We start from the raw sequence: 72,089 nt of genomic DNA, 5'->3' as shown, positions 1-72,089 counted from the left end.
TAACATTTACGAGAAATTATATCAATCTGACTTTACGTTTACGTCCTTCAAAACTTACATCGTTGGCATTTATCGACTAGTGCGGAAAGTATCGATAAACAAATTTCGATAATGGAAACGAGTTCACATTTTTTCCATGCTTAAGCTATAGTTCATTCTCTATTGAATGGAACAGAAGATCGCAGCATAATTAATTAATTAATTACCGTTCGCGTTAATTTACTTACCTATGATAATATAAGTTTTTTAGAAAAATTAAATGGGGGATTCCATTTTCATGATAAAATAATATACACTGTGTTAAACGGGTTAAAGATTACGAGAAAATGATAAGGTGCATTTTTATGTTTTGGAAAACTTTCGTTTTACTTACCGTTTCGTTTACATAATAGACGTTAAAAATTCATTTTATAATATTTGTAAAAACATGTTTACCGACGTGGCTGAATGCAAACCACGCCTTAGCCTATAAAATAGTAAAGTATCGACACGATCCATCATACGAGCAATCACTAAGACGAACTGTCATAGGGATCATCTTAGGCCGCGCCGGGTATAGTTAACGTAATTTTCATGTGATTAATTATACCGGTACAGTTCATTTTTTAATATATATTTCTGCACATGACTAAGTTATTTTTTCCGATTACAACAAATAATGTATAAGCCGTTGTATAAAAGCCGAATTTTGAGTTGCATAATTTATATTATCCACATATATAAGATAAGAAATTCGTAGAAGTGCAGCTGTCGGAACGAAATATGAGCTGATAATGTTTATGATACTTTTAGCAATAACTTAGTCAGAGTGACGTTGGACTATTAACTTTAATCAAAAATAAAACGAGTGTACACATCAAGCCCTGTTTTCATGGGCGCATACAAAAAACGTGTTTTATTTGTTGCCTACACACTTATTGCTCTTTATCTTCCTTGGTACTGTACAGTCTCATCAAATACCAAATCCCTTTTGATCATACATACGTATGTATACCTCAATTGGCTTTCTTGTTTGCTTAGCTTTATCAAGACAAAAAAATGTAGTAAAAGTAACGTATGATGATTGTGTTTACTTTTAGGTGAAATATATTTACTCATATGTTTTGAAACACTGTTTATTTTATGTATTAATCATTATAATATTTGACTAGTCACTAGAGTATCAAACATAATTGTAGCGGTTGTATATTATAATCTTAATTAATGTTATATTTTTTTTGTATTAATGAATAAATTTTATTGTAAATTTGACCTCCCTATCGCATTGGGTAACTGTAATGGTAGGAATGGTTATATAAATAAATAACTAAATATTTTTTTTATTCTTCCATTGAACAAATATTCGACACTTGTAACCATATTCTCAACGATGCAGCAACAGAGAGGCAATTTTCGATGCTCTTATGCTTAGTGCAGATTACATTTGACTTGCAGTGGAAGTGATAGTTTCACTTTAAGTTCTTTATATTTTGTTTTCTATTTTTAGTCTGAATATACATAGATTCACAGAGACATAGACAAATATGATTGTACCTTTCTATCAAAATAGAACCATAGAATATGATAATAAAAAAACAAATTGACAAAAAAAAAAGAAATCATCAATGATCAAACAATGTAAAGTAAAATGTACCTTGATAAATGCGACTTTCAAGTCGAATCTTTCAACAATCAACAATGTGTTATATTTACAACGATTCTGCAACGAATAAACGTAATTCAAAGAGCTTGAGTAAACATAAAAAAGCTTTTTCAATAATTATTATGTTTTAAATATTATCTAAATTACTGTCCGTACTTTTTAGTCTCATAGGACTAATAAAATGTAGTTTTTTTTTTGAGTTTTTTATCATCCAATCATTAATAATTTAAAATAAATCAATGCGATATCAATAAGCATTCATTAGAAATTAAACAACTTACTTTCCTTTTAAAACTATTCGTAATCGCTTACTCAAATTTGTTAATGTAATATGACATTTAGTCGAAACTTTGCCCTCAGTTAAGCGAATAATTTGACCCTTTGACGTTATAATAAATTGACTTTGGGGTGCTTCAAATTAATAGAAGTGATTAGGGTAAACTGAAAACCATCTTAACAAACATAATGCTATTCGTGTACCAAGAATCCTATTAATATCTAAATTACACTTTAAAACCGAATTTGTACATTAAAACTAAACTTTTCAAGAAGATTTTGCTTTAAGTCGGTACTATTTAATAAATAATTAACTTCCCCGTTTTTTAATAGAAAAAGTTTCTATTCGCTTAACTTAACGGATATCTTCTGCACTTAGGTTTAACATTTTATAATACTTAGGGAAAAAAAGAAAATTAGTAATAAGTTAAATCATTAATTTATAAAGTTTTAAGATAAAGAGAAATGCCATAATTATTGTAATCAAGAGCAATGTATTATATTTTAAAGCATATTGTCTTTATTTTATATCATCGTTGTTAAAAATAATGAGGATAACACACAACACTCACAAAATAATGAGATACCTCTGCTAAATTAACCCGACGATCTGAACACACTAAAATACATTAAAACTGGTTATTTATGACCGAAAACTACCGTCGTTTTATCGGATTAAGTAGCAAAAGTTTATATTCAAAGTAAAGCTTAAATTTGTAGAATAATAAAATAGTGGAATACGAAATTAACGCAAGTTCATAATGAATATTTATCGTTTTAATACCTTCCAGCTGGGCAGCTACGTGCGGAGTCCGTGGCGACTAATATTTGCAATTGCATACCGAGAATTGGTACAATTAGAAACACTTTTTATTGGCTCAGGAATATACTAGGGCAATAATGGGTATATTATTATGATAAGACTGGATTTATTCTAAGTTGATAAATAATATATATACAGTTGCATTGATTGGTGAAGATGAATTTCAACGATCGTGCATATTATGTGGTGCATTAAAATTTTAATTTATAGGTACTACTAATATACCTGTAAAATCTGTTGCATTTGTGTTGTTTCTTTAAGAGCAATTATTGTGAGATAGATCATTTCGATTGTCTGAATTACCAAGTTTTACACAGATTGACAAATAATATAAAGATGTTCTATTATGAAACGCCAATGTTATTTTATAAATTTGTAATATTAATCATGAATTGAAAACCAACGTATACCAACGTATACGTATATATACGTTACGTATATGGTTAAATAAAAACAGTAAGCAAAATCATTACGATATCGTAAAAATGTACAATGTACATACAACAGAAATGGTTTATAAATAATGCAGAAAAACCAATGAGTTGTTGTGCATGTGCTGTGTTCAATAAGTCAATATTATATAGACGTGAACACTAGGCTATTTGAACATCAGAGTAAACGCGTCTACCTACTATTAAACCTTTCGGAACTACGAACAATAACATTTGACGATACGCTTTTAGAAAAAAATGCCTGTTTTTATTTTCAAATCCGTAAAAATTCACAACCAGAACTGACGAGGAAATTAAACTAAAACTATGTAATCCAAACTTTTTATTTCAAATTTCATCAGTCTATCAATTTATTTCCAAGTAAAACAATATTATGTTTTGTAACCGCGTTTGTTTAACCGTTACTTCAAACAATATGTAAAAACGGTTCAGAATTCATAAACGTTAAACATGAATACATTGTAATGTATTCAATTGAAATAATACGTTAGCGTAGGTACTTTATATTTTTAATTAAGCGTAATAATAAATGATTCATTCATTTTGCAGGCCGTATGTGATCACGATAGCTGATAAGAGTTTAAAATCTAGCAGCGTGCTTACAACGCATCCAATCATTTATTATCTGGAAATATCCGCAATGTATCAACGTCCGACGTATATGTACTATATTGTAGCAGAGACACTGCAATACGTTTGTTTGTTCCGGACCGTATCTCTCTTTTTATAAGATGTCCTCACGACTTAAGAGTTACGGGTCGATACACCTTGTAAAGTTTAAACCTCTTCAAACTTAATACTGGCTTCTTCGTTTGTAGTTACCTAGACTTTCTAGTCCCGAGTTTTAATCTTTTTGTAGTGTAAATGTCCTTTATTTCTAAGCTACTTTCTGCTTTGTATTAAAACTTTTATCTATATTGAATCGAAAAGCATATAGTAGGTAATACACATTGATTCGGCTACATCGTAAATTAAACACAATTTAATAGCATTAGGCGTGCTAAGCATATTATATAGTGAATCGTATCAGAGGAATACATTCCAAATTCCATACATGGAGTTTGCAGACCTCCTCGTGACATGGCTCACTAACGACTGTCATAATACGGTCGATTAAATCTATTGTTTCGATGAATTGCTTCTCGATACAATTGATAAATGCGCTTTTTATCAAAGGATGCTAATCTTTAGTATTACACATCAAATAAATGTGATAAAAAACTCATTTTATTAAAAAATAATGATAAAAATTAAACATTTCAAACAAAACTTTTAAATCAAATTTACGTCTTATTATCATGGATAGATTTATTAATTACCTCGTGGTATTCATTTCTGCACATCAGGGACTACACCCTGATGTGCAGAAATCACGTCGTGGCAATAAATAGCCCGTAGTGCCGCTAATACTCTCAATAGTAAGATAAGAAACGCCATCGATTGAGGCGTGGTGTATTTTGTTACTTGCCAATTACCTTAATACCTAATTCGCCCCTTAAAACATTTGAAAATTATATGAAAATATATCTGTCACGTACGTATGCAGTGATGTGTTGAAAATTCACATTTATAAGGTACAAGAAAACCTTTTAAGGGTTATCGCAAAATAAACTCCCATTTAACGCACACTACCCGCATTACCTATAAAGCCGTGAGTGACATTTAATGGTCACGTGGATGAAATGTCAAAAGAAAATCTAATGGCCTAGTTGTGGGATGTACTCGGCTCACTTATGACGTAAATGTGACCTATATTATCTTTATGCGACATCAAACTTAATAAAAGCGCATTCTCCACGCCCATTAATGTATTTTTTCATTCTTCTCCTTCAAGAGCTTTCAGCCACTGCACCATAGTACAGAAAATATTATGAATAAAATTACATAGCGCTAATGCAAGTAACAACGCGGTAATAAACAGGAATAACACAATCAATGTGCAAATATCAAAATTGTGGCAAAATTTAACTCTGACGGATCCTCCCACATTCCCCGTCCGATCCACTCATATTATGCATCAGTAGTTTTGTGGCAGAGGAAAATAACGATGCCCGTTTTATTTATTTAAGCTAAGATTTTACAAAATCAATCACTTTTCATAACATGACTTGTTACTTAGCTCTTTAATGTATGGAAAAAATGTGTATTCTGTTTATGATTTATTTACGTTTTAGAAGATATCACTGTTAGATATAATTTTAGCCACAAAGTGAATCGCAATAAAGTGAAGTTTTAGTAAAATAATATATTATATAACAATAAATTAATGTTAAAACGTGGAAATTTACAAGTCCATCTGTTATCCAATATTCAAGCATAAAAAATAATAATAAAATAACCGTATGAAGTTCCATAGATGTCTATAACGTGATTTCCCAAATCGGACAGCTCTCTGCTTTGAGTGCTCTCAAAACGTTCATTCAGTAAAAGGCACATCCCAAGCGCACTCAACTGCCCGCTCCTTGTAAACGTGATATCCACATGTATCGCTATATATTAAATGCTGAAGATCAAAGAGCCTTATCGATAATTAAAGGTCGTACTTACAGTATATTCGAATATTATGTAGTCGAACGTCGTGCAATTAAGTTCAATAATCTTATAGTATTCGGTTGCATACTTAATGCTTCAAAGAGTACTGTAGTACGAACTCATGTATATTGGGCACATGTGAGTACAGTAAACGAACTTAAATAATGTTCCGTGCCTTGACAAAATGATTAAATATAATATTTTCATATTCAACATCATTGTCGTAAACAATTTCATTCAAAACATTGCCTGGAAGCGTGATGAGAAAATATAATTTTCTTTATCGGCATAAAAATCATGCCCCTATCGAGTTTTCGCCGCTGCTTTTAAACTACGTTCCGCGAACAATTTAGCAAGAATAATGTACCGTGGGTTAATTATGTTCCGAAACCATACGATAAAAGGCTCGACACAGACATTTCTGGGAATCTTTCATAAAACTTTTTAAAAAGTTTCGTAGAACTTAGTCAAGAATTGCTTCACCTTGGGCTTCATGAACTACTTTGGCTGCTGCGCGAAAGTAAATGGGTTAATGAAGGGTAAAATGACGTCATCTATCTTAGTTGGATTCCCCTTAGCATCTCCGCACAACGCCGTGCCTTAATTCACTTTATTGCTATTTTTATTGTGCAGAATAACAGAATGAAGAGGCTAACATTTTACAAGATTACTATAAATTATCTCAAGATTCTAAGATTGTAATGAAAATATTAAATCTGGATGGATATAGATTAACAATCAATGAGTCGTCTATAAATACCACGATACTAATAATTAACCAAATTATTTCATTTGAAGCAATTTTATTTCAGCAACCTACAACTATGTGTCTATCTGCACTAAGCAATTAGCATAGAACATGAAATGGTATTTGCATCACGACATATCTTAGGCTCAGTATTAGTACTACCCACTCCGTTATCTTGGAACCCACACGGTCCTTACTTTATATTCTCGTCTTCAGAATTACTTACGAATGCATTCTAGATGCACTGCATGTTACTATGAAAATTGTACACGAGGATCCAAGAAAATCCACGTTTCAGTTGGACATTTATCATCTTGCATACATTAACTAATTTTGTACAGCTCCATGAAACAATTCATTCAATAATAATAGTTCTACGATAGACCGATAAACCTATGCAAAGAGTTTTTCTAAAAATTGTTTTATGTTACTTCCTTCACTTGATAATAAAGCGAAAGGAATGAAATCTAATAATTCAATAATAAGTGTACAATTTACTCGCACTCAAGGATTAATATTTTTCATTATTAAGCAATTATAGCACGCTCGTTACATAGTGCATTGCGGCTATCTATCCGCTGAGAGATATCGGCCAATCTATACTGAGATATCATTTCCGGCTTGCTGAACACGTTGCTTTAACTAATAGTTGGATGTCGGATATATCACTAAGATAAGCTCAGTAATTGATGTGCATATGTTAGCAGTGTTATTACTTTTATATTTTGGCTCGATTATTGGATCAACATCTCCGTTTATCTTCTAACATAATACACTTAAATCAAACCCTTTGTTTTGTGCTCTCAATTGTTTTCTGTACTTTCATTTTATTTGAGTTTAATTTCAAGTAAACACAGAACAGAAATGCAATGTAAAGTAGAATGTTATGATTATTTAATTAGTACGGCTAATGAATCCACGCTTCAGTTTATGCATTAACATCAATATTTAATGACGAAATCAGTTACTTGATCTTGAGACTTACGACGGTGTTGAAGCTTACACATTTGGTCAGATATAAAATAATAACACACTTCACATGATAATACCTTACCAATATTTCAGCTGTTTTATAGACCTCGAATTCTGCCCAAAATATTTCTGGAAAAAGCCAGGCTTCGCAAAATTCTATATAAGAGTAGCAAACTTTAATGACGAATAAGTACGGTCGGGACAAAACGAAGCCTAAAAGTCTGCTAGAGATAATACTCGGGCGATTCTATCACGGTCTATGCTCGATAACGCTAATCCGATTCCAAGTCGTACCCGCTCGTCCGCTCGAATGTACGTACAAAGAACTTCCATTAACTGACAAAAAAGCACTAGAAACGTTTTACCTTAACGCCTTCCGTTTCGAATGGTACCTCACCTGTTAGGCTGCGGAATAAAGCTTACCGAACCAACACGTCTAAAGTATGACGCAGATAGTGCAGGATTTCTCTGATGCTTTAAAACATTCGTTACAGATAGAATTGAAATGAAAAAAAGAAACATTTGTTTTCGACTTGGTAAGACATTATTGTCATTTGTTTCTCAAATGAAAATAGTATCTATAATATTATATACAAAGGTAGTTCAAGGTCCCTTGGATCCTGATATATCTAAATGATAACAAAATAAGCTTCTTGCATCCACATACAATAACCATAAATGAGAATAATCATGAAGATAAAGGCACAAACACATAAAACTATTATTTCATTACTTATACTATATAATTAAATAACTGCTTTAATGCGGAAAAGCTCTGTGTCATAAATATGAAAATAAAATAAATAAGACAAGCTCAAGACATCCACGATGACTGAGAATTTACGGCAATGGGTCGACATTTTATTTGAGAAAAGCTTTTCGGGCTGACAAAGGACAGCTGCCGATTTCCGGAGTTACCGGTCAACCTTTAGGAATTAAGATATTATTAGACGTATAACCCTTATTTTGATAATATTTACCCCAAAATAATCTTTGGATTAACAAAAAAAACACATTTTCTTTTCACACTAACCAAGAAGTCATTTGACTAAACAGCGCGCCGATATTACAAAAAAGTTTCTTTATTTGGAAGAAAAAATTTAATAAAGCGTTCCAATAAAACTGACTGAAAGGAAACCCAACGAAGTAATTATTCGACATTAAAGTGGGGTTTAAAAAGTAACAACCTAAAAATGAAATCATTTTATATGACTCTTGATCCTTGATTATGTACAATAACTTTTGTTCAGAGATTTGGGATAATATGGATAATCCATCGCCTTCCAAATGAGTCTGCATCTCGCAGTCATTAAACATTCAATTAGTTATTCATGACCGTTTCAAAACCTTTGAATGCTTATGTTGAAGTTATCTAATGTTTTTAATACCTACCATTCCAACCACGCCAAATCAGTAAAGATAGCCTTTTAAATAAACAAATATTACTAAATTTGAGTCACTCCAATAACTAAAGTTTTTTAAGGATCTCTATCAAGGCGTAGAAATTTTTTCATCTTTACTTAAATAGAAATAATCCAATGTTAAAGCCAATAAAAATGATTACTACAATATTTATCCTTATACAATGCTTCCCCTTCGTGATTTAATATATAAAACTAAAATAGATTACTATAATACAGTATAGTGCAGTGCACACGCTAAATAAATCAATCCACTGATGAATATCGAGAGATATCAACGATAGTATCGAAAACGAGAGTGCATTGCTACTGCCATAATATTAATTGGTGTAATATAGAACGTCATTTGTTTGCGAATAACATTTTTTAGTATAATTGTTTATGCATTTCGAGTAGCATTGCATGTGTAAGATACTTACTATATGAAATTGTTTAATTAGGAAATGATGATTTATGAAAAAAGTATAATTATTTTGGTTTTTCTTCGTATTTATTAATGTTTAAAATACAATACAATGATACTTTAATTATAATTAAGTAAGTATACAAGGGGCGTTTTTGTAAGCGATATCATATAATTCATATTATTTTTGCAACATTTCATATTTCCGAATATTAAATTGCAGCAGCAAACTTAAGTAAATATTTACGGAGTAACTACAGCGTAGCGCGCTACGCCGTAGCACGGCATTGCATTGAAATAAAAACACACTGCCGTAATACATCTCAAATAATATTACTTCTAGCAACACTTAAACCGACTCAATGCTCATGTAGCAAATAACCTCATAATGTCAAGTTGTAAAAGTAAAGAGATAGGGTCCACAAAGTTCTATCATGAAAAGCAATATTGAACTCGCAAGTACCGATCCACAATATCTACTTATTATATTCCTTTTTAGTCTTTGGATCTGAACATTTATTACTGTCTTATTGCTTGTGGAGTGCTTCGGGCCGTACGGGGGCAGCAGTGTCAACATGAGGTTATTATGTTGAGACTGCGAAGATGCGATCGGTGCCAACAAATGCTTGAAATAACATCCATTCTTCTTATTTAGGCCTGCTGAATTTTATCCAGATAATAATGGCTGGTGAATTTTAATATAACTTTTTTGTATTATAAAATTTTAATATGGTATTTAATTTTTTATTATTATTAATTGTGCTTTATAAGGTTTTCTTTGTTCAAAAATTTCAGACGTTTTTGACTAAAACTATAAAGCATGAATATAAAACTATATAGCAGGAGGAAGGCAGGAAACCTAGAAAAATATGTAAAGTTAACTCCATTTTTATGTCAAGAGAGATTAATTTAGGTAACGTACATATGCATTTATCGTGGAAATCACATTAAACACATTCGTTAAAAATCCAGCTTAAAAAGTCTTCCCAACGAAAAGGCAAAGAATTACAAAAAGTAGCGCTGTAATAATATGATAAGCAAACACCAGTAAACGGATAGAGATACGACTTATTTGTTGGATTTAAAAGCGTTGTGGAGCAAAAAAGAAAACTCGTTGTTATGGCATAATGCGTATAAAGGTACATTTGGAAGGGATTTATGAAGGAGGCCTCGGTTGGTTTATGATGACAATGCCGCCGCCGAGCGCCGGGAGCACCACCTCATTTCCTCACTGAAAGTTATAAAAACATATTGAAAATGAGATTCCCGCTGTGGAAGACCTACCGAATGTTATCTTGTTTGTGATTTCACTGTTTTTATGCATGCTGCCGGAAAATAATCGTATTTCAAAGATCACCGAAAAAAAAATTGGGAGTCGTTTGAATATTTCTCACCATCTGCTATCGAAAATCATTTTGATTACATAAATGTATAAATTGCAATATACACGTTTACAATTACAAAAAATAATACATCACAGATAATATAAAAAGATGGCGGTAGCACCAAGGATGTGAAATAATATTTTACATTCAACCTGTGCATATTATAATGCTAAAGAAGATCAATGTGAACTATTAAAAGAATTATGATGCTCTCATAATAGCTTATTATTCAAAGAAACAATATACGGAGTGGGTAGTATAATATATTATTATACTGTTAAGTGTTTCAGTGAATATTTAATCTTGTTTATACGACGTTGTTAAGCGGATATTTTGAAATTAAAAGAAATGGTAGAATTTATTAAATTTAATTGTTAAAAACATTTTATACCATCTTTAAGCGAGCGGGATCCATAAAGAATATTCATATTTTATATATTTAAGTATTTGAGTGAATGTTCAATGTTTTTTATACGCAGTTGTTGATTTTATTTTTGTATCCAATTTTTTTTTTTGTATTGTATTAGCCTGTTGTGTCCCAATGCTGGGGAAAGGCCTCCCCAAGGCGCTTACATGAATCACGATCTTGTTTAGAATCACGGTCTATTTAAGACCAGTCTTTAGTAAATTGGTCCAGTTTTTTTATCCAAAGAAATGATAGACTTTATTAAATTTAATTATTTATAGATCATAATATTACCTTCCTCGAACAAGCGGTATTCACGAAGAATATTTCTATTTAATAGAATTTCACAGAATACATAAATAATATTTTATGCCGTTCCGACACAACTGTCACAACAAATAGTATTTCTCCAGGGACAAGTTGTTGGTTAGCCTTAACTTCTCTTTCCGTTACCTAAATAATATATTATGGTTTATAAAAATATATAGACAAACATATAAAAATATATATATATAGCGAGTATTGATTGAAAATCACATTGGAATAGTATCGATAACATTTGGATGTCTTGTTTGTTAACGAACACGAGAAATCAATTTCCGAACATCTAAGACCATTTTGATTTATATGTTTCATGTTTATTATTTGATAATATTTCCAATCCACCCGAATATTATACTTTGAGTAGAAAAATTTTAACACTATACCAAAAAAAAAGAATATTAAGTTGTGCTACGTAAAGTTGCTCTTACATTTATTTTCTTACAAGAACTTCGTCATTAAATTTTTACATAGTGATAACATGACCTTAATAATATAAAAAGGTGCTAAATTACAATACCATACTATTAATTTACGAGGTCAATAAAATATGAATGTGTACGTTTTAGTTTTCGTACAAAAATAATAGACTTGATGGCAACAAACCCCAGCTGAGTAAGAGTAATAACTACGAATAACAACCATGTATTACTTTGAACTATACAATGTTCACAATATATTCCAAGGTAACATATCTACAAATATTGTATTTCACTACAAAGTAACGAAATGTTCGCGTATCTTCTATAGATGTAAAGGGATGACAGCGATACTCTTCAAAAATTCTACACAGAAAACAGGCTGAAAATAGATAAGTAAATCACTGTCACTATATTCTCTTAATAAAAAGCAGTAAAATTATTGTAAAGTCTCATTCTCCAGATCACAGTTTTGAAAAGCTTACGTCGCGCCGTTAAAAAACGTAAGACTAAAGTCCCGTTATACGACTGTTATCCATGTGAAAGCTCACAAGTTGCTGTTATCTGTTGAGGGCCACTGTATACAGGCAAAGATTGTCTTGTCAAGAGGGAATGAGCTCAAGCCTCAGTGCGACGCGCCCCGCGATTCTGGGCGGACGTTTTCTCTGCCAGGTACCCCCACGTAGCGCGGCCAAAAGTTTCATGACGGTACCGCGACGTGTATTAGTAATGATGTTGTATAACAGTATATAAATAGTTGTTACATTGATAAATATGGTGGTGACATTGACAATATTTGGAAATAGTTTTAGATAAAATTTTGTAAGTATTTAATTTTTGTCTCAATTAAACTACATATAAAAATGTATATTGGTGAAATAATTTATAACTTTTGGTGATGATTAATTGCCGATATTATTTTAATATATTAAATAATAAACTTGTCTTTATTCCACGTCTTACAAGTCAATACAAAAAAACAATATATCGCGCGTGCATTTTTCGAGAATAGTAATAAAAAAATAAAAAAATGACATAATAATTCGTAGTCAAAACTTTGAATGTCAAGATCCGTCACAGTGATTTGAAGAACAACATTCAAAATTCAATAATTTATTTCCAAACTAGATAATGAAGTCGTAATGTCGGGAGAACACACTAGGAACAACAAAGAAAATTACTCCAATGATGCCTCCGTTTGGAACTCACAATTTTCTTTTGGAACGCTTTGTTTTCGGCTTATAGCATTCGGCTTTTGTCAAATCACTTTACCAGTTACCAAAGATGAAAGGAAAAATAATTAGTCAAGATGAGAGACCTTTGTAGGCTTAAATCGGAATGTTGTTTTCATAAATACATTGTGTCTGTCAATTACGTACAAATGGATGATAATAGAGCACGCTATGATAATTGACTAATGCATAACTAATACAAACATTCGTATTCATTCCTAAATCAAACTTAAATGATAATTAACTTGTGCCCGTTCATGTTTTATGAATGATAAGATTAATTTGTGTAGAAATGATTAACACTAACGACATCATTTAGCATGCAGTAGATAAAATATAAATTTCAGGCATTTAATTTAAATATTCTTTTGCGTTCTATAATTAAACTAAATAGCCTAAATAACAGTACAATTTTCCTAATACCTTTTTAAGATACCATGTATATTTAAGTTTATCTTTTTCTCTTGTATGATTTATTTTGTCGATTAATATCCTTCATAAAAAACATTAAGATTAACTTGTTGACTTTATGTAACATAATAAACATTAATACCGCATGATGAGGAGACAAAGATTAGATTGTTCCAAAAATCTGTTCGATACCGTTAAATATCATTAAGTCCTCATAAGATAGAAACCATAATGATCGACAGAAATACTTTATAAAAATATTATCCGCCGTCTACCTAGAAACGCATTAATTCCAAGTCTCTCTTAGAAATGTCATTATTTACTATTTAAGACTTCTTATCAGAAGATACGTTAAGCCTTATACCTAAGCAATTTGTTATAGTGTTAGATATTTACTTTCTGGACTGACGCGTCATTAATTAGCCTTATGTTTCTTACGGAATAGCGCAACTGACCTATGTTCTAAGTCTGCGGTAATCTTCAACAAAATAGCTTATTGTAAAAGTAATATACTATATATTTTTATGGATTATACGCCAAATCTATCTAGTATCTATATATAAATATGTAACAAACTGGGATCCTTATTTTTATGGCTCCTTGTGAAAGATAGATAAACTAGAGGTTGTATTGCACAGAATCCTTATGAAAACCATTCTAGGTATAGGAGGTATTTATAATTGAAACAGTTTAATAAATTTACTTCTATGACTAAACTGAATAGATTGAAGACAGGTAGAAGGTATTGTAACTTATTTACTTCTTAGTGGATATATTTATATTATATAATTATTATGTAATTCAATGTTATTATTATACATTTTAATTCATTATTAGATCACCATTAATATCAGTAATGAAGATTTTACCATTGAATATTGATTAAATAGATAATTAATAAATCGTTTTTAAATGCACTGCACGTAATAATAAGTGCGTTGAATACAAAATATTATGTACAAATATTTTGCTCATGAATATGAACTCATGTCTGAACTCAACTTTGCAATACAAATAATTATTTAATTTTTCACCAAAAGGCTAATTTATCGTGTAAACTTTATATTGTAAAGTAAATATTGTGTGAGAATTAAAAAAGTTTTACGACAATCATCAACCCTTTTGGATTAGACTTGACCTTCTTATTACGAAAACACGAACGATAAATACAAATGGGCGGTAATGGTTAAGTTTTAATTTAACTGTATAATAATCTTAATCAAGAAATATTAGATCTCGTACACATACGTATTGTAAATGTACATTGTTCTTCTGAATGGTCATAGGTACATCATGGATGTCATATTTTTATATGTATAATCTTTTCTCTCTCTATATTGTCTCTATCTTCATACCCAAAAATGATTTATAAACTTAACTTGTCATTATTATACATGCTTTATTAAAATTTTCGAATCGAGCTCATATGAAGGATTACACATATTAAAATGTATAAAAATCCAATCGAACAAACGTCCAAGAAAATGGGGTAATAAATGGACATCCCTTTTTCATAAAGTATTCATTCAGTGCTGAGAACGTCAAATAAAGCCAAATATCAACAATACGCAATTGAAATTCCTGATAAAAAGATCGCATTAATATAAAATCAAGAAAGTAATATTTTGAATCTGAATTAAGAATTTATTTCAGGTTATTGGGTTTTAATATTCAATATTTAATACATCCATAACTTTATAAAAGCAATGTAAATAAAAATACAATATATTTTCCCGTTCTAGTTCATGAAATATTTTCCGCCTATTATAACGCATAGCTCTTGTGCGATATTCGTTTAGGTTAACATAAAGACAAATAAAAGGATGCTAAGCTTAGTTGCTATCCCCTGCATGTTACTTTTTAGACAGTAGAGCTGCCACAATGTACTTTATTGTTGTATTTTAAAGCCTTCTGTGTTTATGCATCCTACTCGTTATATTATGGTGATTTTTTGACAAAAAATTCACATACAAAGAATTTTAACCACATAATTTCATGATACAAATATTTTGCCCGCGTCGTTTATGTATTGTATCCAAGTTTTATATTTATAACCTATACAATATTATACATTAAGAGTAAATTTGGGATGATAAGATCTTTGGTTACGACGACAAAGGCTTTGGAAATAGGATCCTGGCTCCTTCAGTGAGGGTAAGAAAAAACTATCTGACAAAAGTGATAATAAATTATAATAAGAGTTTGAAATTTTTACCCGAGAGGTACCTATTGGTGGTAAGATTATCTAGATTTGAACCGGTAAGCTTTTTTAATAAAATATGACACCATGCTACTCGCTAATAAAAGTAACATTTGATATGCTATTTTTTTTCAACGGTCTTTAATTTATTCGTTTTTCAATTACGAAAAAGACTTTTTTTATGAAATGGTTAAACTTATTAAAATTGTATATGCCGTCGACAGGCACTTCTATAAAATTGATATAAAATTTGCCTAAAACAACAAATTGAAAACAGTTCACCTTCATATTTCTAAACAAAAAGATTTATGAAAAAAGTTAGTAAACATAACTAGCAAGATATTAACACATTCATAACGTTTTGCTTGTATATAAACATGTTCTTGCATTTTATTTTTCACATAGCTCTAAGCGTCAGAAATAATTGAACAATAGTATTCTAATAAAATGGAAAAATAACACAAACGTTTGAAAAATAATAGCTAACAAATATTTCAATAAAACGAATCAAACAAAAACATAAATATAATTCAAACATTCATGCATTTTCAAAGGCTCCCAAAGGTCTTAGTTTCATATAGATATTGGTTCACAATATACCCTAATGATAAGTGTCCTATGTATTATAAGATTTGACTGTAGAATTATGCCTTGATTCATGATACTACAAAATGTCACATCGGAACAATGATATTACGTTACAGCTAAGTATAATTGCAAACATAAATGTCTCCGCCGAGCATAACGCCTCCTTTCGTAAATTATTACTATCATAGACACATTTGAGTCTATATTTCACGTACCATTTTATTTTGTTTCCTTATAAAAATGTTTTTTAAAGCCAACCTTACCTAATTTATTAGACAAACAAAGGGTATTTCCCAAACAAACGTAGGTACTGTACATTTATAACCGTCGTAATATAAACGTATGCCCTACCAGTGCTATCCCTTAATAGCTTATAACGCAACGTAAAAATGTCTACTCTTATTCCCGTTATATCTTAACAAAATCCCAAAAGATTTCATTTTGCGATAATATTTAATTTCATTATCATAGGAAGCTCATTTTTACACAGGCTATGTGGAAATAAAGTTGGCAAAATGAACGCAGAACGCCTTACAAAATAATGTTAATTATTTATCTTTCGGTTTAATTATATTGGACATTATGGGCGTGACTGCACTTAGAATTTAGATAACATATAAAAGGAATATAAAAATGTATAGTTACTCTATGATTTATCCTGCATGAAAAGAAAATAGAAAAAAAAATAAATAAAAGGGAAGAAATAATTCAACGAAAGTTATAGTGTTCTGTGCTTTATCTATCTATAAAAACATAACATAGCCAACCATGGGTTAATAGTCCATAGTTTCAATTAATTACTATTCATCGTCCATTCATAAATTCATGTACGAAGTACGTGATATTAAATAAATAACGTTGTTTCCCAAAATAATAATGAACTATTAAACGTATCAAATTAAGCGATCAGTAGAAAAATAATAATCGTAACATTATCTAAAATTTTCTACGAACAACTGATTGTTCGGATACAATTACGTTGATTGTGTTTTCGGAATCTTCAGTATTTAATTAACAATACAAAAATACATAAGTTGAAGTTCGAGCAATCGAGAATTTGATCTGTAATTGCAAGTCTTTTTACTTTGTTACTCCCACGATAATTTAGAAGTAGTTAGACGAATACATACTACGAAAATTAAATACTAAACCAAATTTCCATCATCGCATGATCCTTTAATAAAATCATAAATTATTAAGTGCATATTAAAGAGCTTAAATATTTGCTAGTAAAATTTTCAAGTACAGTAATCCATTAGGGCATCTTTAATCGAGTGCTCCAGAGGCGTGAGCACAGAGACCGTGCAGTCATTACCACGCCGATGCTGTCTCAACTTATTATCGTTTAATTTATGGCCATATACTAAAGCTTAAGGCGCCATTAAGCTCTTCCAGCTATTCCTCGGCTATTAAACATTAATATGATGGAATCTTTGATTGAAGTGTTTGTAATTATTTGTATGCGGCTTTTATGACTGCGTTAAGGCTTAAATTTTATTTTTGGTTTATCTCAGTGAGCTTTTTAGTAAGTTCTTAATACCTATAACAGCTAACTACGCTATACTATATAAAAATAGAAATATAATTCAAGCACAGTAATGTAGCACAAGTTTAGATTACCGGGTTCATTATTGGTTATAAATACTTATTTTTTTAGCTGTGTATAAATAATATAAATAATTGTTGCCATGCAAATAAAATATCGTCTACAAAAAAGTGATTAGTCTCAGTCATCGGGCATGCAGATGGGCTTTCTATTTACAAGTATTATATTATAATATTATCTGGCCTGTTATATGTATAATCACGAGTAGGTACTCGTACTACACTTGGTACTGTATTATTATGCATCAATCTATTTTAATTATATTTAATGATCTTCATACAGCTAATTTCTATTACTTGTAAGTGTATAGAATACTCGACCAGCTAACAATAATTAGACCAGAGAAGCGATCAACGTAGTGTCAACCACTAAACACTTTATTTTCCTCAAACATAACTATAGCTATTAAATAATCCTATTGAGTGTCTATAAACCGGGCCACTATATAATTCATTTGTGCAGCGCTCTTGTTTATTTTGCTATTATGACGTCATACTGTTTCACGAGACGGATAACTAATTTATATTATTATGGCAGTGTTCATTGGTGCTGGGTTAATTGAATTACGTTTATTGCAATACTTTTCCAGATTATTTACTAATCAGATTGTATTTTAATTCATAATAATCTTATTAAGCCGTGTAAAATAATAGTAGACCTTGAAGTACTTATGTCTAAAATTTAAAACACCTGGCGACATTAAATAGTATGTAAGTAATCATAAAGTGAAGGGTTTTAAAAGCTCGTTAATTTTACTTAAAAATACAAGATTAGATTCAAGAGGAGATAACAAGGTGACGTGAGGTGCTAGTTAGCTATTCAAATTCTTATACAAAATATTCTAATGACGTTAGTTCTATTTTTCATAATCCAATAATAACCAATAACACATTTTGGTAAGCATCAATAAAAGCAAAAATAACGTATTTCACCTTTCTTTTAGAGAAACATTTCAAATGTTAATATATTTATCGTAAAAAATTAACTACAACTTTTTACATAGAATTTGTCGAAAATATTTCATATTTTACAAAGTTTCTCTTTAAATATTCGAGTTGACTAAAAGGTAATTTATGTTCAATATAAAATATCAGTGGAATTTATACTTTAAAGGATATAATTCATAACTATAACTTTGTAAAATCATGGAGTACAACTAAAATACAATGCCGTAGCGAACCTCTACGCTTCGGCTACGACAGATGCACAATGCGCAAAAACACTAATTAAAAAACTGACCATTAACTTTTTACTTAAAGCATACATTTGAGATTAAATACGAATCCATTATTCCTTTTCTGCAGTTTTCCCATTTCAATATTCAACAAATAGATCAGCATAGGTGATCAGCGGAGAAGAATAAGTTTAATTTATTTTGCGTTTATTAATTCGATTGCCAATATACGGAATATTTTTAATTTAAGATAAGGTCGTAATATGTTAATATTTTGCTTTATAATGAGTTATCATATATACCAACTATATTAATAGGACATCGAATAAATAGAAAAAACATACGCGATGCCTCAATGTCAGACTTTGGTTGGATATGTTTTATTATAATCTTGTGCTCAACGTAATAACCACTATGACTTCTTTGGAGACAGATTTATAAATTACTTAAAGTTTACGAGTTGACACCGAGACATTCATAAAGCTTACATTCGTTTTTCTTCTTTTATTCATTTTATATAAGGTAACATAGTTTAATTATCTTATCAAAGAAGGATTGTACTTATACGAGTACATGACGCACGAAATTAAAATATTGAAAGTAACTGTTCTCTTTTGAGAATAAAAGTAGAGAGTAAAGTAGTCAAGTAAAATATTAAATTAATAATCTTCTTGAAGCATAATTACATTCGGAAAAACGGACTGCAGGATGGTTTACATTTTAACATTTTATATTTGTATTCCAGTGACAAATCCGAGCAGGTATGCGAATAAAATATCAAGCTTTAATACATTTTGTACGTTCCTTTATTGAATTTAGAGTTCAATTCTCTTTGTTACAAATAATCATGAGATTACCTAGACATGCAGACGATATGCAGGGTCGTTATAGAGGTTGTCGCGGACCCTCAAAATATAAACATCGAGCAGATGACGCAGATAAGCGAAAGCTTTTTGTCCTAATAGCAGATTAGTCCAATCGACCGAGCTATGTGTATATTATTTATCAGTTCTTTTATAATATATTACTGTAAAAACTAATCTGTGATCACGATCGCCAAATTAACTATATTGAATGAAACTTGTTACGTAGTCCATTTTGTTATATTATTAACACAATAGAATTCTATTAGGCAGCTTTGTTTCTAAGTTTATTGAATATAGGGTCCTCTTAATGGACCATACAATGTTTAATAAGTCCCACGATGGAATGTGCTCCCCCTAAGTCTCCGAGGTTTGTCTGACTAATTAGGTTTGGTTTAATGAATACAGGGCGAGCTTTATCCATAGTTGTCGGGGTAATTAACAGCTGAGATGGGAAATATTAATATTTATAAGCCTCAGGGTCGAAAGCGAATTTTCGTTATACGTTTTAACAAGCCTCGAAGTGGCGCGATGAATTTTATACGTCGATTATGTATTGGCGAAATATAACTTGGCGTATCGTGGAATAATCATGCTTGATTAGGTTCTCTTTGCAAAATTGATGAAAGGTCTTCATTGACGTTTAACCTAAATATATTTTAGATTTATTTCTTGAATATATCTAGAAATTTTGGGTAAAAGTTCAAAAACTTTGTTTCTTTATCAAAAATGTTAACGTTTCTATCAGTTGATATTTTGTCTGTTATTAAATCCCACTAACAATTCTTAAACATAAAAACACCATAAAATAAAGTATGGAAACAATACGTTTTAAAATTGCACAAATTTTACGCGCACACCGTAATTATATAAAGATGTTATTAAACTGAACGATCGGCATGGAGCATAAAGTATCACGTTGTAAAACTGATTTTATTTTTATTGTGCGAACAAAAACAAATCGTTTTATGTTTGAATTTAAATTTGAGTATCCTCAGGGGTTGAACACGCCGCTTGTAATAAGGCGATGTTTTTATTACAGCAGCCCGTCTAATAAGCGGACACTGACTGTTTGTTCGCAAACAATCTCGTACCATTTTGTAATTTTACACCTATTACACAAAAACCCGAAATAAGAACGTTTTTTGAGTATACACGTAAATTAAATTTTCTTTTGCCGTTTTATTATATTATTTTAACCTTGGATTTATGTTAATAAAATTTTTGATAGAGTATTCAAGCATGCTCCTTCTGAATTTATTATTATTCAAAGTAAATATTTGCTCTGTGCACTTCAGTTTTAAAAGTAATAATAACAATTTAAATATGAAATAACTTTTTCACATAAAATATTGTTTTTTATTTTCTTGGTTCGAAAAATAGATTAACCTTAACGTAATAACATTATATCACTGGGCGGTACACTTTTCCTTGTAATTTACGGCAAGTTCCATTAAATAAGAGCGGTAACGAAAACATACAATTTGATTAAAAACGTGAAGAGCGATAACTTTTCTGACAAGTTAAAATTTGCGTAACAAAATTTCATTATTGTAATGGCAGCGGTTGGACTAACGCGCTTCGGAGCAACCTTCTGGGGTTGTCACTTTGTGGATTTCGTCGTCCGCACCGCAAAGTGAAACAATTGAAACCATCTTTTACGCAGCCAAATTGAGCGTTAGAACTGCAAATAACAACTTTTCAACTGCAAATAACATTGCCATTCATTTTAATAAATGAAAAACATGCAATTTGGACAAATTCATTACGCAGTGTAAGTTAAATACATATATCAAGTTATTGATAGATACGAAACAAATAATTTTTTTAAATGGATACATAAAAACAAAAAGATAGGCTACATATTATTTTAACTATCTTGTCTTACCTAAAGTGTGTTAACTCTAGTTATGTACTACTTACTCTCCATGTTTTAGCTCAAATCGATGTAAAACCCACTAAATACACGAGATTAATATTACATTATATAAGTCTATCAAAATAGCATTGTTTCCAGGGATTGATTGAGAGGACAAAGAGCACTATTACAATAGTTATTATACCACTAAACAGTCTGTCATTAAAGCTATAAATTACTATCGTCATTGAAAATTATATGCGCATTACCGCAAAGCTCGGCGTATATTATAACTGCATTATTTGTTAAATATTCATGAGTAGGTTGCCTCGACGGTGACGAAAGCAGCGACTTATCCACATCGAATTTGCTTTCGCAATGAATATGTACCACGATACCCCACATATAAGCAAGATAAGCTCCACGGTGGTGGAAGCCTCGTAGATTTAATGTTGTGTTGTTAAACATCTCATGAGTATATCTCACTTTTATTGCACGAAGATTACTTTTTACGACCTTTTAAGTGATACTCGGTGTGTGATAATTTAAGTCTTTTTGTGCCTTGTACGATTTGAAGATATTCAAAGCGGTTATTGAGCAGTAATAAAAAGTAACAAATATAAAACGATGGGATGGAATATTAGAAATCAGAGAGATATAAGAAATGAAAGAGATGAAACACAGAAGTTGTATATTGTCTCGGAGATAATACCAATTTGCGATTAAGGCCGGCCTACGAAATTGAATGCTATCGGCTAAATAAAAATCAATATCTCAATCGGTTGCGAGTTTCTTCACAATCCATTTGCTCTAAGAACATGGTGCGTCCTCAGAAACCCACGACCCTTATTTCGAGATCCTTTAGGGTCATACTTGAGCAGAGAACAGCCTTTAGGGTCCCGCTTCCGTTCCTCTGAGAAATACCCAAGATAAGAGATACGTTTTGGCGCCATTTATGTTTATGACGAGGCAAATGGCCCTAGAGTTGTGTGTACTTATAAATAAATATTTATAGACACCACTTGTAAGCAAAATTGAATTGTACATTGTCTTATTTGGTTTTACATACATTATTTTAAAATTAGTAAGGAAAATTTCGTAAATTTGTATTAAAAGTGAAGGAAAATCAGTATCATATCAGTATATTTTGGGCAGAGTTCTTAAGATACAATGTTTTTGAACGTGATTTTGGGTGTTTCTAAATTGAGCATTGGAATTCAGCGTAAAGGCAGATCAAGGATAGAAACATGTATTTTTTCGATACCATTTCCTTAGGCGATGACTCGTAGACTAACCCAATTAAAACTAGAAAAATACCTGTTCCTTTTTCTAGCAACTAGCACCAATCAGCCAGTCGCTGTGAAATTGAGTGGGTTGATAGCTTTGAGCGCGTGTAAGAATAGTTCTTAGGCCTCTACAAGTCTACAATGTGCTTTCGTGTTTACATAATCTGTGCATTTGTATTAAGTTTATTTATATGCCTTTATGAGTTTATTGCGGATTTTTTTTATTTGATCGAAAATTGAAAATTAAATGCATAGTGCAAAGTCTTTTCGATCTTATGTCTGAATCTATAATCACTCAGGAAGATAATTATTTAAGACACTTTCATAGTTTTTATATGACAATGTAGATTTGTGTATCATATGTATGTTTCATTGAGATACTATACGTTTTGTGGAACGCAGGTGAGAGCAGTTAGAATGAAAAAAGGTCGAATTTAGAACCAGGCTTTTTGAGGTCGATTAAATAGTTTTCATTCATGCATTTAAAGAAATAAATACTTAAAAATGCATTTAATCTTTGAAAAAAAGCCCTTGAAAGTTCGGACCACAAAGTTACCTGTTACAAACGTTCGGTTACAATATCAATCGCAATGTATCAGTCATATTAACGTTTATTATTAAAAGTTATATCAACAAGCAGAGATAAAAGGAAAAATATAATTGAAATAAAAGGCAATTAATTCATATTAGCGGAAGATTTATGAACGTATTTAAAATGCAGAACGTTTTCCAAAGTATGTATAAAGCAAATGGTATGGTTTTCGTGATAACTGGTCATTTCTGAAACAGAATCTATCTTTGTTTAAAAGGGATAAGCTTATATTTAAACAATGAACAATACATTTATAACATTTAGAAGCCCTATTGTGTGGACTGTAGAGCTATGTATAACAAATATTATAAATCTGACGGTTTGTAAACATATAAATGGATTTTAATGAGTAAAACATAAGTAAAGGTTAGATTATATCATTGAAGCATATTTGATTAACTAACTAAACCTTAACAAATAAATCGATTATAACAAATATACCTAATAATAGGACTCTGTAGCATATTATTATTATTTGTAACTTATTTCAGAAAAAACAAGTAACAAAAATACATTAATGTATATGGAGGACCTTTTATTTAAGCAAAATAATAATTTTCAGTTACAAAAGTGAAACATGAAATCATAAATTTTAAAAATCCCGAGCGTCAGGTACAACACAATGTGTTCCTTTAAAATGTTTGCTCCATAATAAGCTAAGGTTATTCGTCAGTAGCACGTCATATTACAATATAATGATAAAAGTGAAATAATGTGTAATATATAGAATAGGAAATTCACATAAACATAAAAGTGATTTTATTTTTGCCAAGTGAGTATCTACAAGTCGGATACTGCGTCTAAAGTGTCAAACGCAAAAGCACGTGCCCTGTGAACACAGGCTCTCAAAGTGCTAGCACCAGCTAGCCAGCCTCAGAGAACCTGCCAAAACAAACTTTTTGTTTTATCAAACTGTCGATACGGGTTTTTGTTTTATTCGTAGCCGTTAAAGATTTCGGGTCGATCACTTTGCATTAATTTCACATTCATTACAGATCGCTTTAGATCTACTTTATGTGAATATAAATTGACCATTTGAATAAGGTCTTTTTGCTGTCGTTCAACACACACTTCATACGTTTATTAAGAATCTTTGCTATCGCTATACATTAGAGCCGAGAACACAGATCTCATATAGAGTCTGCCTTGAAGAGCAAACCGCACGTCGCATAGACATTAATGAAGATTAATCGTTGAATACGGAGCACGATAAATACGCCACATTATGTGCAGTCATTTTCAGACAACGCTACATGTTGTAGAACTTTTCTGTTTAAAAATAATTAGTACAATTGTTAAATTATCAGTAATTTAATAGACATGTCACCTTTTATGGTTTGTCTTTCTAATATTTTATTCATGATACTATATTATTCTATAACGGGTATTAGAAACAGGAAGGGTTCGCAGGATAGGAAGAGGAAGATGTAAGGAAGGTATTACGGTTTGAAGTACGCCTCCTCACACACTATTTTTAGTTATCTATAAATTAATACATAGTGGGGCGTCTTCTCGTGCGTATTTAAGAGTTTTCCCTCTAGGGGTCATAAACTTTTTGTTGTTTTCATATTAAAACGAATACTACGATAGAATTTATATTTATTGATATATATTTCTTTATGATAAGGGTTATTTGGTAGGAGGCTGAATTTGCGATTTAATACTATAAAATGCATGAGATAAGATCTTTATAATTCGAAACTTTAATTCTTTGCATTTTAAAAATTATTCCAACAAAATATCCAGAATTAAATAAGAAATTCATCTATAGAAGACATCTATGCGTGAACAAAATGTAGGTACATATTGATGAAATTGTTCGGAATATCAGTATGAAATACCGTTGCAGAGGTTCATGTTACGGCGAACACTCTAGTTTTCAGTCGAGCGCCCATGAATTCATACTTATAGAGATAGCAAAATTGAAATACTTTTTGCATGTTGTAACTAACTGTTATTACAATTGCCTTTACTATCGCCCTGTATTCCTGGTACAAATAAATAAGGCTCACCCACTTTCTTGGAAAAGTTGGAACGGAATAGTTACATAATTTTCTCGTTGTTCCTTGCAAAATTGAGTCCCAATTTAGGTGTTAATCACAAATATTACTTCTATTTCTTAATAATCTATTTCCAAAAACGCTTTTTTGTTATCATTATCAATGGAATTATTTTATTTTTTGTTAAATGTAGACTGAATAAAATATGGTGATTATTATTAGATAGAAAAAACCGAACGCCGACTTCAATAAAAATATAACATTTTCAAGAACTTTCAAAACTCTATTTGAATAACAATTTTTAGTTCGAGTTTGACTAGCAAATTCATGCATTTGTAGTCCAAATGTGTTAAAAACTAAACAGGAAACAGTTTAAAAAGTATGTGTTTCCTTGTGATAATTAAAGTATGTAAATTAGGGGCTTTAATTTACGTAGCGTCGACAGTTGTTATGTAATGTTGAGAGTAACCATACGTTTGCATTGTCCCGTCTTATCGCCAAGTGTATTTCCATTGTAGCGTCGTAATCGAGTCAGCGGGGCTAATGACCCCTTGATTAGAACTGCGTTATCACATTGCGCTTTTGATGCGAATCTCGCCTCGATCCGGACAATAATTAGATTGAATCGATAACTACATATTGTATTCCGAACTAGTTGTTTTACATACAATGTGAAATAATTACTGACGAAACATTTGTCGAAGTCTCTAATTTTCCACACAATATTCAATGAATTAAAACTATGATTTGTATGTCATATTTATAGACAATATTTTTCGAAAAACCAAATGCAGATAATATAGAATTTAAAGCTACTCCTTGAAACCACTCTTTACTATAATGTTATCATAATCACAAAATATGGCAGCGGCCGCACTGCGAGCATTTTGACTTGGACCCATTCATACCAATAATATCTAATCCACTTAGCGTCCCATACTGCTGGAACCCATTTCATTACAACCCTTACGAACGCAGCTAACGCAACCTTCGGGAGACATTCTGCGACATTGTTGCAAATTCCAAACTCTAAATCGCTTCTTAGCTTCGACATTGAGAGCGATTTGTTTGAAACGTTTATTTAAAAGCCGCTCCCTACGCTATCAAAACTAAATCTACTAAGCATAAACCCGACCGCCCTTGCAAGACATAAAATATAGAGGGCGGTCTGATTCACTTGTAAGTCCCCTGCACGTACTAAGTAATGACATTAGAAATAATGTTTCAATTCCATTGCGAATGGGTGTAGCGTAAAATGTGATCAAATATTTCATTTTAAATAAAAATATCGCATTTAAATACACATCCATAGGCTACTCACTACATAATATGAAGATACATTGATAAGTGAGTTATGACTTCCAATTGTTGTGTGTGTAAAATTGGGTAAACAGAATAAGTCGCGGTTAGTCTATTGATTAGTGTTATTTCAGCTATAGGTACTTGAAAAGAGTTCCGAGGCCTTGATCAACTTTGACGACTAGTTATTAACTAACCAAAGAATATAAAAGGCTTGAATTATCTTGCTAGGATCAATACAACTTCTAATCGTATTTTCATAGTTTCTTGAAGCTATTCCCGTGTGGCGTAATGGAGACAGTTACAAAATTTGACTCGTTACGTTCTCTATCACTTTAAATTACTTACTGAATTATGGTTTTAATTCTAAACATTCTTTAGTATAAAAATAATTATTACATTAAATCCTAGGTGCTTGATAAAACTCTTAATAGAACTTAAGAAAAAAGCCGTTCCAAAGATAGAGCTGACAAGAAAATTTATAGAAAATGGTGTAGAAATAAGTATTCATTTAATTGATTCTACATGAACTACCAAATAATATTTAATAGCTTGAACCAAAAAGTATCTACACAAATATATTTGTTAACTAATAAATTCTTCCGTAACCGTGACACGAAAAATATTAGCACAACAAATTTTTGCACGTAATTAAGCAACGTACGTCATAAAAAAGGCTGTTATCATAGAGCGCTTCCCCATTCATTCGAGTAGATCTGAGGGCCGCAGTAAAGCACAGTTAAACGTCTTGTAGGTGTGAGTTCATCTCCGCAGGGCAGGGAACAAGCATCTGGAGCGGTAATTAAGCGCATCTGCCTACGTTCAATTTTGAAACGCGGCGGATGAGAGTTGGCCCGAACGCCGTCGGGTCCATTTGGGAGGGTAAAGCAAATTGCTAAACTTTCAATTAAAGAGTTGTTATTCAAACCGCTCTCCGTTCCTCGAGGAATTATGTTTTATTTCGCAATGAAAACTCTGATGGATACTTGTTTCCCATTCTACTTAGTAACAGTTTAACAATTTCTCAAAAGGAACAGTCGTGGCAATTTATTTTAATAATTGTCTATTGTAAATTGTTTTGGGGAACACTTTTCGGTGAATTGAAACGAATAAATTATTAGCCGTTTAAACGAATAATAAAGTTTCCCTTTGTTCACGAGTGGGCATTATACGAAAACAAACCGACTCCGTCTCTAGCCTCAAAACACGAAAAATAAAAACTTATTAAAATTCAATAAGGTCACGACACAAAACAAAACAAAGAATGATATATCCTAAAATGCAAGCCAGCTTTTCTCATGGAAATCAGCAATTTTTCGCTGAAATTTAAATTCCCTCATACTAAATTAATTCTGAAAACTCGTATCAAACGCTGAGTAGTAATCACAAACGCGGAAGTGCTTTCATTCAGAGCGTAAACGAATGGTTTGTGGCAACATTTGTGTCCGAGTTAGCTGCATAGCGCAGTAACTGAATACGAGAATGTAAATAAGGCACAAGCAAGCCCCGGCCCCCAGGGGTGAGTGGTGACGCGAAATTTTCCAACTGGACTTGTTTATATTCCTCTTCTTATATAACAATAACATCATGTTCTACACTCTACAGTCAAGTGAATGAACTCACCAAACAAATTTACATAATGTGATGGATAATTCATACCTTCTCATTTCACTGAAGTACCAGGGCCGGATGATTGGCTAGAGGCCCTGACGAATACAAAAAAATGTGATAAGTATGGTTTTTTTTTTCATTTAATATTCTCTTATTAACGGAATGGTTACGTCGTATTAAATATTTTTCGTAACTCCTCGCTCTAAGTTTAGACGTTTGTCAAGTCACGTATTTGTGGGTAATCCATTAGTGTCGGTTTTTTAAGGATTTATATTAAAGACCATACATGAAATAACGTAAAATAGACACGTAGGTATTGTTTTGTATTATGTTTGTGAAGATATGTTTGCTGTATGTTTCACACAAATTTTTGCGGCCTTTATTTGCAACAACCGGCACTGAATAAATCCGTAACATTATGATCTACATTCCAGAGCATACAAGTGCATTTCGTATTGAAGATATGTCACAATAAACTTACGTTTTAAATAAAAAGTAATTTATATGAAGTAAATAAAATGAATATTTTGTAGTTCATATAATTTTTGAAACAGTTATAAAAAATGCCCAAAGTTTCTTATGAAATTAATTACCTACCTAGATACACAAGAGATAAAAATATGTAGAGCCGCATATTTAAGTAAAAAGCCCTACTGAACGGATTTTGATCGATTTTATACAATACACTAAGTTAATACATACTCTAAGACACTAATAGACAAAGTGATGCATTAGAGGGATTTACAATTAGATATTTAATTTTTTTGTGTATTAAGAATAACAACAATAATGAGCAATAACCACCGTAACTATAATTTTAAATGATGAATGATGTCAAAAACATTAAAACGATACAATTACATTTTTATTTATTGCAGTTGTGTTGGAGACAAGGTGCGCGTGCGTCTCGATGCACGGCCCGCGCCGCGCGTGAGCATGCTGGTGCACCTGTTGGTCCTCAGCACCGCACTGGCGGCGGCACCTAGCGGGAAACACGGTAAAACATACTTTTTTTTTCATGTTTGAAAAGAAAGTAGTACCAAGAGGTATTTGATTATCCATCAATTAGGTATATCCATCGATTACGTAAATTATTTAACCAACAGATAGCTGCTATGTTTCTCTGGCCCATGAGTGACAAATTGGGTATACTTTTTTTTTAAGCTATTGCATAGCTTCTATCGCGGGCCTTGAGTGCGGGGACCGAATCCAGAAATTCCGTAACGAAAATAACCCCACGCTCCTCACTCCGACGGGCACGGAGGTGTGGCTTGAATGCATGCTATGCAATAGCTTTACCGCGGCAGTCCCCGAGTGCCACACGTGTTTTTACTTTTAATAATTTGTTTTTACTTCGAACCAACCCGAAGAATCCGGTAAAACAACTGGTTACCAAATATCTTAAACAGAGTTATGACACGATAAGTTTTCAATTAATTATTATTATTAAATAATATGTTAAAACACATGATACAGCTGTTAGTAACATTGTATTGACATAGCTTTCACTCATGTATCGTCTATAAAGGATGGAAAAGTTCAAAGAATCTTTTAGGTATCTTTTGTGACCTACACAAAGCTAAAAATAATTGTTGTAACAACATTCGCGAACATTTCTTAGTAACTAAGATTACACAGTAGGTATACTCTTTTGTGTAATCTCAGTTAGAAATAAATAAAAAAAATTGGTTGTCTGTAAAGTCAGTTTACTGGCGATATTTGAACGTGACAACGTCCGATTGTGCTTCTTTGTCGCTCGTTCCACGCTCTCGCTTGCACTACAAGCCTTACATGGAACGCCTCAGAGCGAGGTAACGCCGCATGAGTCATGTTTTTTCGTGCGTGCAGCCGGCTCTATCGAATCATAAGACGTTTTCACGTCAAAAAATCAATAAATAAATAAAACATTAATAGAAGATTGAACTTAAAATATAATAGGTATCCAAGTAAGGATGTAAAGTCATTACCTATAATAATTAATGAAGAAAAACCTTGCATGGACATTTATAAATGTTAATGTTCCATAAGGATAAAATTTTCCTTTTTATATAGGTACTAGCGGTCCGCCCCGGCTTCGCCCGTGGTACATATGAAAAATAGATGTTGGCCGATTCTCAGACTTACCCGATATGCACAGAAAATTTCATGAGAATCGGTCCACCCGTTTCGGAGGAGTATGCAGACTAACATTGTGACACGAGAATTTTATATATAAGACTAGCGGTCCTCCCCGGCTTCGCCCGTGGTACATATGAAAAATAGATGTTGGCCGATTCTCAGACTTACCCGATATGCACAGAAAATTTCATGAGAATCGGTCCACCCGTTTCGGAGGAGTATGCAGACTAACATTGTGACACGAGAATTTTATATATAAGATAATTAAGTCAGAGTATTTTATTTCACAGAATTTTGGAATCGTTCTGTTTTGCATAGGTATATTTTTCTTTATTTTTTATTAATACGAGCCTTCGATAACATAAATGAGTGATAGAATCGGATTTTATGGTCGAATTTAATTTTAATTATTATTTTAGATGAAAATAATAATTAAAATTAAATTCGATTCGATTCGATCGATAAAATTAAATACTGTAGGTATTCTGTTTTATTCCGTTTCAAGGATCAAATAAATAAACGCGCATCTAAAGAAATTTAGTTGAAAAATGTAAAATGCTTAAATAAATAGGTACAACGATATCTCACACCTATAATCTCCAATCCAATCTTTTATTTTTTATTCTTCGTTCGTTAGAGATATTACTTCTACGTATTATTAAAATATAATAATACCAAGGCCTTGATGCAGTAAACTGAATTAGCTAATAACAGATAAGCTTATTATATTACTAACTTCGTTCATAAAACAATTAGCACGCATTAAAGTTTTATCATATGCCTATAAAAAATGATCAGCAATATTAAACACTAGCTTTCCGCCCGCGGTTTCGCCAGCGTTTTCAATGAAAAACCCGCATAGTTCCCGTTCCCGTAGGATTTCTTATCCTTATTATTCCTATTATATGTTTTAATCCAAGTTACCCTCTATATGTGTGCTAAATTTCATTGTAATCGGTTCAGTAGTATTAGCTTGAAAGAATAACAAACATACATACATACATACATACATACATACACATACACATACATCCATCCTCACAAACTTTCGCATTTATGATATTTGTGGGACCGGAGAAGACAGGATATTATGAATTAATTTTATGACTCTCTTTTTAATTTGTTTTAATAAATAAGCCATCGATAAATCGCCTCTGAGGTTGGCTAAATCAATCAATCAATTAAAATAATTAATAATGGGCAGTTCGTGTCTCTCACTATAAATCATGTTGGTCATCATATGGAAAATAGATGTATAATTTATAATAGATGTCTAGAAATATTAGCACTTGTTGACAACAATACACTTAAAAAAAAAAGACACTCAGACACAAAAAGCACTCGGGGACTGCCGCGGTAAAGCTATTGCATTATGTATGCATGCCTTCAAGCCACACCTCCGAGCCCGTCGGAGTGGGGAGCGTGAGGTTTTTTCGTTACGGAACTTCTCGATTCGGTCCCCACGCTCAAGGCCCGCGATAGAAGCTATGCAATAGCTTAATAATCATAACCTAGCGATGTAAGTACCTATAGAAACGAACGAACATTTTGTTACATAATTGGTAGATAAAATATGCATATTTTTGTTCTATAATCTTTGTTGCTTTACTGTGTAGTTCAGTTTTCTTTAGCATACATACAATATCGCGTAGAAGTTGAACGCGAATATAAATTATAAGATTTCCATATCAGCTTGAAAACAAACCAAGATTGTTTTAATTTAATAATTTTCATCGTTCTGTTCCTGATTTGCCAACTCTTTGGCTTAATCTAATTTTAGTTAAGTCAGGATGAAATTTGCTTTGGGAATTACTAGATCGTTTGAGCTTCGTATGAACTCAAAGCATAGTAGTCAATGAGTTAGCAACATCTAGATTTACGTTAACCCCATATTAGAGGCTAATACTAAAGCAGAGGCTTAACTTATAACACAAATTTTGAAAAGTATTAAATGCATCTAATACAAAATAATTACATATCTTTCGAGCACACATAATATTATTTCTGAAATATTGATAAAACCTAGAGCAATACAATACAGGTATCAATCAATTCATAAATGTCAGCCTCTACCTAATCTAGGTCTAGACTATTACCTGTATTTGTCTCAAATGTATTTTATATCCGTTCTAGCTTTCTAGTTATTAATTAATTAACATGAATCATCATCAATCATTTATCATATCAGTAGAATGACAATATTATACTTGGTTCACGTTTTATTTGTAAGTACTTTTTATCTGTTTCATACTTGCCTGAAATAAGCTATAATAAAATCAACATAATTAAACATTCCCTTGCTATTTCCACCTTAAACAATCATAAATCTCAAAACATGTTTGTCTTTATTCTCTTTGTTGTATACAAACGTGATATAAAAAGTGTAAAAGTTTTTACAGAATTTCAGCTCCAAGATAAAATTATGCATTTATCGCTCGTCCGTAATAACTTTTGATGTTTTATACTGAAATATCTTCATCGAGCAGGCCTTGTTGTTTGCAAATAATAATATTAGTCTCGGTAAGTTAAAAAATATTCGCATCAAATTTGCATAAACCTTGCCTAAGCGCTCTTCTTACTTTTATTTTACTTTCTTCAATACTCAAGCGAGCAGGCGCGATTTTATTCATTGTGTTAATGGTTATTTCTCAAATAAGCTCATTAAATATAGATTGAAGAACGATCTTTATTACTATAGTGCTTAGGTACAAATTATTAACGGATTAATTACTATCATGATTATACTGAGAAAACCTGTAGTATGTATTAATAAAACAAAATTTACAGAGCCACTGTTTCATATGAGAGTCATTGTGAAATAAGCTTGAAGCTGCGATTAAAAATCATAAAACATGAACATAAAGCACCATATATTCGGTTTTTAAATCGATAAGATTTATTTCATCAATATTATAATCCAAAGGTACATTCAACACTCCTTCGTGGCCACTAACAATTCAGAATAAAAAGGAAAACGATGCCTTTGTGAACTTAGAACTGAATCCCGGGAGGTTTATGTCTTTTCGGATCAGGCGGCTTACCGGCGCACGCGGGAACTCCTTTCGTTCATAAATATTTACTTTATGAAATAACGCGACCGAAGCTTAGCTCAGTCTTACATACCGGCTGCTGGCAGGTGATAACTGCCAAATGACAAAAAACACCCACCTATTTACTCTCACATTTTTTCTATTAGAAAAATACTTATGAAATATTATTTTCTTTTCTGCTGACTTTTATCTGTATTAGTTTTGACGTGGCATTAATTTTATTACTTTTCTATTTGTTTACGTTGAAACATGTTCGTTATTTAACAAGTTTTGGGAGGTATTTTGCATATATTTTTAGTTAGTTAGTTACGCGTTTTCATAGTTGTTATGTTTACCAATAAATATATTTTTTTTAAATTGTAGTTAATCTTGACTATATAAGACAATTCAAAATTTAATATTTCATATTATTTCATTATATCAATCACAAAAAGGTACCCCAAGGTGCTTGTAGGTAGGGTAGGTACAATCGCTTAATTTAAAAAAAGCACATAAGTTTTGAAAATCCATTCCAATCATCTAGTGTATCATAAATGATAGGAGTTAGTGACGTGTGAAAACACAGCCGATGGACGTGTGAACGCCATTCATCGCTGGTCAATAACGTGCGCTCGTGAAAAGTTACATCCAATTAGCAGAAATCGATGACGCGCGAACTTTACCCGCCCAAACGAATTTGACAACCGCTGTCATAGCTTAAAACTCAAATTCATGCTAAAATTATTGCACGGTCTGTCGCAGACATGACTGCATATAGCGCGCGATAGCCCCTTCATCGATGTATGCGATCATCATAGTACAATGCGGCTTTGTTTTCAATTTCACAGTAAAAATATTTTTAGTTTACACTTCTTGTACATTTTTAACTATTTGGCTTTATGTAATGGAGTTATGCTGAATTCTTTTTGTTTTCGGGTTCGATGAAGTATAAATCCGAAGTTATTTTCACATTGCTGCAAGCCGTTAAAACATATTTACGTAACTGTGTTATTAAATTCTAAAAAATAACTTCTTACACAAAATCACATAATGTATGCAGTACAACGAGTTCAATTAAAAATACCTACTGACATAATGATGATCCTAAGAAAAGAAGAACCTAGCAAAATCTTGAAAATCAGGTGCAAAAAATAAAATCTTATAATTTTATCCCTCTAAAAGTTTGATAATGAAATTACATAATTTTCACCACCTTTACACTGATTGCAGAAAAACGAGGATGGGTGATAAATTCTCAGATATCGTTAGGAAAGTTGTGAAAAAGTGCCCATCGCAATAACATCTTTCATAGTCAACTTCTTATCGCACGTAGAGCGAAACAGTATTAAGAAATATTCCTTGTAAAAATATTATTTTACAAATTAAATTTTATACGATTTTTATAACATAATTTTTTATATAAGACTCACAAATCAATAAGAGAGACAATAACATCATATATTTGATAAACATTGAACACTCTGTATTGGTTAACAAAACGTGTGTACTATCAATTATTTTATTTGCAAACACATTAATTAATTATCTGTTGTGCATTATCTCTGCAAACATATCATACTTATTATTATAAGCACCAAATGATGATTATAATTAGTAGTCGATATCAATGCGACCTAGTCCGCATTATATATCTAATTCGATATTTTGTCAGCTGGCATCATAGAAATCTAAATAACAAGTCACTGTTTTTTTTTTAGATTTATATGGCAGGCATAATTCAGACAAATGCTTTTCAAAAGCTAATGTAAATGGTAAAAGGTTATTGCCAAAGAGAAATTGCATGTATTCAGAAAAAAAAAGAGCGTGCATGCCGAGCACACGTGTAAGAAGTGAAACTTCTTTGGCAAGATTAAAAGATACCAAAAACGTCGCTTCTACCTTGAAGTGTCTTGAAATTTCGCCCAAAGAAGTTTAACTTCATAATAATAAAGAATAGATCTTATCAAGACACAAAAAAGCAATTAACCTCATTCATACAAGGAATAACCTCTGATCAGTACATAACCTACAAAACAAATATATTATTCAAAACAGACACACTTTGCGGAATAATCGCGAACCAAACAAACAAATTAGTATCTCATAACCTACTTTTTAAAGTCAGTGTAAAAAAATAATTTTATTAACGCTCGAAATTTAGAACTGAAAGCCTGAAGAAGTAATAATTTGTCAAATCATGTCTGAAAACAAAAGCAAAATGCTAAGTAAGTGTAGCCCCTGGGGTGTAGTGCGCGCGGTCGGTCCCGTCTTTGTCATTTTAATTTTATATTCAACGACGACACTGTTACGTCGTATATAAAATTAAAATTTTAAGTATTTTCATAATAGCCATTCAGTTTTATTGTGATGCTTTTATTACATACATGTAACGCTGAAGATAAAGAATGTGTCGTCAAGTTTGAGCTAGGATTAAAGATGACAAAAAGCACTAAGTTTACCGTGTTAAATATTCTTGTCAACTAAAGTAGTCACAAAGAATAGATGTTTTGTGACTGCAAATTTAGAATAGATGTTTAATACGTCTTTATCAACATATTATAGTCCACTAGCTTTCCGCCCGCGGCTTCACCCGCGTTTTCAGAGAAAAACCCGTTCCCGTAGGATTTCCGGGATAAAACCTATCCTATGTCCTTTCTCGGGTATCAAATTTCATGCAAATTGGTTCAGTAGTTCAGGCGTGATTGAGTAACAGACAGACAGACAGAGTTACTTTCGCATTTATAATATTAGTATGGATATACTCAGTAAGTCTTACCGCATGTTGGGCTTTATTACACGCGTTACTAAGGCTTTCAAGGACGGAGACGCCTTCATATGTCCCTACAAAACTCTTGTGCAATCTCTATTAGAGTATGCATGTCCCACCTGGAATCCGTTTTACAATATTTATATAAATAAATTAGAGATGGTTCAAAAGATATTTCTACGCATCTTAAATTTCCGCCTAAGTGGCGGTCGGCAACATTACGAGGATCTTTTGCGTCGTTACAATAATTGTCAGCGCCGAAATTTAATCGATTCACTCACGTTAAGAAAAATCTGCGTAGGAGAAATAGCCTGTTCAGAACTTCTAAGCTTAATAAATTATCGCATCCCATCCAGATCAACACGCTCAAAAGACTTATTTCATATACCGACCGCCAGAACCAATACGGGTCTTCGTGTGCCTCTTCACAGAATATCTAGTTTTTATAATACCTATATGAATGATCTTGATATGTTTTCTTGTTCCTCTTCGTCTTACAAAATGAATGTAAAAAAATTGCTATTGAACATAAAAGAATGTTTATGTGTAAAGATTTTGCAAATACGTATTTACCACCGCCTTTATGTAACTATATGATAAATATTAATTATCGATTATTTTTTCCTTGTCTCTCCTACTGCCGGGTGTTGGCAAAAATAATATTATATGTTCACAGTGAAAACACTATAAGGAGGCATTTTCATGTATTGTATCTTTTTAAGATTTTTTTTTTTTGTTTTTGTTTTATATATCTCTGCCTTTGTCTCTGTGTGTTTTCCAATAAATAAAATAAATAAATAAATAGAACATTTTTCTAATTGCTGATTCAATTTTGATAGAATTATAAATATTACTCGTTGAGTTGTAATAAATGAGACCTTAAAATATCACATCCATGGACAATTTAAAACGCTCGTATCATAATATTATGCGAGCGTAAATAGTTAAATCAACAATTATTTATAAGTTATTCCATCAATATTATGCACTGAAATGTCGCTGTTTTTAATGGTTTTAATAAAATGCATACATAGTTATCAATAATGTTCTTAACAACAAACTATGTACTCATAATAATTCGATTCTATTAATAAAATACATACCTACAACTATACAAGATATTTAACAAAAATAGAATCCTTGCTGTTCGTGCCTCATTGAATCTTAAGAGTTTCTATATTCTCCGAACAAAGAGTCTTTGATATGTGAAACACATAATATTATACACATAAGTATCTACTTACGTTCTATAAAATTCAATAGTTATATTTTACTGTTTCAATACTGCACTATACTTTCATTTTATACTTTTATAAATATATCGAAATATCCCATTTCAAATTCTGTCAATAACATCTTAGTAACTGCAAAATAATACTTATACAGGGTGTACCAAAAAGTAGTGATGAACGGAAGCTGAGAGGTAGAGGACCTAGAGGGCTATCCGAATCACCCCCATGTATGTTATGCGATTTTTCGTATTTTCGGAGTTATGACGTTTTTTTCAATTTTTCACCTATCGCCGAGTACGATGATATTTTCACTCATGCTGACGTCAATGATTGCGGAACATGCTTGATTTTTTTTGTGTGCTAAGCTGAAAGATAGGCCAATTCTGTATAGCAACATTTACTATCGTTAGATCTTTGAATGGAATAAAAAAAAGAATTAAATGGCAAGAAAGATAAAATTACCCAGTATGTTCACCACTTCAAGGGCCCGTAAAAAAATAAAATCACATAAAAAAAGTTTTCCGTTTGACTTTTAAAAACTTGCTCTATCTATCAGATAGCTACCCTAAAAATTTCATTTAATTATTCAGAAGGCTTCAATCGAAAAATTTAAATCTAAATGTGGTAAGTGCAAAAATTGAATTAACATGATGATCATTAAAACCAATAAATAGGTGTTTAATTACCAGAAATTTTTAAAATAACCCCGCTGTTGCTCAATGCAAGTGCGACATCACCGTAAAAAGTTGTCTTTCAAATGTCTGAATGCCCTTTTATCATTTTTAATGGTTTTTTCTGCTACTACGAATTTCCGGGTTATTTCGTCCAAATTGTGGCATTCTCTCAAGTAGCCGAGGTCTTTTTAGTATTCCCATTGAAACAAATCAATGGGGTTTAGGTCGAGGGACCGTGGAGGCCAGGCTTTAAGGCAGGCGTCACCGGCGCATGCGCAGGCTGCAACGACCAATCCATCTTTTAGGGTATCTTTGCCCTTTAGCCTGGCCTGCACGGTCCCCGGACATAAACCCTATTGATTTTTTTCCGTGGGGATACTACAAAGACGAGAGACTGCCACTATTTGGACGAAATAACCCGGAAATTCATAGTAGCAGAAGAAACCATTAAAAATGATAAAAGGGCATTCAGACATTTAAAAGACAACTTTTTACGGTGATGTCGCACTTGCATTGAGCAACAGCGGGGTTATTTTAAAAATTTCTGGTAATTAAACACCTATTTATTGGTTTTAATGATCATCATGTTAATTCAATTTTTGCACTTACCACATTTAGATTTAAATTTTTCGATTGAAGCCTTCTGAATAATTAAATGAAATTTTCAGGGTAGCTATTTGATAGATAGAGCAAGTTTTTAAAAGTCAAATGGAAAACTTTTTTTATGTGATTTTAATTATTTACGGGCCCTTGAAGTGGTGAACATACTGGGTCATTTTATCTTTCTTGCCATTTAATTCTTTTTTTTTATTCCATTCAAAGATCTAACGATAGTAAATGTTACTATACTGAATTGGCCTATCTTTCAGCTTAGCACACAAAAAAAATCAAGCATGTTCCGCAATCATTGACGTCAGCATGAGTGAAAATATCATCGTACTCGGCGATAGGTGAAAAATTGAAAAAAACGTCATAACTCCGAAAATACGAAAAATCGCATAACATACATGGGGGTGATTCGGATAGCCCTCTAGGTCCTCTACCTCTCAGCTTCCGTTCATCACTACTTTTTGGTACACCCTGTATATGTAAAAATATAGATAATTACCATTATTAATAATTATGCGTAGTACTTCAAAAAACTCATACAGAAACTAATGTAGAAATTGCCTTAAGCATCTAATCCTCATTATAATTGACCAAATTTATTCTCAATTGAGTAAACTGCTTTTGTTACTTACATTAACGATATTGACTTAATAAACGCGAAGCTTTTTAACGAATTAAAATCCATTAGTACCGTCTAACAACTAAAGTGATTATAAAATAAAATGCTATAAGTGAGGTTGCCTAAAGTGGTCGGTTACTCTTTATAAAAAACGAATAGATATCTGCAAATAAAATGGAAGCAGAAGGTTTAATAATCTTTATGAGGTACAAATCGCTCGTTATGTAAATTGAATCTCTTGCAAATTTAAATCGCTTTCATAAGCCAATTTGCTCAGTAGAAAAACAATGGAGTAGGCATTCCCTGAACAAAGGTTTCCTTAGAATTGAATTCCACTTCGCTATCTAAGAATATAAAACCTTCATTTTACAAAAAACATGTTAATTAGCAAATAACAACTGCGTTACCACTTTGTCGTCGCGACTTTAAGCGGATAATCTGAAATTAAAAAAGAACTGTTCAGCATTGAACCTAGACAGATTAATATCCGCATATAAAATATGAATTCATAATATGAGAAAAACCCCGCAAGTGATAGTAATAAAAAGCAGCAAATAGTAGTAAGTTAAGCGCTACAATGACAGAGCGAGACACGATGTCAAGTACAGAAAATTATGTCCATTCAAGCAGTGCACCCGAGGATTAAGCGAAACGAGGACGCATCTTCAGGCTGACTCGCGACTCGCGCCCACACCGACAGAATACTTCAACCCTCGCTTTAAGCACAAGTTCACTAATTAAAACGCTAGTTGCAACACAATTTCGAAACAATGCTGTCTTAGATAAATTGCATGATAATAAAGCATACATTATTTATCTTCGAAATGAATGAGTTCCTGAAAAAACATAAATGGAATAGCAGGGACACATTGTATTTTTAATTCCTTGTTAAAAATAGGATCAGAAGTCATGCAATAAAATTTTCCTTGCCATAGGAAAACTATTTCAAAAGCTAGTTAAATGAGCTTCAATCATCCATTCCTATGCGTATTCAATCAAATATAATGGCAAATTATTGTATTAATATATTATCATTTTCTGTGGTTACGCTAACCTGAATTGCGAAATGAATGAGTTCCTGAAAAAACATAAATGGAATAGCAGGGGACACATTGTATTTTAAATTCCTTGTTAAAAATAGGATCAGAAGTCATGCAATAAAATTTTCCTTGCCATAGGAAAACTATTTCAAAAGCTAGTTAAATTATCTTCAAAAAATTCCTATGCGTATTCAATCAAATATAATGGCAAATTATTGTATTAATGTATCATTTTCTGTGGTTACGCTAACCTGAATTGCTTGCTGATATCATTTTATAATTTAACAATGAACAAACAATTGAAAATAAATATAATCGAAATAATTTTAGACCATTAAAAATTTGCATTTGGGTTCAAATATGCACTCGTAATTTCAGAGTAGCGGTAAATGATATTATGATGATAATATTTGTTACGATTACGTTACTCATTTAGAAACCAAGAGCAACACTCTAAATCATTGAAAATAATTTTAATTGCAGAACGATGTCGTTCAATTCAAATAAATAATCGCGCAAATCGGTCATTAAAGAAAGATGTCTAAATAGCAGGCAAAAGTAAAAAGACACTGGATAATGTCCTCTGGCACTAATTAAAACTTTGGGAGCGGCGTGAAAAAGGGTTAAGAAATATGGCGTTTGGTGGATAGTAATGACGCTGCGGTCGTGCTTAATGTCCTCAGTTTTTCTTCGCGACTTGAATTAGAAAATGAAATCGTTTAAATTTCCTTAAACGATTTTCTTTTAAATATTAAATACGTTTCGTGATAAATATACCTTGAAAACTTTATTCATTTATACAATATAAATGTTTTATAACGGTAGAAATATGGTCGATACAAGTTATGCTGCTACTTCGTGTGATAAATTATTGATCTTGTGGTTACAAGGTGGGAAGTTATTCCTTGTACCTGATAGTCCCGGTCTAATTGGGCACAGAAGGCTAATCACTTACTCGGATACAGTAATCGATAGCTTACGCACGTCCCTACATTAACACAACGCAAGGACGATCATAATACATTGTGGCGTATACAGATATAACTATAGGTTTTAATTTCTAAGATCAGAAAAGAGAAGAAGTATTATTAATTAATTCCCTCATCAATCATTGCCACTTTCTGCCTTGAAGCCAACGTCATTCACATTGTTACAAGTCGGCAAAATAAAGCGAAAATAAAAGTTCGCGTTATTTTGCTGTAACGTACATTGAATAACTTTATCAAAACAGCTGTTTTCGACTCGTATAAATAAAGGAAATGCATGAATTACATTTTTTTCATAAAAATCATTATCAAATTTTGATCATAAAAATGACGTAGCATCATTTTTGACAAAAAGATATTAGAGTTTATGTTTTAACAAGCAGACTTACCTGATAAATAGTAAACTGTAATATTATAAACTATTTTTCTTACAACCAAGGACCCGATAGGTACCCTTTACATTCTTGTTTATGTACAAATCAACATTTTGATTCAATTTTCAAATATTTCAAATTCCGTTTGGCAATGTATCCCAAAAATATTTATTCAATGACACAAAACAAAACATGGAATATTCCACAGTTTACATCATTGAGACGAAACGATTGCTGTGTGAAAGTAATCTTTTGATATCCGGTCGAGTCTGCAGTGAGGCAATTAGACACAGGAAGGTCCCTAATGGGGAACACAGGCATAAATGTAATTTCGAACTCAAAACCTTCATGAAACAATCGTTAGTTTTAATGAACCATTGCTGTGTGCCATCGTTAAATTCTAGCGATAATAGGTATCTTGAAAACAGCTTTTCTTGTTTTATAATTATTCTTTTGTTTATGTTGTGTTTGTGAATTAAATTTGTCAACCATAATGTAAGTAAATATAATAAATCTATAGAAAACTGATGATACACATTTTTTACGTTTATTTAGTATGCTCCGACGACGGATGTGCTGTAGTTTTTCTAATGTATTTAACGTGCGAATTAAACGCATTTATTGTGGTGTAATATTATTTTATTCAACGCTCCAAATATCCACAATTCGAAAACCAGAAAAGATAAATTACAGCTCAATGAATGCAATCTATCTTTAATGAAGCGCGATAGAATCTGAAATATGGACAAGACAAAACATTTGATGAACGTAACTAAAAGAACAATCAAAGTCGTTGCGGACTCCACATCGACGGATAGCTGCAATCAGCCGCAGTGAATACTAACCCAATTTGGGGTTGGACCATCTGAAAAATATTTTTCTTCGCTTGCAAATCATCTCAGTTGTTTTTGTTAAAAGTTGCCATGCCGAGCCGAATTCAGTCAAATTTATTCAAGTTTATTCAAACCTAACAAGGCGTAGACGTATGAAAACTCATTTAAGGTTCGCTGCAAAAACTTTCGGCCGACATTAGATAAACAGGTAGAAGCTGGTGGACGTCAGCCCCTCCCCTGATAAACTGACAAGATCCGAACTCTCCTTTAATTTCAATTTCCTCACTCGTTCCCCAACTTTAACTATTGTTTTGCTCTTTGTAGATTGAAAAAGAAAGGAAGTCCCAGTATTTACCTCCAAGTCTTTTGTTAGATACTTTTGTTTTTGCCTAAAAGTTACCGAGCTACAGTTCAGTTCTATGTAAAGGAGTTTCTCTCTCAATTAATTATTATCGATGGTAGAAATTTAACTCTATTGTTAAAATTCAACAAGCAAGTAACTTTTTGATATTAAACAATATGAAATAATCTTCAAAATTTATTTCATAAATCATAATTCTTTATAACTTGTAATGGCTAACCTGATCTTAAAAAAAACTACTTCGAGTTAAAAGTAACAATAATATAGAATTGACTTTCATATCTTCATAATTTTATTTTATTTTTTTATTTTTTTTATTCAAAAGAAAAGTGAATAGGCATCTATTAGGTCAGCATGCTCCATCAGGCGAAGCGATGCAGATGGTCAAATGCTTGCCTAATCTTGAATAAAATAAAAAAAATAGTGAAAACATGAAGCAAGTAGAACAATGTCACTCATTACAGACATATCAATCATTTTTTTTTTTTCTGAAATTGTGTTGATTGTACTGTATAGCAATTTTTAGTAACTTTGGTTTCCTTGCTTATAATTATAATTATTATTATGCATTACAGATTCAATTACTTTACTATTCACAACAACATAATAAAGAAGTTATTTATGTAATATATTATAGTAGTACACAATATTAACATCACGTTAGGGCTGAGACAAGAATAATTTCGCTGCTTAATACACTAGTCAAAATAAATTACATTACGAGAAGAAGTGCGATTCTTCGTCACGCGATCTCTAATGGCGTAATAAAGTTAGGAGAAAGAAAACTTTGTAGCGAAACGGCAGCGGGCTGCTCTTTTGCGTATTATTAACATCGCCAGTGTAACGCGAGCCGAGGTGTCTTCTTCATTCCTTGATAATGGAGTAACTTTCTTGTAAGGAAGGAACGGAACGGGTCACCGTAAGCTGGTCGTATTGCGAAATCTGTTTGTACTAAAGTCGTCACGTGCACCCGCTGATGAGCCGTAGACGTGATATCACTCACTTGTACGTGACGCTCACTTTATTTGAAATTTTGTGGACTTTAATGCGACGAGTTAAACAACGGCAATCTTAAATGCATCTAATTTGATGTCTGTGACTTTTCACAACCTTTTGCCTGATAAGCTACGTACGAGTAAAGCAACTATAGTATTTATTCGTCTACATTTATATATTATAAGCATAATTATGAAAATGAGAAATGGGAAAAGTTTACGTCGGTGGCTTCGTTGAGTTGGAGCCGAAATTTTTAATGAAGTCTAAATTTTTTCGCTTTTTACGCACAAATTTCTCATTGTTTGTAGCTGGAACAAGAAAAGTTGATTTCAAAAGCGCATATTTTCTATAATGAAAATAATTAAAACTTTATGTTTACTTCATATAATAAAATGGTGATGATCTTAAATAATTTATTATTACTACTTTCATGTCACTGAATCATTTTGACTCTTGATACTTTTCGAAAATAAAAGAAATATTTTGTCTTCTTATAATCTTTAAAATATTCATCGTGCAATTAATTACCTGTTATATGGAAAGTAAACAGAAATCAGGTAATTTTATGCTGACGAATATTGATATTCATAAATCAACGTAGACAGACAACTACGTATCTCTACGGAGGAGCAAATTCTTTATGGAAATAAGAGTGTGGAACTCGATCAAGTCAATATATCACACGATCCGTAGATTACCAATCATTGGATACGCTTTTTGGTGGAATCTCGGGTATCTATCGCGAAATATTTTCCGTGACCCAACATCTCTGTAGTACGGATGTGTTCGATCCGACTACAAAGGCACCTTAAAGGGCTTTCATGATGACCTGCGCACCGATTGGATTAGGCAATTGGAAATTTGATCTTGCCTGCCAATTTTGAACAAATTGTTCTCCAATGAAGATAACGTAGCTACATTTGCAGGGAGTTTAAGCGTTGTAAAACTATTTCTGATAGAAATTGTATAATTTAATGTCGTTACTTTCGAACAACTGCTTATTGAGCGGTGGGGGAGAAAAAATTTATACTGAGTGTAATATCCCATCAACATTTCCAGTTAAAGATATAATAGATAAAAGTTGATAAATGCGACATACAGCTATTAATTTTACATTTTCTCGTGCCTTATATTTCAAGTATATGTGAAATATAACCATATTGTAACATTCGTTCATTGAACGCCGACGTTCTTTTATTATATTATATCACTCTGCAAACACGGTCGAACCCTGGATATAAAAGTCAAAAATGCTCTTACTTTCATGGTTCAAGAGTCAAATATTAACACCAAAAGATATCAAATACGCCATAATTTATAAAGGCCCATAAATATTCACATAACAATATTATTTAAGCTTCTCGTTTATATCCTTATAGGCCTGTCACACAAAATGCTGACACATCTTCTACGTTATAGCAATTTTATGAGCATTACAAAATACAATACAATTTTGCTTTATACGTATAAAGAATATTGTTAGCACACAGGAACTAGCTCAATGTGATGCATCATAAACATCTAATTACGGCACCAATTTCATGCAATCTATCATCGTAGTAAACAAAAACAAACGCTAACGCAAAACGGCGCGCTATCTGCAAAAAGCAGATCAGAACACAAGCTGTGCTACGACCACATTAATAATTTATCAGCCACATGACGGCTGTTTGCTAATAAAGCGTGAATTCACGTTGGAAATATTAATAAAAGCAGCTTGCAGCCGGAACTCGCTTCGTCGGAACCACGCGGCCAGGCCACCCAATGACAAATGACCAGCTGGAACTTTCATTTAGTTTCCATTTAAATTAAACAAGCAAATCAGGAAACATTGTCTGCAGCAAAAAATCAAAATGCAATTACTGTTCGCTCCCTTATTTATGGCATTATTGTGTAAAGTTCATAACAGTTAATAATACTTATCATAAATTATGTCACAAGCGTACTTACCTCGTTGCATATGGCCTTTTATCGATAGTAGAGGTTCATAATCTAAAGTTAATTCTTCTTTCAATGAAAAAATATATAAACCTTTTAATTAACTTTTGTTAACTTTTTTAACTTTTAATAAGTATGAAAAAGTAGATATTATCTCTATTTCAAGTAATTTTTTATCTTCCTAAAGGAAACGCAGTAAAAAAGTTAATTAGGAGAATTATTAAATCACAAAATTATTCAAGCGAATTCAACAGACTGTATATCAAACATACATTAAAATAATTGTACAGTATAATTTACACGTAATTAAAATATGCACGTTTTTCAGGATGTTCACTAGGCATGCATTATTCTAAGTATTCCTTCATATCCTGGTCTGATTTAAATATTTAAATCAGTGAATTCATGAAGCGAGCACTTTTTGCTTAATATTGTGTGCCATACTGATTTATCATTTGCGTGATGGTCGACATCGCAGGCGCTGTCTCCAAGAGAAATATATGGCCTCCTTGAAGCGCAGAAAGATGGGTAATTTCATTGAATTTATGAACGTATCACCGTCGAAATTGCAAACTTGAAAATTTCGCCGTAAAATTGCGATAAACATTGTGTCTGCGTTTCTATTACAATGAAGTATTATAATTTCTATAAATGGATAGTTAGAACCATTTAAACATTTTAAAGTAATCAATTTATAATCATTTAGAATATAGCTTGAACCGTTGACCAACTTTCGGTAAAGATGAAATATTTAGCTATATTCTCATTTAATTTAATTAAATTAACTGATTAAATAAATTAGCCATGGATATCAAATTATTTTTAAAGATTTCTAAAAAAGACAATTGAATTATTTGAAAGCTATTATTAATTGAAAGCTATTATCAAGAAAATGTACACCCGTTCCATAACTTTCCTAACTATTAGCAGTCCAGTTAGTTGACACACTACTAGGTCTTAGTAGAGCAAATGCAGTCGACAGTATCGTAGCAACTTTGTAGCGACAGTCCTGATAAGCCCATACTGGGAAACTTGCACGACTTCCACGTTCATCAGTCTTAAGGCGTATTCAAACAATTGTTCCAGCCTTTTGTTGACCGCATTTTAACGACCAGAACTTTATTGCTTTTGTTTGTTATGTCGATTATACATTAATCGATTGCGCTCAAATGACCTCCTAATAACTGCTACGATGGTATTACACAATAATTTGGAAAATATTTGTTGGTCTGGTGAAATGAATATAGTGGTCAATGATGAATTTCCGTCTCGAACATTTGTAAAGAGATTAGTCATTAGACGATGAATTTGGTTATTCAGTTGTTTTAAGTGGGATATCCAGTTTAAGAGATAGTGCAAGGAAATAAAATAACTTGTATTTCTACAAAGTAAATTTTTTGGAAGCGCTTTATTATTATAACTTGATTAAAACTGTACATTAAAGCAAATAATAGAATGAGTGTAACACGTTTATTTCTACAGGCGCGAATAAAAATATTTTGTTAGTGTTCAATCCTCGTTAGAGATACAAAACGTATCTAGGTCTAATAGATCATAGAGTACCGACCTACTTGCTTGTAATAAATCGATCAGAAATCAGGGACATATGAGTAATTTATTTATTTCATTACCAAACGAAGTAATATCATCTAATAATTAATTTAGTATTAGAAATACAGAATGTAAAAATAGCTTTACCTAATAATTATTACTATTTAAGTATTTTCAACTTTCATTAAACAAACAATTGCTATTCAATCACTAGCAATTTAATAAAATATATTATTTAATATACACGTATCTATTTGAAATAAATATCAAAGTAAGCAAAAGCAGAAAATTGCGAATGCAAACGGATTAATTTAAATAATCGGAGTAATCTCCTAAGGTTTTTAAAATATTCTAATTTACGAGGGATGCGAATTTTCACTGCATTTTACAAGTTTATTTTGAAAAATTATCGAGAATACTACTTATTACCGCTTAGGTACAGGAACATTGGTAAAACTTGAAGTAATAAATACACTTAAGATTTGAATAGTTATATCAGTGAATGAAAACCAACAATTCCTTACAATAATCTTAAGTATTACTTAGATATAGTAATAACTAGCGAACAATATAGCAATATATGGTGACACCATGTAAAAACAAAATTTTGTTTCAGGGGGTAAAGAAGTGCCAGAATTCGGAGAGCCAATCACAAATCTGACAGTTCCTATCGGCAGAGACGCGGCGTTCAAGTGTATCGTCGTCAATTTAGGCAATTACCGGGTAAGTACGCTTCTAATTCAATCTATTAAAGCCGCAATCTGCCGCGCGAAACACACCCTCAAGGAACTTTAAACTGAAATCAACACTTTTAATTCGAGATATCTTTTACAAGTACCATATTGTTATTTTATGTAAAATTATGTAGATAATTAAGAAATACGTCACGAATTGGAAAACTCCGTCGTTTCTGGGAATATCTTACTACCAGGCAAAATAAATTAGGTCAAAAGATGTTCAACAACCTTGTTATCACTAACAAACTTAATTTTATTGACAGCACCTTCCCTCAGCTGCTTAGCTATGTAAAGCAAATATTGTTTTCTATTAATATTACTCTAATATATTATTCAAAGGAGCCCAACATCAGGTTGCCTTCTCGTAAAACTTATATTATATTGGGGTAGTTTTAATATTCAACCTTAAGGAAATAGCGTACAGAAAATGTTTAATTTTGATGAACTGGTCCCAACACAATTCATATTATTAAACCATTGGCACAATATTTACAATTATTAATTTTACTCACGGAATAAACTTCTTTTTGAGAATTAATTATTCAGAGCGTTAAATAGTCAGAGCGTTCATAAAACATTTCTGTCTAATGAATAATGTGTAACCTACCTTTTGGGAAATTGAAGAATCAACATAGCATTACAGAATAAGATGCCTTGATTAGGGCGGTGCCGTTAATACCGAATATTTGCCCATTTAGGGCTGTCTATTGGAATGTATTTTATGTTTACTTAATCTAACATATAGACATTTACATTTATTATCTTTTTTTATACCAGAAACTATACAGTAACAGGTAGAGCAATAAAATGCAGTACACCAAATTTCAGCCTTACTTGTGCATTAATTGCCTTCCAAGCCAGAGGTCGTGGGATTGATTCCCACCCGGGGCAAATATTTGTGTGATGAACACAGAATTTTGCTCTGTGTCTGGGTGTTTTATATAAGTATTTATTAAAAAAAATCTATCTAATAATAAATATCGATAATAACTTGATGTTTAGGAAACAAAATTAAATACAATTTCTTACGAAAGATTTTTCTAAAAATAACCAAAATCTGAAAAATAATATATCTTAGCAACCCTAGCTGAGCAGCTACCATTTACTTAATGTGACCTGTTCACCTAATAAGCTATTTTGTTACTTAGTCGGAATTTAGAAGAAATAATAAATAAGGCTTTACTTGGGCTAAAATTCACAAGTCAGTTTACCATTAACACATTTTCGTGATTATACAAAAATAACAATACCTACCTTTTTTGATGCTATAAACCTAAAATTAAATAATAATAAATTTGATTTTTTTATTAATGACAATCAAAATTCAGGGTAAAGTATTTAAGGACATAATTTCTGTTTTTTTTTTTATTAAAAACATCTCAGGGTTAGGCAATAAAATAATGATATGATTGTGACTCTTAGTTGTTGTTAAAATTTTGTTTCGTTGTTAAAAAATAAGTTTATTTTTCACCAGGTGGGTTGGGTAAAAGCAGACACGAAGGCGATCCAAGCGATCCACGACCACGTGATCACGCACAACCATCGCGTCTCTGTGTCACACTCGGACCACTCCACGTGGTACCTGCACATCAAGAACGTGCAAGAGGAAGACCGGGGGCAGTACATGTGCCAAATAAACACGGATCCCATGAAGAGTCAAGTATGTTTTATTTATATGTCCAATAGGTGATATGCAAACTTGCTTTGTAACATTTATAATGACATAAGTACATTTTATTTACGTAGTTGCGTTATGACTGAATTATTGTTAGAATAGCTTTAGTGATAAATAAATAATGTCTATAGTTATATTGTAAATGCAGAAGTTTGTACACGTGTTTCTTACACTAACAGGCCGAAGTAACAAACGAATGTTTCATGTAACTTTTACCTGCCTTTATTAAGCGATAGCATATCTAAAAGCCTAACAAATAAATAATACAAATAGGAAAAGTTTTATTTTGTGTCTAATTTTAGAGAATATGAAGTAGGCCGTAGAATCCTCCTAGTATAGAATTTTTTTTATTATAAACTTAAATGGTTAAGTGTGAATTGTATGTGACTATTGATGTATATGTATAAATATTTATAACAAAATAAATAATAATAATGTTATATAAAACAGTATTAAAACCCTTATAGATGCTAAATAAAATATTAGCCGAGATTAATCAATTATTATAATAAAGACTAAAATGTTATTAAACATGCTTGTCAAATCAGATTATCTTCATTTATTAATAGAATTACATTTTCATAAAAGGATAGACACAGAAACAGATACTCTTGAAATTTTACATTAATTAGTTGAGATTGTATTCATAAATACCGTAATACCATGAACTTGAACTATTCATATTATTAAACCAGTCAAAAATTTTTCAAAACAATTAAAATAGCGTTAAAACATCATACCATAAGAAATATGAATACTAATAAATAAAAAATGGGCGAATCTTATATATAAAAATGAATCGCAAAATGTGTTGGTAAGCGCATAACTCGAGAACGGCTGAACCGATTTCGATAATTCTTTTTTTATTATATTCCTTGAAGTACGAGGATGGTTCTTATGTAGAGAAAACGTAAACATGTACCACGGGCGAAGCCGGGGCGGACCGCTAGTCAATAATAAAGTTACCATTCAGAGGCGCCGTAAAGCAAATTGCCTCTTCTGTCTATTTTAGAGCTCGCTTCCAATTCAATACATCGTATACAAAGTGAAAAGGCTTCAATTAATTTTAAAATGTGATTATTGAAATGAACAGACCATTCGATATAATTTGTTTTCAAAAAGCAATTTCGAAATTCACTTGTCTATGTCTAGTGGAATTCTACAGTCTGTGGGCAATTGGTGTGAGCAAATTATCTCCTATAAGTGTATTGATTGGATTGTTTAGTGATTTAATTATTTGTATTGTGCGATGTTGTATTGTTTGAAAAGTATTTAACCGCTTAATATCTTCAATTTCTATCATCCACAATAATGAAATGTAGTGTCTGGGCAACAATAATACTTTAATTCTTAAATATGCTTCAAGTTTATAAAGTTACGTTTGATGTTATTTGGATAAACAATTATTATTGTAAGTCATTACAAAAATATTAATTGCATACAATGCATCACACTATAAATCAATAACTAGCTATGAAATTGAAATTACATAATATATATTTTGAATTAGATGGGATACCTAGAAGTAGTAATACCTCCGGACTTCATACCAGAAGAGACATCAGGGGATACAATGGTGCCTGAAGGAGGAACAGCCAGAGTCTCCTGCCGAGCTCGGGGCATCCCCCCTCCTAGAGTCATGTGGAAAAGGGAAGATGGTCAAGAAATCGTTATAAGAGACAACACAGGCATTAAAACTAAAGGTAAAGTAATTATCCATAATGCGTATAGCATTTAAATTGCCCTAGGGTAAATATTTCCCGGAAAAACCTTCATTCGATCCATCGATTCAATACTATGAACACTTTTTTTCTTCAATAGCATAAAATACGAAGAATAATAATTTCCTTTTAATATGAATGCTTAGAAAGATGAAAGGTTACGAACGGCTTAAGAGATTTTTGTAATTAATGATTAATATTATATCCGAACAAAATAAAAATATTTGAATATATTGCTAATACATATTTACTAAATTGAGATGCGATCTCTGTTTGAATTCAATACAGATTTCAAGACAATGTATTCCAGATGTTTGAAATAACCTTGTAACCGTTATTTCCAAGGGATTATTCAACGTCTCTATGAAACATAATTTCCTTGAAAGGCAACATTTACGTGCGGCATTGTTTTCTAAATAACACATGTAAAGGTAATCCGGGTCTCCAACACAAACAACGTTAGCGATAAAATCAACATTCCCACACGCAAACCTGAATAATAGTTGATTGAAAGCAAGCTTTAGGACCACAGATTTTCGACAATTATAGAAAAATTAAGTCACGTAATAAAGCTTTACGTAGCGTAGAAAAAGAAAAGCGCAGTCACTTATAGCAGTCTTAATGCTTTCTTCTTAACCTGCTTAAGTTTAGAATCAAATTAAGAATTTCTGTCATATAATCAGCATAGCATTGTAGCACTAAGTACTTAGTTTTCGGTTTATTGTTGATACTAAGAATTGTATATAATGTGGTGAAAACTGAAAACAATCACCACAAAATATTATATTGTAATGATTTAACCATCCCCTATTGAATATGTTAAATAATTTTCATAGTAAATAAACGTACGCGTATTTAATTCATAATGTTGTCTTTAGAAATTCAAGTTTATCCTCAGATATCACCCTCAACATTCTGTTTTACTCATTACGGCGCACCCTCTTATTTGTAAATAATACTAATTAACCCGCCATTTTGATTCGCCGGGTAACGCAGTCATGCAACAGGATCCTCTGCCTTCCCCTTCTTGACCTTTCATTTCGTTTTTATCCTTAATTACTCAAATTCCTCTATCCGTACAAAATAATTGCGAATATCACTAATATTCTCAATTATTAACAGGTATGTTAGATTTACATTTTCAGACTCCCCAAAATACAAAGAAAAAAAAATTATGAAAGCCAGAAAAAACTGAGTTGAATTAAATATTCTAAAAATCACAGTTTCCATTGTTACATAATGTTAAACCTGGCTAAATGCTGGAAAAATATTTCATTTGTCTAAGTTTATTTGAATGGCGCAAGGACAGCATTGTTTTTCTGAATATGTATATAATACGAATGTCTGTGTGACCGCATTTGTGGCGCTACAATGAGCTGCGCGGCGACTATTCTCGGGATGAGTTTCGCGTCCAGTATTGTTTAAAGTTTGTCGTAATTAGTAGAGTTCTGCTCTGAATAGACTTCTAGGTCTCATTGTACGAACACTGCGAGACCTTTGTACGGATCACTGAAAAAATCTTACCGAAATCCAATTTCAACTATGTAAAAGCGAACAAAATAGAAGAGCGCTACACTTGTTGGAGAGAATAAGTTCACGTCCAAATATATTTTATATAACTATTGTTCTGTGTAGAACAATATAGTTATGTTGTAATGTATTTTAGTGGAAAGAGTATAAATTTAAAATAAAACAAAAAGCAGGTGTGCACTTTCAACTTTTAATATTATTTACGGAAAGAAAAAGCAAATGGCGTTCTCGTCCAACTTATTTTATTGTCTTAGGTACTTGAGATATATATAGCATTATTTGTTGAATGTTTACAGTGCTAACTTATCAAGGTGAAGTGTTGAAGTTGACGAAGATATCTCGTTCTGAAATGGGGACATACTTATGTATAGCGGGTAATGGAGTGCCGCCTACCGTCAGTAAGAGGATCCACATTAGTGTTCATTGTAAGTTGATACTTTCTCCACACTTATTATTCTTCTCACGAACCTCCTCTAATAAAAAGACTCCGTATAATTTTTGCTACAAGATCACGAGCAATTTGATCCTATTTTGTTTCGATAAATGGGCATTTACACAAATAAGTACCTATTCTCACTAACGGGCGAGGGTTAATTAAAAAGTATTAAAGCTTCGAGTTATTTCGTAATATTAAACATGCTGGGTATTTTATAATTGTTATTAATTAACGTGGTCTATTGAAACTAATTAATATTTTGAGATGAAACAGTTATTGTGAAACTAATACTTTTTGTGAGACGAATATATTGTGTTTCTGCGCAGTTCACCCGGTGATTCAGGTGCCAAACCAGCTGGTTGGAGCCCCCCTCGGCACGGACGTTACTTTGGAGTGTTACGTCGAGTCCTCTCCTAAATCCATCAACTACTGGGTTAAAGACCCTGGTAAGATAATTATGTACAGTTTTAAGAATTTTTTAGTGTTTGTTTAGTTATTATTATAGTATTAATGTGATTAATATTTTTTATAAATACTCCGTCTTTAATATAAAAAGATCGATGCTCCTAAATATATCTGATCATCAAAATACCTAAATATATCTGGTCAACTAACAGAAATATTAGATTTATCGGAATATAATCCCGTCATTATCAAAACAAATCTATAGACAGACCGCAGCAAATCCAAACAAAGAAATGTCCACAACAACAATTTCATTACTGATTTATGTAAACACTGACACCAATTATTAACTGAGCAAAGAATCCCAAAATAAAAACGAAACAAATTAAAAAGCGGATATAAAACTCTAGGTGTCTGCCCGAAGTTTTTACATTTTTCATAAAACTTAGCGGTGGAAAGATGAAATTCTAATATTGGATTTAAAAGCAAATGTTTTAAGTAATAAATTGTTCCGCAGGTGAACTGATAATACCATCTGAGCACCACGAGATGACTGTCAGACAAAAATCCATGTTTGAAGCTGAAATGTCTATGACTATAAAAAATATCAGACGAGAAGATCTCGGGAGCTACATTTGTGTAGCCAAAAACTCCCTGGGGGACGTGGAAAGCAAAATAAGATTATATGGTAAGAAAATCACTGATACACCTATGTATAATGGAATGAAAAATAAATAAATTGCACTGTTCAATTTACGTTATTTTGTAGAAATCCCGGGGAATGGCAGACACGTTTATCAATATCCAGATGAAAGAACAACTTCAGATGAGGAGTACGGAACCGAAATATATGACGACAATTTTGACAACAAAGTCGACGAGAAAAGCAATCGTGTGCCTGATCGCGCGAACAAATGGTACGCAAACGAAGGTAAAATTATCCTGACAACACCCAACGAGGCCATGGTTTGTTCCGCGTCGCTGACGATTACGACTATTTTCTTAAGCTTAATTAAACACCTACTTTAAACTTGTGCAAAATAATGAAAATAAACAAGTTTCACTAATGTTCTGGCGACTGATTTAAAAATTTATAACGATATAATTTAAATCTCAATTCAGTATTATATTATTTAAATGCTTTCTGTGAATGCTCTAGGTAGGAATTATTCCACGTGGAAATTAATACTGTACGTGTTGTCTAAGTTACTCCTCCAACGTGTAACGTGATAATAATTAGATTTATATAACATGTATATAATTATATATTAAGCTAATAAAACTATATCAAAGTTATAGTTGTAAGATAATATTTTACGAAATAAATAAAATATTAATAACAATTTCTAGTCTTATTACTTTGGAAAAAAGTTTTTCTACGTTATTGAAATGTTAAACATTTGAATGTTTCCTCATATAAGTTATTGTTTTTAATAGCGTGGCAAAAATATTGCTATAGATTTCAACAGTACCTTTCAAACAATATATATGTTACGGCTAAAGGTAGGTGAGAACATAAACTTAAGATTAGCCGGCTAAACTTAGGTTTATTTTCGACGAGGTGTTAATGTTAGTTTGTTCTATCTTTAGCCGGCTAAACTTAAGTGTAACCGCAGGCCCGTGGCTAAAAATGTCGGGGTGGGTAGATTTGGTTACTATAATACATGTAAGGAACAGGGCGAGTGTTTTCTGGCACTTCGCCGGCTGCTGCCGCAGCACGCTCGCTGCGCTCGCTCGGCTCGTGCGGGTCTTAAGAGTTCTAACCTAACCTAACCTAGCCACCAGCTTTCTGCCCTGAGTCGGGGTGGGTAGATTTGGTTACTATAATACATGTAAGGAACAGGGCGAGTGTTTTCTGGCACTGTGCGGGCCCCTCAAGCCCTCCACCGGCCCGGCGCTAACCAAATCTACCCACCCCGACATTTTTAGCCACGGGCCTGCGGTTACACTTAAGTTTAGCCGGCTAAAGATAGAACAAACTAACATTAACACCTCGTCGAAAATAAACCTAAGTTTAGCCGGCTAATCTTAAGTTTATGTTCTCACCTACCTTTAGCCGTGACATATATACGAAATTCAGTTGTATTTTATTAGATAATATCAGATACATGACATAGTTACTATTAATTTTATGTTACATGTTTCACTCATTAAGACAGCTTATATATAGCAGAAAAAAATACTCATGTTTAAAACTGAACAATTAACTTAATATATAACAAATAAGCATTGTAAATACAGCAACCGTTAATAGATGTTATGTTAAAACGACTATACTTCTCATTGATATGAGCATTGTAGTATAGAGCTATATAATAAGCAAGAACTGTTCGTTTTTATTATCTTTTTGCTACTGTTTTCTGTGCATCTACAATTATTTATACAGTTTTGTTAAGATAATTATTTTTGTATTTGTATTGTATTATACGAATAATTTTAAATACTGTAATACATTATGTTCAGGACGTTCCAAGAGGCCATGTTGAAAACCTTTATACCTAATCATAAGTGCTTTGTGATGATTTGAATAACAATTAAAGGTATTAAAAATTTATATTTAACACTCTTTGGCCAATAAAATCGATTCTCTCAGATGTCATAATATACTATAATTATCTATTGATATAGATGAAATAATTGGTCTTCCATAGATAGAATCTTGATCGCACTGGGTCACAAAAATAGTAACAGTGATTTTATAAACTTTATTATGAACTATCATAATGCAAATAATAACAAAATTATAATCTTAAAATATTAAGTAAACAGTAGTTCACTGAGCGTCTTATTCAGATTAAGTACAAAGGTTTTGAACGATTATCGGTCTTAAAATAGATTCTAGTCAAATACAATTTCTCCTGTACATCTATGTTAATAACCTGTCGTTACAAAAAACAATAAATCAATGATATATAAATGTTGGCGTTTTATTTTTAGACACTGCTTCGAAAATAATTCTGGTATCATTAATCCAGCAATTGTTTCCCTACCCTTAAATTAACGAGTTGTTAATATTCTATTGAAATAATTTTATTTGTGTCGAGCGTAATTATAACTCACTTTCTTCACAGATTTGTCGATTTCAAGTGAAGCTTCCTAAAATAGATATTCACTTCTTTTCTTCATATTTGAGCTTATTCACTTTGCTTACTTGGTGAATTGTGATTTTGGCATCGTTTGAACTGTGACCAATTTTACAGACAAACACAATGTGTTTGTAGTTTTTTTCTAACAGCAGCAGTAAATAACGTGCATTAGTCGGGGTCACTAACCACTGCACCAATCTGATTAATAATAACTGAAGCCTGCTGGTGCTCAAGCAAATTTGCTTTGGTGCTTTCAAACAACTAATAGGTCATTTTGTGTTATGAATTTACTATAGGAACAAGGCTAGTCAATAGACATGCTGTAATTCTATCAAGACCTCACAACCTAATTTCACTAGTTTACACTTCGACGTAATTTAGTGCAACAATTAATTACATTCACCTTTATGTCACACATTTACAAAACATAATTAATCCAATTATGTCCGCTGGTAATAAATGCATCGATTTTGCGCCAGACAATTAAGGTATAATTTAATTTATCGACATCAAGCAGCGGAATAGCGTAAATATTAATTTGAAAGCTTTTTGCTCGAGTTGCACGGACCGTTTACACTCCTCTTTATTAAGATTCACGAAACATCAAAACGTAGTTATTGTTCCGCAGTAAATGAATATCAAATTAAACTGCTTGTAAGTTAATAAGTTCCTTATCTTTACTTTAGAAGTTGTCGAGTCATGCGCTAAGTGATTGGACGGAAAATTAGCTAATCGAGAGCTGTCAATCACCTCTTTAAGCTGTATTCAATATCCGTTAATGTTGTTAATTATCTGATAATTTTCTGATCCTGTAAAATTGATTTCTACCCTTGTCTATTACTGTTTAGGTACATCAAGACATTATTTAATAAATTAATATTCCTACAGGTATTTTTCAAAGTCAATACAAAAGCCGTTTGTTTCTATATGCACTTGTTACAATCTGAGAAAAAAGCTATTTATAGAGACAGTTCAAAACTAAATAAACCGTAACATAAAAAAGATAGCACTTTCCTCAACGACATAGCAACAACATATTTTGGGACATCAAACACAAAAGAGTCTACAAATTATTATACGTATAATAACACAAAAGATTCTTCAAAGAAAAGATTCCTTTAAATCATCGCGTAACTTAAAGAAGTTGTATGTGGTGTCACGGAATAATCCTAACAAATGTAAGAGAAGAGTTATCGTTATTTCCTCTTGGTAAGGAGCTCACACAAACGACCTTAGGGCGGGGGCACACGATGCGTTGCGGCGGCGGTGCGGCGCCGGAGCGGTGTCGCTGCGTCGTCTTACATAGAAATATCTGTGGCATGTCACACGATGCGCTCCGGCGCCGCACCGGACTTGTAACCACCAAGACGAGGCGGGGAGGGGTGAATGCGGTGCGACGTCGGAGCGGCACCGCTCAGTTGTTTTGCATCACAAGGAAGGACACGCTGTGCAACCCTGCTACGACGCCGCTGCGACATAACAACGTTACGGCGCCGCACCGCTCGTGTGCCCACTGACACGGTGAAATCTTTGCGGTGCGGCGCCGCAACGCATCGTGTGCCCCCGCTCTTAATTTGGCCAATCTAAACATGGCAAAGTGAAAGTGATTGATGTCCGCTGTCTGACTCCGACTGTGTAACAAGTGTTTTTACGTGACGTTATCATGACCCGTTTTCTGCTGAAATTAAATCAAACATGAAGATTTCCATTGAACCTTTTCACTCGGCAGATTTATGAGGTTTCCGATTACGCTGGACTTTTGTAAACATAATATTCATATTTCTAAAAACGCAAATGTGATCGCTTTTTAATTTCATACTTATACAAGCATATTCCCCAGTCTTGCATTGTTTCTTCTATGTTTCTACCTATGTTACAAACAATCACACACTTTCCAAACAATTAATAACAAAACACGCTCATATTATCTTAATTATACTTTAAAATATTAAAAAAAATATCTATTTTTAGAATGAATTCCAGTAAAACATGTTATATTGTATTTGCTTCCCTCTTAACACAAAGCTCACGGTTTACTCAATATGCTAAAGACCCATTATTGTAAACGCTTAATTATTACACAACGAACAACACACAGTTGTTTATTACAATAATATATTGTTCTCTACCTCAAACAAAGCTAAAAATAAATATCATTCCATTTTAGATTCATATGTTTTTGCTGTGGTTCATGAATTGCAAACTAGTGTCTGATAGGCACAACTTCGTTGAACAATAATATCTTTATATTATAAATTCAAACTTTATTTAAATTATAAAAGCTATTTTTTTTTTATTTACATCGTTAGAATTTAAAAAAATATAAATCGTTTATTCTCCTATTTCAACAACATCATGTGGAATGAACATCTATAGAATGCATCATGAATATATAATCTTTCTGCATTTTAGATTATTTTTTTTATTTTTTTTTTATACAATAAAAAATATTTTAAACAAAATATAAAAGTATTATATGTGTTCTTATCTTTAGTGTTGCTTAAACAACAAAAAAAATATATAGATAAATAATAATGCGATTCAATCTCGCCAGTCTTTAGATATTATAGTTACCTATAAAAAATAATTTTACGTATTTTGTAATTTCACCTCATATTGATATTAACACCGAGTCAAATTGATATTACAACATCACAAAATAAAGGGACTTTAGAAGTAATAAACGTAAAAGCTGCATATTTAATTTACCGTGTTACGTTTTCATTAAGTCACAAATTCATACTATCAATTGCACGTTATTTAAGAGGAAAATTACTTCACTAAAGTTACAATATAACAACTGCAGAGTTGAGAAACTTCGGGTTTATAAGCTAAGTTTTGTTTGATAATTAACATTCAAGGGAGATATACACAGGTGCTGGTCTTCATGAAATTATCACTGATTAGGTCCACGATACAATGCGGCTGGAATGCGGTATTACCAACTGAATAGGCTCAGTAATTTGTAACAGAGGAAACCCCGAGATCATTGAACGTATTCCTTCAAACTTGCTTTGATCGTCAAACAGACATTTAAACCCCAATTTTTCATTAATCCCTAAATTCGGGAAACACCAATTTGTTTGAAATTAATGTTATTTTGTCGCACAACCTTGATTTCTGCTTTTCTTTTTCCTACTACTTTCGTATTTTTTTCTACTATATTCAGTGTATTTAAGCAGGCTGAATTATTAAAATGCAGCGGACAATTAATATTCTGCTGAAGAACAAAGAGTACTTGTTTCAATGAGAAAATTATGAAGTGTTATACCAACAATAATCCGTTCATTTTGAGCTGGATGGTTTATATTGCACGAGAAAAATTTGATTTGTTCAAATATAAAATGTCCTCATTGAAGTTAAGTCACTGCACGACACGTGACTCCGACATAAAATATTATATAATGATATTACAAGCTATGATTACGTGAGTTGAAATATTATGTGACGCGCATTTGTCTTCAGACGCCCTGCGAAAACATCTGACTTTTTGAATTATCCACTCTTGGATCCTCGAGTTTTATGTCTCTCCGCTTGGAACAAAAATAGAGAAAATTTTAGACGTCTTTAGTACGATTACTCTTTAGGACTGGTCTTTATTTTTCTTTATACATAATCTCAAATGAAGTAATGTCAGTCCATTTAAAAACACGAGATTTTATGCAGCCCACATCGAACCTTTCTCCTTTATCATAATATTTAACAATAACATTATAAAGTAAATAACATTATTTAGTGCAATTTAGCATGTTAGAATACTTTGTACAATTTTATTAAACTTGTGCATAATTTTATGTTATGTATGTACCTATGTGTATCTATACAAAATTATAAAACTAAATTGGTTAGGTACATACTGTTATAACAGGTCATATTTCATGTCATGTCAGATTTATTAAACGAAAGTAATAATTTTTATAAACCTAAGGCCTTAATTGCCACAGGTTGCTAGACTTAGTTTCATCCTCTATAATTATATTTTTAATTTTCCTTTACGGATTAGTAACCGCAGTGTCGTCTACATTAATCTCTCAGCTATCTGTGCATAATATATCTATCATAATATATATATCATATATCTCACTCACACTGTAACATTTCAGCTTCCATGTCAGTGTGAACGAAACCAATTCATTTATTCTGGCAATTCGCGCTTACAGACCATGGACGCTTTATTCAATTTCTATAGAACATATTTTTGTATTCGCGTCTGGGTTCAATATAAACACAATATGTTTGTAACCGTTGTTTCCCACCTATTGAACAATATTTTATTTACTCTTCAAATAATGTGTTGTTTACACTACATTTCAATTTAAAAAGGTTTAAGACAGCTCTATTACTCTATCTTTGCTGTGTTGTACAATTTACATTGTACGGGGTGATTTGAATTATGTAATTTTTTATTGTAATGATTAATTACAAAACTAATTCGCATTATTATAGCAATAATAATATAATATATTGAAAGCTTTATATACAACGCATATTTTTAAAATTCCGAACAAATTGATTATGAGATTTTGGCCAATTCATAAGTCATGAAACTTCGACTTATATATTTAAATCAGGTAAGCTAGCATGGAATAGGAAATAAGCTGGACAATAACTTTCCGCGGAATACAGAAAGCGTGCTGAATAATAATTGTTCTATTCTCGTATATTTGATACGGCGAATTTAAGTTGCAGTTCCGCTGAATGAGCATTCGCAGGCTCAGACGTTCTCAGTAAATCATCGTTCAAAAATTTGCCAGCAGCCGTTGAATGGAAGGACTTATACGGATTATGTACACGCCATTAGTTCAGTTCACGCTTTTGTGTGGAGGATTCGCTCTGTTCGCCAGACTCATTGTAACGCCGAAAGGGCTGTGATCAAGACAGACTTAATTGCACGCGCTCACGTTGCTAATCGCTTATTCCAGAAATCCAATCGTGATCTTTGGCAAGACAGCCTTTTGAAATTTGCCTTTGATTTCTGACTCGCCGCAATCTTAATTGTTTTATGTAGACAGAAAAATCGCAGTTACATATTTTATAATTCGTAGAGCGAAATTAATCAGCTCCATAATGTATTAATATTAATGTATTTGGAATCATAATATTATGTAACATAATTAGCCGTAATTTTACCAGCAAAATAAATGATGTTTAAATGAAAGCAGCCGTTTAAATAACGTTGTTGTCCCAGAATTTATATTAACAGACTATTATATTTTAATCACTTATTTCGTAGCGACTCTGTAATGTAAAATATGTATGTGTCAAAATTATTTTATGTACCTGTGCTTAAAACCGTAAATATGTCAAAAAAATGTGTGCGTGTACTAGTGTACACACGTAAGAAGTGAAACTTCTTTATGACCTTATTTTTCAAAAAATAATTTACTATATGCAACTTTACAGAAATACGTCGAATCAAAGATGGCGCGTAACGGAAAAATGTCACGCGTAACTAAAAAATGTTACACTAAATTTTTTTCCATCCCCGATAAAGAAGTTTCACTTCAATATATGCAGCTCTCCTTTTTCTTTACCCTCACATAATACAGGTTATTATTCAAATAAAAAAGATGAACCCACACGCAATTAAATATGTAAGTTAATGTTTAAATTGCAAACGCTATTTACTCAGTCACCATGATACGTTGTAAAATTAGCTGATGTGAATCAGAGGCACCTACCTAAATGTTGATATAGGAAACTCTTCCTAAGTGTATTGAATAGATAATGTTACCACATCGAACTACGTTCCGCTCGTTTCCACTCAAACTACTTTTGACGTTATAAATAATAAATTTGGAATAGAATCAGAACTTAGCCTATTAATGAATCGACATGCTCTACGTGGACTCGTCAATCAATCGGTTTTAACTAATAGACGTCGTGTTAACTTGCTAATGTCTGTTGACATGCCTGGGACGATTTACGTGAGGAAACCCAATGAGGTGACCACCAAATACCGAGGCTAATATTGCCCAGTTTGTGTCATTATTTAATCAAACCTCTATTAAAATACTCTAATATGAAACTAAAACTATGTATCTTATTGATGAACGAAATTTGGTTAAACATGCTATAAGTGATAGGAATCAGTAACTGTATTTATGTTTAAGTGAGAAACTGTATTAGACTAAGTATTCGCACAACTCGAATACTCGTAGTAAAGTAGATAACAAAGTTTCGATCCCGAAGCATCATACGGCAGGTTGCAACGGTTCAAGTATTCTGCTATGTAATCGACCCCTTCTTAAATTAGGTGAAGCACTAAATGATAAAATAAATTCATACATTATATTATTTAGTTAATAAGAGAATGAAAATATTTGTATGTAGATTTGAAAACACGCATAATAGAATTAGTTTATGATAAATACCTAAATAAAAAACATTCCGTTAAATAATTAATTCAAAAATGTAACATTATATAACATCCAAAACAGAACTTGTTATAATCTTATTACTAAGTAGACAATAGATTATATTTTTGGACAAGAAAACAAAGAGAATTTTTATCCCAATTGGCATTTAATTTTCAGATTTCAGCCAACAAACGTGATTTATTAAAAAAACTTAATAAGATTCGTGTAAACAGAAACAGGGAAGACGGTGCGAACTTGATACATTTTTATAAGCGGAGGCGCTTCTCATAAAAGTTGTAATTAATGTGTAAATCTATTATCGTAACTTCCAAATATTGAGTTATAAAACAAGCTGTTAAGATAAATTGAAAATATACTGTTGCGTTTTTTTATAACCTGTCATAAGCAGGTTATGATTATTTGAACGTTGAAATGTTTCATAAAATTTAAAAGGCAATTTTTCGGCTGTAATCTAACGCTTTACTTTTTATCATAAAAAGATCATAGCAGAAATTTTGTAACCGCTAAGAGATATTGCAATAAGGCCCATTTGTACATACTTGCATCTGTTCGTCTTTTTCTGTGTTTATTGTAAATCTTGTATGTGTGCAATAAAGAATTATTATCTATCTATCTATCTATTTACTAACTTCGAGTTTCGACTACAAACGAAACAATGTGTTTGGTATTTATTTAAATTATGATAAAATAAAATCGGTCAATAAACATTTTGTGTAACATCACTTAGCTTTAGTATCTTGGCTGAACTTAGTGAGATAAGGACACGCCACTTCCCCGAGGCTTCTTATATAAATAGTGTTATATGGGTTCTTCTTATATGAGTGGTAGATCTTATTATATAATATAAATACTAACAGATCCAACCTAAATTACTTTTTAAGCAAAATGAAGTCTGAAGTCAAAATAAAATTTAATAGCTAGAAATATTATTGTAGGTATTCAGAGAGTGAACTTTAAATCTTACATAGGTAATATTATTTTTATTGTTTTGAGTAAATATTATGAAAACAAATTATTGTCCAACTGAATCGCTACCTACTGAACAAAATGATATATCGTTTAATTTAAATAATCTCAAGAGACCAAATGCGAGGCCGAACCTTGTTTAAATGTTTTTTTTTTTTTTTTTTTTGATGTTACATATCTGCAATCAGTCAGAAAAACTATAAGCAGATCGGTTGAAATGTGTGGACGATTGGGCGAAGCTAAGGCCAGTGCCTTAGTTCGTCTTAATTAGGGAGCACGTCGGCTCTCTTCAGTCTTTGTATAGCTTTAGGCTGTAGGAGTATGTGTGATAGTGGGTTTGGATGGGATGTCAAACGATCTTTGTATTTAGTTGTAAAGCGATTTGCTTCTTCTGTGATTGTAGGCATTTCCAGATATTCGTGGATTTCTGTATTGCGGGCGTACCATGGAGCAGCAGATATCACTCTGAGAATGTTATTCTGTGTTCTTTGTAGGCAGTTTATATTTGATTTGCTGGCTGATGACCACAACTGGATTCCATAAGTCCAAATCGGTTTAATTACAGAGCAGTAGACTCTTAGTTTATTGCTCAGGGATAGACTTGATTGCCTCCCAAGAAGCCAAAGTAAGTTTCTGAATCTGAAATTCACTTCATTTCGCTTATTTTTAATATGTTCTTTCCATGTCATCCTTCTGTCCAGATAGAAACCCAGGTATTTGACACAGGTTGATTGTGGTAGGGTGTTGTTACCTAATTTGGGTGCTGGGCAGTTTTCGCGTCGTAAAGTGAACGTAATGTGGTGAGATTTTGGGACGCTAGCTTTTATACGCCACTTGTTTAACCACTCCTTAGTGTGGTCAAGTTGAACTTGCAGCAAATTACTCGCCTCCTCTGGATTGGTGTTGCACGCCAGAAACGCTGCATCATCAGCATACGTCGCTATTGTAACATTTGGTAGCTGAGGAAGATCGCAGGTAAATATATTATATAAAGTAGGACCAAGAACCGAGCCTTGGGGTACTCCGGCATGGCAGCTGTGTAGAGCAGATCTTGCGTCTCCTTGTTTCACACGAAACATTCTCTCTCTAAGGTATGAGGCCAGTAAGGTATAGAAAGAATGTGGAAGATGTTTTTTAATCTTGTACAGTAATCCTTTATGCCATACACGATCAAATGCTTGTTGGATGTCTAGAAAAACAGCCGAACAGTATTCTTTTTTCTCTAGACAGTGTCTCACAGTGTGGTAGACTCTGTGTACTTGTTCTATTGTAGAGTGTCGCGTACGAAAGCCAAACTGGTGATCAGGAATAACTTCGTCAGAATCGATGAATGAACGTAGCCGGGTAAGAGTAATCCTTTCCCACAATTTACTCAGAATCGGAGTTAGGCTAATAGGACGGTGAGATGAGGCGTCGTTGACTGGCTTTCCGGGTTTGTGTATCATAACTACTTCTGATATTTTCCAGATGGTTGGTACATGAGATGTTCTGAAGATTGCATTAAAAAGGGAAGTTAAAAACACGATGCACTTTCTAGGAAGCTCTTTGACAACCTTTGGAGTAATCAGATCAAACCCAGGAGCCTTTTTTGGGTCTAGTTCGGCTATCTCTTTCAATAATTCCCTCGGAGAAGTAGGTCTTATTGGTAAAGAAAGTTGCAAATCTTGATTTAGAAAACAATCTATTTCAGGGTCTTCAGGGGTTTCCGCTTCATTCGGCTTGAACACTTCAGCGAGATAACGGGCAAATGTCTCTGCCTTTTCAGCTTCTGTACGAGCCCACGTGTTCCCGTTCCGAATTGGTGGAGAACACTGTTGGGGTTGTGGTAATATTTTGGTGGCCTTCCAAAGGGAATGTATTCCATGAGCACTAGGAGACATGTTTTCTAATCTTTGTTTGACGGATTCGTTTGTAGTTATACTAAGAAGGTTTTTAAGATCTTTAATTGATTTATTTAACCGTTTTTTATCCTCGCAGTTACGAGAAAGCTGCCAAACTCGTCGAAGGCGACGCTTTTCTCTTATTTTATCGCGTAATTCGAGTGGAATCAAAATATCTGTATGTGACTCTTTCAGGGTAGGAGTGCTTATCCACGCTGCCACTTGAATCAGGTTGGTTATATAAAGTGATGCATGCTCCACGTCTTCAGCAGTTTTAAGTGGGAGCTTAAGATTAACATTGTCTTCAAGGTGTTTACGGAAGCAGTTCCAGTCTGTTTTTCCATTAGTTAAATACGAGCTCTGAGTGTCTCGGAATAAGGCAGTTGAACCCACAGTCAACACTACTGGTGTGTGATCGGAAGATCCATCTAGGCTTGACTCGGTATAGGTATTCTGTTGACATATACCTTTTGTTATAAAAAAGTCTAGAAGATCGGGTGTTTTATTTGTGTCAGTGGGCCAATATGTAGGTTCTCCTGTAGACATAGTAAGCAGATGGTTGGCTACAACACTATTTTTCAATTCCCTGCCTCTGGGAGTTACCAGTCTCGATCCCCAGTATGAGTGCTTTGCGTTCCAGTCACCGCCAGCTATGAAACGTGCTCCTAATCCTTTGAAGAATTCAGTAAACAAATTCTCTTTAATGATATGACGGGGTGGACAGTATATCGCTGAGAGGATAAGTGGTCCAGTTTTATCATGTATCTGTATGGTTGTAGCTTGTAGGTAGGTGGTTTCACACGGACCGAGAAGACAATGTTTTATATTATCTCTAATTACGATTGCAGTCCCAGCATGAGCTCCACCGTCAGGGTGCGAAGTGAAATAAACGCAGTATCCCCGAATGCAGATACGCGATCTTGACGTAGTGTGGGATTCTGATATAAGACAGACGTCGAGTTTGTTAGTTCTCATGATAATCTCAAGTTCATTAGCATTAGGAGCAAGTCCATTGATATTCCATGTGGCAATACGTAAGCAGGTCATTTTGAAAGTTTTGAGATGAGTGTGGTTATAAGTCCTACGAGAGAACCTATTTGTTGAATTAAGAGATCCATTTTCTCACTTTGTTTGGCAAGTATATCTTCTAATATGGAATTAGATTGTTGGACGGTTTGAGGTTGTTGCAGAGGGGGCGGTGTACCTTTGACGACATCAGCGTATGTGTTATTCCGGTTGTTACTAAACTTATCAGAGTCAACGTGGTTCTGGGCGGTGGGTATACTAGCGAGATTTGTCCTTTCTCTTGGTTTTGTTTGAGAGGAGAGTTTGGAGCTATGCGTAGGGATTTTGTTCCTACGGGCTAAAATTTCTTTATATATTTCACAGCCTTTGTAATTAGCAGGGTGATCACAGGAGCATAAGGCGCACTTAGCTGGAGTTGATCTATCTTTCTTTTTGCATTCGGAGGTTTTATGGCCTTCACCACATTTTACACATCTAAATGGTCTCATACAGTTATTTTTTGAATGACCATATTGTTGACAACGTTGACACTGGACAATAAATTTTGATTTACGATGGTCTTCAATTTTTACTTTTTGTTGGGCAATATATTCAATCTTTTTTACCAAAGGGTTGTTAACACTTGGTTCAATATTGACGAAAAACGTCGTTGTTGGTTTCTTGTCTGGGCCATATCGCGCATTGATAATTTCACCTCTTACTTTATTATTGGTTCCTTCAACAGCTTTAGCAATAGCTTCAAGCGGAGTGAGATGATGCAAATTTTTAATGACAAATCGATAGCATTTTGCGTCTTTAGGAGTAAAAGTGTGCCCTATGAGGCCATTATCTCTGAGAAGTTGAATAATTTTCTTGTAGTCTTCTGAAGTCTTAATAAGTACGTGAAGAATATTTTTGCTTATTAATTTCAGTTTATATTCTTCTTTATGGCTAACTGTTTCAATGAGTTTAGTTAATTCGTTAATATCTTCTATGCCACTCAAAACTATAGGAGGCGGTTTGCTAGGCTTAAGGATTTTTGTAACAGTAATGTCCTCTTTTGGATCGAGTGGTAGGTTACCAAACCGGTTCTTAGTTACAGTTGTAGCTTTCTGTGGAGGAGATTCACTCATTTTTCTCTTTTTATTGCTACGAGGCAAAGGCACACGTTGCCATGGTGGCGGGGCAGGGTATTGCGAGGCAGGTTCATTTGTAGTAATTTCATCAGATAAACATGATTGTTGAGCTTCAACTGTTATAGTTGTGGTTTTTGTTGACTGTCCCCTATTTAGTTCAGTAAGGGATGAGGAGCGTTGTCTGCTAAAATAGCATGGGTTGAGTGCTTGTTGCTTAAGTATTTTGTGTTGCGGTTGTGTTAGTTTTTCGGGGTTGGTGCTCATTTTTGTTCCCACGAGTAGGGTCGATAAAATAGGTCGCTCACAGGGTAACGCCCATTCCTGTGAGAAGGCACTCTACAACGATGTGAGCCAGGTCCATCGAGGTTTGCGTTAGCGACTGAAAACCCACAGCCATCCATCCTTTCAGCACGGTCACACCTTAGGATTGGGGTATTTTTTTATAAGAGGTTGTCATCCTCGCGACACAGGCAGTCAAGCCAAGGTCCCCGTTCTAGCGAAACATGACCACTAGTTTACGGGTGTGAAGGTCATTTCCTACCTCCAGCATTGCAAGCTGTTAAGCTCGAGTAGGTTAGTTGACCGCCGCCTACGACTCGGCGTTAATTGCTCATTTGGCACCACCCAGGGGACACGTGTAGGGTGGGTCTTTAATAGAAAAGGTGGTAAGTCCTACGGACGCGAGCAACTTTGTCCCCCATGCATGTTTAAATGTAACCGTAATAATTTATACAGCCTTATATCGTCCAAGCAATGATAATTATATTAACTTCACAACACTGTTCCCAACATTATGTCTACGATGTGTCTAACCCACTTCCTGAAGTATTCACTTTATTACGTTTACTACAAATAACAACAACCTTAACTAAGCTTTCTTACTACGGATCCTGAGAGCACTTTATTGTATTAAAACGTAATTTCATATTGACAATAAAGTTCTGTGGTGTTGATAAACCTTTTACGTAACGTATAAATGTAAGTATGTATATTTCTCTGTAAATAAAACTGCGGTATGCATTGACTAGATTGACCCTTTAATCTTCCTTGCATTTTCAACGCCAAAGACCCTAGTATATAATAGACAGTTAGGTGATATTAGTTTTTAATTAATTTGAATTCATAATTGTTATAAATCTGAATAATTATTTGTATTTGTACTAGCTTTCCGCCCGCGGCTTCGCCCGCGCAGTCAAAGAAAAACCCGCATAGTTCCCGTTCCCGTGGGATTTCCGTTATAAAACATATCCTATGTCCCGGGGTAAAAAGTAGCCTATGTCCTTTCTCGGGTATCAAAATATCTCTATACCAAATTTCATGCAAATTGGTTCAGTAGTTAGGGCGTGATTGAGTAACAGACAGACAGACAGAGTTACTTTCGCATTTATAATATTAGTATGGATAAGTAATAAGTATGCACTTGTATAACCAATTACCTATTCAGATTGCTCATCAGCAACTTACGTCTGATGCTTGATCCGTCAATCCATTGCTAAACGGCTTTGGAAATCGACGATTGAGTTAATTCCTCCTATTAATAATATCAGACAATAGAGTCTGTAATTGGAACATAGAACCAGAGAGGGAATCAGAAATAATTACAATGTACTGAGTCTGAGATGTTATAATCGTGTACTTGGGTTCTCGATTGTACTACTTCATAAAGATATTTTTATCATAGGTAACATTATTGTGTTTTTATTGTACCTTAAAAAAAGGAGAAGATTTTTTTATATGATTAAATTTATATATGCCATGCCTACATCTATCATCTAAATTTATATCTACTGAAGCTAAAAAAATTTCTGTGATGAATGTAAAACTTATGCATAATTTAACAAAGCATTTGTCACATAAGTCTTAAAAGTAATTGAGAGAAACATGTTCAATCCCACCGCATAAAATAGAAACGCATTAAAAACGCTCTGCAAAATCAGCCATTACTATATTTATACACAAAGCCTGCAAGTTGATTTAAAAATTGTATCTAACAATCAAACGAATGCATCAACTTTATATGCATAGGTGAAGTTATTACGTAACCATTTTCATTTCGGCACAAACAATGTCTGAAGCGAACAAAACCAACGCGTCGACACGCTTGTCCCGACGTAACTTTTAATAGAGTTGAAGCACAGTAACCCAATTCAAAAGTCATTCAATAATACCCTGCAGGCTAGTAAGTTGTTCTTGGAAATATTGTGGCCATTGAAGTCTTCACACTCGTTACGTAACAAATGGAACATGTTTGAAAATTTATGTACGTAGTTTGTAAATTAACAATTGAATAATTAGCTGTGAAATGAAGCATGCGAACTTTAGTAGAGTTTTAAACTGAAAATAAGTTTGAGCGTGGAAAAACATTGAATGAAACAGTTAGAGTAGAATGATGAAGGTAGTTAACTCGACGTTATACATACTAATGAGGAATGACTCAATATACAAAGAATAATAATAATAAAGTTCCCTTTAAAATTACAAGTGGGGAAATAAAAAGAAATAATAATTGTGAAAGGCATATAATTTATCAGTAGCATTTAGCATCGCATACGTTTGCACAGTATACATCTAAACATAGGCGACGCTACGTGTTCCGAGGGCCCCGACACTTCATTAGGCATCATTTTAAATTAATTCAGAACAGCGGGCCTTATTTCGTCGGTAATAAATCTCTTTAAATATGCTCAAATATCGCAGTACACGTAAATCCATTTCTATTTGCTTTATTAAACTTTACAGTCTTCAGGGGAAAATTTATTCCTCTGTCTGAACACGGCTGTTTCATTATTTTATTATTATTAGCCGCGAAATGGATAAGATACCTCTAAGAGTTCTTATTATCGAGTATGCTATTATAAATAATTTATACAAAGTTTATTAACATAATTTAATTACATAATGGGAGTTTCCTTGTTTCCATATCTCTTGCTTTTGTTTTGTTCCCGTTTGCGGCGTGACATATTCCATATTTATTTTTATGCAGAAATACGTCACGTACAAAACAGTGATGTGATCAATATAATAAAAAGAGATTTTATTAAAGTGTTATTGCTTATAGATAATATTTGTCCACAACAATTTGGCAAACGATGCCAACTTTTTAAATTCAATTGAAAACCATCAAAACTGTGGGAAGTCGTGAACACGCTATAAATATTCCCTCAAGTGGACGAGTAATTTGCCCAATCGTGAGCAATATTGGCATTTCTCGATAGCTTAGCGGAATATTTTACCGCAAATTGAACATAGTGGATGCATAAAACGCGTCAGCCACATAAAACATCCAGTGAATTTGCAACGGATGGAGGTACAGGCGGGTGGCAGGTGACGACTGCAGTTTGTGGCGATGAAATTGCTCTAGAATTATTCCTGGTTGCCAACTGTCGCTGCCCGCCCGCCAACGATACCTGCCCCGTACCCATGTTCGTAATTAGATCAAGCTTACAGTGAGTATTCATAGTACAAATGATTTAATTTTAAGGGTA

At 32.7% G+C, this 72,089-nt stretch overlaps 1 protein-coding gene across 1 annotated transcript; it reads left to right on the top strand.

Annotated features, from left to right (window-relative positions):
* Positions 1-12,445: 12,445 nt before the first annotated feature.
* LOC149907689 (lachesin-like) lies at positions 12,446-55,530 on the top strand. Its single transcript, XM_090103383.1, has 9 exons — positions 12,446-12,622; positions 29,399-29,517; positions 48,264-48,370; positions 49,859-50,044; positions 51,570-51,762; positions 53,607-53,735; positions 54,073-54,192; positions 54,669-54,839; positions 54,921-55,530. The coding sequence occupies exons 2-9, from the start codon at positions 29,457-29,459 to the stop codon at positions 55,178-55,180; spliced, it is 1,227 nt and encodes a 408-aa protein (XP_089959509.1). The 5' UTR covers positions 12,446-12,622; positions 29,399-29,456; the 3' UTR covers positions 55,181-55,530.
* Positions 55,531-72,089: the final 16,559 nt, after the last annotated feature.

The sequence above is a fragment of the Colias eurytheme genome, chromosome 6, assembly GCF_061535395.1.
Source record: "Colias eurytheme isolate Ceu_HAF_F1 chromosome 6, ilColEury1 Martin Lab GWU primary, whole genome shotgun sequence".
Classification (NCBI taxonomy): Eukaryota; Metazoa; Arthropoda; class Insecta; order Lepidoptera; family Pieridae; genus Colias; species Colias eurytheme.
Note: the sequence above shows the minus strand (reverse complement) of the source record. Positions and strands in the feature narration are given on the sequence as shown.

Excerpts from the sequence above, each read along its gene's own strand:
- LOC149907689 (XM_090103383.1), top strand. The coding sequence starts at position 29,457 with ATGCTGGTGCACCTGTTGGTCCTCAGCACCGCACTGGCGGCGGCACCT. Across the intron at positions 50,045-51,569 it reads CGGATCCCATGAAGAGTCAA|ATGGGATACCTAGAAGTAGT; the intron begins GTATGTTTTATT and ends ATTTTGAATTAG. Across the intron at positions 53,736-54,072 it reads GATCCACATTAGTGTTCATT|TTCACCCGGTGATTCAGGTG; the intron begins GTAAGTTGATAC and ends GTTTCTGCGCAG.